Source organism: Aulonocara sp. 'chitande type north' Nkhata Bay, linkage group LG8 (genome assembly GCF_057382095.1).
Source record: "Aulonocara sp. 'chitande type north' Nkhata Bay isolate Kocher_YH1m ecotype deep benthic linkage group LG8, A_spYH_male_GT1.1, whole genome shotgun sequence".
NCBI lineage: Eukaryota > Metazoa > Chordata > Actinopteri > Cichliformes > Cichlidae > Aulonocara > Aulonocara sp. 'chitande type north' Nkhata Bay.
Window position 1 is genome coordinate 16807683 of NC_141351.1, and position 60948 is coordinate 16868630.

General features: G+C 40.1%; 2 protein-coding genes across 5 annotated transcripts; one reads left to right on the plus strand and one right to left on the minus strand.

The window, feature by feature from the left end:
• Window positions 1–24270: 24270 nt before the first annotated feature.
• Window positions 24271–40024, minus strand: oat (ornithine aminotransferase). Of its 3 annotated transcripts, none has more exons than XM_086303928.1 (10): window positions 39849–40024; window positions 30187–30421; window positions 28998–29222; window positions 28817–28912; window positions 28360–28487; window positions 27989–28111; window positions 27459–27587; window positions 27214–27327; window positions 26880–27024; window positions 24271–25284 (listed from the first exon to the last, which is right to left on the minus strand). In XM_086303928.1, exons 2-10 carry the CDS (start codon window positions 30395–30397, stop codon window positions 25124–25126), a joined length of 1332 nt encoding a protein of 443 aa, XP_086160054.1. In that variant the 5' UTR covers window positions 30398–30421; window positions 39849–40024; the 3' UTR covers window positions 24271–25123. The 3 variants fall into 3 exon arrangements, with proteins under 3 accessions (XP_086160054.1, XP_086160052.1, XP_086160053.1); XM_086303926.1 differs by lacking the exon at window positions 39849–40024 and adding an exon at window positions 36866–37020; XM_086303927.1 differs by lacking the exon at window positions 39849–40024 and adding an exon at window positions 33956–34037.
• Window positions 37164–60726, plus strand: lhpp (phospholysine phosphohistidine inorganic pyrophosphate phosphatase). 2 transcript variants are annotated; one of them, XM_086303930.1, is made up of 8 exons: window positions 37164–37225; window positions 37371–37490; window positions 37618–37805; window positions 38350–38503; window positions 38608–38671; window positions 38777–38869; window positions 40774–40865; window positions 58585–60726. In XM_086303930.1, the coding sequence occupies exons 1-8, from the start codon at window positions 37179–37181 to the stop codon at window positions 58679–58681; spliced, it is 855 nt and encodes a 284-aa protein (XP_086160056.1). In that variant the 5' UTR covers window positions 37164–37178; the 3' UTR covers window positions 58682–60726. The 2 variants fall into 2 exon arrangements, with proteins under 2 accessions (XP_086160056.1, XP_086160055.1); XM_086303929.1 differs by lacking the exon at window positions 37164–37225 and having other exon boundaries at window positions 37318–37490.
• The last annotated feature ends 222 nt before the right edge of the window (window positions 60727–60948 follow it).

Sequence of the window (60948 nt, forward strand, 5' to 3'; positions counted from 1 at the left end):
TAAACAACATGAAAGCATGAAATCCATCCTGCCTTGAATCACTAGTTCTGCCTACTTTTGGCGTAATGGTGTGGAGGATATTTTCTTGGCACACTTTGGCCCCCTACTGCACCTAATTTAAACACCATATTCTACCTGGGAGTATTGTTGCAGATCATGTCTATTCCCTTATTACCATAAGCAAGATAACTGGCCAAAGCTCAGATCATCTAAGACTTGCTTGAACAATGAGTTCATTGACTTCATTGTACTCAAACGACTTTGGCAGTCACCAGATCTCAATCCAACAGAGCACCTTTGGGATGTGGTAGGATGTAGGATCATCAATGTGCAGCCAACAAATCTGCAGCAACTGTGTGATGCTGTCATGTTACTATGAACCAAAATCTGTGATGAATGTTTCTAGCACCTTAATATTAAATGTCTATACTGCCATTTATTTGTCTGTATTGTGTGTGTAGACCTAGTTTTCTTCCTGATGCAATAAATAGTTTTAGACTTAATTTCCCTTTTGTTATTGCCTGAAACCAATAAAGAGCTTTTCACTGGCATATTCTCTTTGTATATTTATATTCATGATGTTTCCTGTGACAATTATGACTGCGCCCACCATCACGGCTGCTGGCATTGCCTCTTCAGACGTGTACTGTTGTGTGTGCCCCTGGGACACCAGCCGATGTGCTTCTCAACAATGTGCAAATATGAAAAGGCACATCAGAGTAATTGGTCCTCTCCCAGCACGCATTGCTCTGCATAATCAACGTCTCGGTGCTTCACTGGAATAGCTATTCAGGTCCAAAGAGCGGAGGGAGGGAGGCAATCAGGGCACTGGCTTTGCTGTCAACAGCACAGTGAACAAGCCAAAAACTCTCTGGGAACTTGTTCCAGCTTGCAAGATATTAGGTGCTGTCTGAAATGTCCTCTAACACCATCACACAGAAGGGTCACAAGACCAGACCACCAAGCCCACTCTGAGCCCCGGAAAAAAAAAAGACCATTCCACCTTTCTGCTCCCAATATCTTTGCACACTGAATTTCACATCCTCGTAGTTCCTGCAGGTCGAAAAACAATTCACAGACAGAATTGTTTACTCGCTGCGGTTTTATGCACATTTTAAAATTATAGCTAAGCATCTGAAGAATTTGTTTTCTAACCCTGGGTTTCCTGTAAGGTTACGGGTGCCATCCTCAGACTGGGAGCGACTTTCTATTTAGGCTTGGATCAGTGGACTGGAGTGAATTTGAACTAAATAGCACATGCATGGATTGGCTTCATTTTTCTGTCCACTAGTGGAAAATTCAGCTGGGATATGTATCTGTAATATCAACAGAGAAGGCATAATCCAAACAGGCTCCATGAAATTCAGGCTTAATATAGTGGTGATATCCTGCTGTGTTTACAATAGAGGGAATGTCAGTTATTGACTCATACTGCTGGTTTAACTGAGGATGCCACATAATCATATCAGCACTCTTCTGAGTCTGAGCTGCACTTTGTTGCTCCATCGCTTGCAAGTTCCAACATCTTTTGCATCAGGCCTACTTTGCACAGCATTGTACGTAACACTTCATTATCACTTAATCCCAGGCCATAAACATATTCATGGAATCACTCTGGAGCAGGGCGACAATACTATATTTCTGCCAACTTTCAAACAAAACTTTTCAGAGTTATGAGTCAGAGTTAAAAATACATCAGATACATATTTTGTCGAAGGTACAGCCCACATGTCTTTCATGATATTATAATTCCCTTTGAGCCTTCGATTGTGCAGGCTTTTCAAAGTCTCATGTAAAATGTAGAACGATAGCTGAAATCAATTGGAGCTGCGAGTCTCTGTATGTGTGCGATTGTGTGAGTGAGTGAGTGTGTGTGTGTGTTTAGTTGAACTCTATCAGAGCTGTGAATCTCTGTACTGCACATGTGAGATCATTCATGTATTTGTATCTGCACTTCAGGCTGGAGACTCTGGAGTTTTGATATTCCTCTGCTTGTGTCTCTGAAACTCTTGCATCAAACTGACAAGAGGTTAAACCTTTGATGTTGAAGACTGTCAGTCATTGTTTCCTGTAGGTATGGAGCTCTTGTGGTATCAGAATTTTTCTTGAAAACTGCAGGTTTCCCCCAGGATGGAGGTTGGAGGACTGAAACTGTCAGATAAGAAGACAGGGTCAAGGCTGCATTGGAAATCAACTGCATTTTAGCTTGAGTTTATCCCACAGCCACAGATTAACCGTGCAGGGAAAATTCTATTTGAAAGCCCTGACAGACTAAATGATTCATTGAGTTTTAAAGACTTTTCACTTAAGTTTTTGGATGCCTTCACTGTTGCCTCAGACAGAAAGGTAAACAATCACGTTCATGTTCAAGTGCCAAGAATCACAGCAAAATAAGAGCTGTGTTTGCAGAGTTTGATATTCCCGAGTGTGATAGACCCTTGTGGGGTAGCATTGTAGAAGTGTCTCCCTCCAAACTATTTTAGGCACTTTCCAACACCCCATAAAACCTGGCTAAATATAGGCTTGTCTGTTACTAAGGACTTGGCAGGAGCACCAAACAGTCAGAGCACTGTGCACCAACCCCTCAGGAATTTCTGATCTTGTAATATGAAAACGTTGGGGCCTCTCATAGATGTAAACTCTGGCTTGGCCTGTCACCAAGGTAGAGGCGAGCTGAGTGGAACAAGAACGTTCTCACAGTTTTTACAGTGCTTGAGGAAAAATACAGGTAGAATCGTGGCACCTTCAGAGAGCTGGACAATCAGGACAGTACCCAGAGGCCACAGCTACACGCAGATCTTTCACAATGTGATGGTGGTTCTTTTATTAAGATGTCACGAATCTCCATTTACCATAGTAAAACCACTGAATGACACCTAAATGTAAAGTTACTGCTGGACAAACTGTGTATCATAGCATTTATACTTGGTTTAAATCTGCGGATAACTTGTTTTACACTGCTGGAACTGTAACTGCTACAGCACAGATTATATATATATATATATATATATATATATATATATATATATATATATATATATATATATATATATATATATATATATATATATATATATATATATATATTAGTTTGATTTCACCACAAACTATTAGCAAACAATTTCCATATTATTTTATTAGACTATGATACAGTAACTTTTAATGTTTAAATACATCCAGTTTAAGGTTTCAAAGTCCAAATGTGCAGCTATAATATTAGAAATAAGCAGATTAAAATTTCCTTCAACTTTAGTCTCTCATCCCATTTGCAACAATGTTTCCTTTTACTGTCACATTTTTATGTTCTTTATAGATTCTTATAACTATTTTATTATCATCAACTGACAGCCTCTCTGATTGGAGGAAGATAATTTTGTGCAGAAAAAGTCTATGATGTGTGAAACTCGTGAGTACGCAATAAGTGTGAAGCAGAAAGCCTGGCTTAATGGCGCATTTATCCTCACTGCATTGGTTGCTTCATTCACCGATGGTGACATCATCACACAGCTACATCCATTTATACTCACTGTTGCAGCACGGTTGTCTGAGAGCTGCAGAATGTCTCTCCATGAGTTCTGTGCCATCTGGGAAACCCTCTGCTCCTCCATACATGTAAATATAAATGCTTTACAGGTGGTTTCATCTTAGCTCAAGCTCATCCACCGTATGTCTGACTTGGATCTTAGGTTTCGTCAAGGCAGAGAACCTGACTTTTTTTTTACTTCTTTCAGTTTATCCCTCTGGTCTGGCAAGACTAGCACAATGTCTATCAGACCAATTACTTACAGGATTTATTGATATTACACTGTCAGAACTATTTTCATTAAGAGCATTTATTGTTTGAGAGTCAGTCAGTGCAGTGTGGGAGACCCACTGTTTGGTAAAACTACAGAGTATGATAGGATACCAAATATTTGGAGAGGAAAGTTAGTGTAGTTTTATTACATAAAAGACATTTGACAGTCAGCCACATACTAATCTACATATGAATTGTACCTACAGGCAAAAAAAAAAATAATGGTGTTATGTTGCATTATAAAAATAACATATTATTAAACTGGTTTGCAGCATGTTTGTGGGTTTGTGTAACATAATTGTGCAACCATGTTGGGCCATGATCATTTACAGAAAAGCCTATGCAGATCTATAAAGCTTATATTCAGTAAAATATAATATTCTAAATCCAGTATAAGGTAACTATTCATGACTAAACAAGCAGGAAATGTTTAGGAGTTGAACACAGATCAGGTAAGTCACATCCAAATCAGGCCACTGGGAATATAATGAGGATGTCACATGAAATTGGATCGTATTAGTCATATTAAGATGCTGATTGAGAAAATAGCTTTCCAGAGCCTTAAAGAATGAATAGTGGAGGTCATAGAAAACCAAACTTCGACAGTGCAGTCATTTAATCCCCCATTAGAGTTTCCAAACTTGTGTCTAACTATAGCTCTGCGTGTGTTGCAGAATATGTGGAGAGCAAAAGTGAACTGTTCATAAAGTTTCCCACTGTGCATTATCACCTACTGCCTGGAAGAGTTTTTCAGTGTACAGTAAAAAAAAAAAATGTCCACAGAGAGACATAATGCAAAACCGTCCTGCTCTGCTGCTCATGTTTTATTCATGCTTTGGATGTGCAGCGCCTGATTGGGTGTCCTCCACTTTTTTTTCCCTTCTTCTTCTTCTTCTTCACATTGTTTGTTGTTTTTCATTTGAACAGAATAATGCATTACAGTGTTTTCCATCAAACATGTACCGTGGCGCTGACAGTGGTGCAGATGCTCATTAGGGAAGGAGTTCAGCCCTGCTGGGCCATTTAGAGTGAAATCTAATGTGACACCTTAATGACCTGAAGTCAGCACAGAGGTCTGAGCCAGACACTTTTATGCTGTCTCTGTGTCGTGCATCGTTTCGAAGGAAATTCACTGGGCACCTTCCTCAAATGTGTGAATGTACATACATGCATCTTCCTTGTCATTTGTGAGCTGCTGTGAGTTGATAATCCACAGTTTGCCTTGTGATGGCTCTGCTCTTCACAGAGTCCCTCCTTCATTATTGACACAGGAAAGCTGTTTGCCCACCACCTCACCACCCATGATGACTCATACTGAGCTGAACTCTCCTCTGTTTATCACTTCACACCAGCCACCCTCCCCAACTCTCCTATTCATTTTCTCTTGACCTACTTAGACATACAGTGTTAGAATTTGGACAGGAACAAATTTTCTGTATTTCTGGCTATAATCTACCATACAGGGCAGAAAATATAACTTTGATCTAGTTGATGGAACTGGTCAAGAAGCTGATACTTGTAGATTCAGCTGCATTACCTTTTCTACTCACTTTTTTAAAGCTGTTATTGATATTGCAATTTCATGTGGTATTGAAAATGAAATTCCCGACTTCAGATTCCACTGTGAGGTATCCAAGATTTGATGGTGATATCTAAGCAGATAATAACAGTTGTTGGAAATTCTCACACGCGTTTTTGTGTTTTTATTAGTACTGGTAATTGGTAATTCCAAAATGCAGTGATATGAAAATGTTTTAACGGAACATTAAACATAAAAAATGCTTGGGGTTAGAAATGGTGGCGTTACATTGTTTTTCCAGTAGACCGGCTCTAAATTTACAATGTTGCCGCATATTTTGTGTTGCCCAGTTTTTGTGTAATTTTGCATACCTCAGCATACCTTTCTCCCTGCTTTCCTTCCTTATGAATGACTTCTTGACAGCCACCGAAACCATTTCTTAAGACACTTCAGTGAACAGTAGATGAACCTCTCAGGTCCTGTAGGACTTTCAGATAATGTCCATCTGCTGTAGATAGTTTCACACCTGCCACTTCTCTTGTCTTCCACTTATCCAGTTTTCTCAATTCTTTTTAACGCCACACTGCACCTCATGCAGCATTATACCAAGTTTAAGTTAATAGCTCTTTGCAAATCACCTTATTGGTGGAAAAATACATTTTTTATGCCTGTTAAACTGTGTTATCCTTTGGAAATTTTCATAGATTTGCCTAAAGAGTGCTAGTAACAAATAGTAACTAGTAAAAAATTATGTAACATGTAGACACAACATGGGCTTCTCACACTTTTGCACAATATTGTATCAGTCAAACATGTAGCAGTAGCAGCAATACAGGGGAGCTGTCTTCAGAGTCAAGCAAGCCATTTGTTAATGAATTTGTGTAATAAACTACTGGAATCCCTTTTCTGTGCATATCATATTGTGTCTAATCTAATGTGATAGATCCCAGAGACAACACAACAGCAAAAAGTGTGTATGCCTGTATACTTACTGACTGCATTTCGACTACCAACTGAGTGCAAATTATTTGGCTGTGACTGAAGCCCAGTGAGGGTTTTCCACAGCCATTTTGAGGGTATAACTGAAAATGAGCACCAGGGGTTTTTATAATACAGACAAACACACATGTGAGACACACACACGCACACATCCTGACTTTGCCAGCAGCTGCAGGTGAGACCTAGTGAGGCAAGTCTTCACTCCTGTCATATCTCATCACTTGGCCAGACACTGTCTTTGACAGCCTCATCAACCACACAATGAAGATACCTGGGGTAAAAGACGACACAGGCTCTCTATCAAATTGCTGAGGAGAGAAGCAACCGCAAAGTGGGACATAATAATGGACATTATGGAAATGTTTAAGCACCAAGGAAGTTTGATATTATATATATATATATATATATATATATATATATATACATACATATATATATATATACATATACATATATATATATATATATATATATATATATATATATATTACAAAAATGAAGAACATGTATACTGGTGTGTGGTTTTGAATCCCTGCTTTATTATGCGACAAAGACAGTCCTTGAAGTCAGCTGTTTGGTGCAGGCAGACAGGGTTCACTTCACGGCTGATGATGATTGCCTTTATAAATAATGTCAGTGTTTAGGGTCGAACTAAATGCAATATTCATGTCCTGAGGCATCTGAAGAGAGCACAAATTCCACTAGCATAACAGAGAACGAAAATAAGTAGCACAAGTGCTCGTTGAGCAAAATTCAAAAGTCTTACATAAAGAAAAGACACAAAACTGAGGGAAGTTGGCTGCAGCTGACGCTCTCTGCAAACTTCAGACTTTGTTCTCGACCTTTCATTCACCCACGTTTTTCTTTTCACCCTGTCTCATCAAAATAAACTGTTTGCCTCAAGCTGCATTTACATGGTGAATAGAGCAGATTCACGAAAGAAACAACTTCATTCCCTGTTCAAATTTGTTTGAAACAACAGCCACTTGCTTTGAATACAGCAGCAAAAAAAAAGAAAGAAAAAAAATCAATATCCTGCAAACTGCAAATGGCATTCATTTCAGTAACTCAATTAAATGCGCCCTATTTTTTAGATTGCAGCCTAGCGATACAAATCATTAGTCTTGCTGCGTTAATTATCCTCTCTCTCCTCTGTTCTCATATATATATGTATACACAATACCACTGAAATGCACAATCATACGTATTCTGAGCCTTCCTCAAATCCATTTGCATCTTTTGGAAAGCTATTCACATTTTATAGTATGCTGAATATGAGTCAAGGGTTGTTCCCTAAAGTTTCTTGAAATAAAACATAAGCACCACACGGTCTCCTCTGCGGTTGTCCTGGCTTTGTTCAGTAAAAAAAAAAAAACCTCTCCACTTTACGGCTGCAATATTCCACAGCTGGCTGCCTCTACATTTACGTGAAGCGTTTTATGCAGCGTTTTTTCATGCGTACTTCAAGTGAGTCTGAAAGCACAAGCACCACTACCACCACATTTTATACCGTGTTCGTGTTATTTCAGTTTTTTCTCTTGTTAGCAGGTCTCTTCAGACAATCATTGCCGTGTTTGGGGTGGAGGCAGCCACCGGCTGGGCACTATTACAATGCACACAACTCTGTGGCCCTTTAAAATCTGTTAGAGAAAATCACAATGAGATGTCCAAATCAAGCCCTGAGCCTCGGCTGCAAGAGTTATTTGCAAACTTTACTGAGAAGTCCAGTTTAATGTCATCGAGCACTTACAACACCAGGTTAAGTTAGTCAAGACAAGTTTGGTTTTGGTTTTTGCTGGTGTTGAAACAGCTTCTCATGTTTTTTTCTGCCTTTCTCTCTGTCCCTATCGGTCTGTTTACTTGTCCCTCCAGCTATATTTTCTTTCTTTTTTTCTTTTCTATTCTCTGCTCAAAATAAAAAATCCTAATAAAGTTCTAAAAAATATGACTATCAAGTGGACCACTATCCGGTTGTTAAGTGATGACGTGACGAATCCTGCTTCCGGGCCTAAAGTAGTCTGCATTTAATATGGCTTTTGTGCTGTTAACATGTTTAATGTTTTGTATTTTCTTCTATTTAATCTCAAAAAGCTCCTAAAACAGTCAGTGATTACTGTTGACCTTCCTCGGCTTTTATTACCACTAATCATTTATTTAAGCTCAGTTTTTAAAACCTTAGGATGTAACTACAGCCCAGCCCATGCAGCAGTATATGAAATACTAACCTCGTATTGTGAATGGATTATCTCAGTTGTTCTCCTGACTGAAGTTTGGTCCTTTTACAGCCTCCTGCCATGCGATTACATTTGTTCCAGACCACCGAGAACACTCACGTTAACTTTTATCGAGTGGGAAAAAAGTTAGCTTGTTTATAGCTAACATAGCTGTGTCACTAGCGGTCACGTAGCACATCATTATATACCAGCTAGCCAAACTTCAGTAACCCTACAAACGTCACTGCTGTTTAGTTTTCTGTCTTCATTTATGTTAGAAGTGATAACAGAGCTGTACGTTTTAATTTGTTTCCAAAACCCTGCAGTCAGGACATGCTATATTGTATTTAGATGGAAGCTAGTGAGCTAACTTCCTGCTAACTTCTAACTCCGTTAAATGTCATAAATTCCGTTTTCATGGAGGCCTGGATGTTAAACTCAATTGTTACACCTGGTAGAGCAGAACGCTGATCATTTTATTAAAGATGAAAGACTTTAGACAGTTTTTCAACTCTCAGTAATGCCATAGTGATCGTTTGACATATGGACCTGCAGCAGAGTTTAGGCCCAGACACGGCTAGTGACGTCAGACTTAACGACCGGATAGCGAATGCTGTAATGGTCCACTTGTAAAAGTAAATCTGTTTGGTATTTTTTGGCCTTCAGACAACAGATCTGATTGCTACACTGTCGGACACAGCAGACTACTCCAATCAACTCCAATTCTAACTCCTTCAATAACACTAAGCAAAATGTCGACATAATGCAATTTTAGACTGAGATGAGTCCAAGTCAAGTTTTACCATTTTGATTTAAGGTCTGGTAAAAGGTCAGGCAAACGGACAGAAATATCCATTTAGCCAAGTCCATCACCACTTACACTCTGTAGACAAACAAAATGAGCCGTTCAGTTTCTTAATTTTTGAATCAATTAAATTTAAATAGTGCCAAATGACTACAACAACCTAAATGCACTTTATATTGTAAGGTAAAAACCCTACAATAACAGAAGAAAAACCTCAAAAAAATCACACAACCCCTCCTAGCAGTTCCACAATGACCTGTAAGGAATACTGTTGCAAAGCATTTAAGAATCACAGTATATGATTGCATAAAGCATAGAATTCACCAATGCTTTGCTAACTCAGTAACCACAGAGCTCCAAACCTCCTCTGGCATTAACATCAGCACAGAAACTGTGTACTGTGAGATTCATGGCATGGCTGAGGAACTCCTATCAGTGTAATGTGAATTTTTTTTTAAAAACATTTGGGTTAATTTAGTGATCTGACTCTCAGTGGCTCCAAAGTATATCGTTTGCTCATTTGCCTAACAAGCAAAAGCTCCATGATTTAAATCTGAGTGCTTTGGGGTTGGTTCAGGAAGGGCATCTGGTGAACAAATCTGCCAAATCAAACATGCAGAGCTACCTGCTGTGGTGACTCCTTGTGAGGAAGAGATCAGCTAAAAATAGTTAGAGATCTGCCTTCCCAGTAGTGCAACAAGGTAGTGCTTTCTTTTTAAGATGAAGTAGGGAGTTCACAGAGGCTGACAGAGATTCTCATCATGTTGGACTTGTGAATGCGGTGGACGGGTGGAAGTCCCATTCCTGTGTCCAAACTTTTATTAAGTGATATTTGGAATGCATCAGGAAAATTTAAACAAATGGCCATGTGTGACAGGTCCAGACCAACGCTTGAGATTGCAAGCCAAATTTTACTGTGAAAGGCAAATCCAAATCAAACATCTCATTTGAGATAAGTCCAAGTCAATTCTTACACAGTGATAGCAAACTGGTTGAGTCCTTTAAATTTCTCCATGTGTCACTTATCACAAATCTCACATCTGCAGTCCAGCTGGTGTAAAATTAGAGACATTACTTATTCACTTTAACATTTACAATCACGCCACCACCTTAAGCACAGTGGCATGATTGGATCATTTGCAGATGCCATTTGTGGCTTACTGCAGGAGGTCACAAGCAAGCGCTACATGAAATCATTACTATGAAAGGTGAGGTTTAAGCAAAAGGCTGAGAGAGTGGAGGGGAGAAAGGCAAAAAGGAAGTGAAGCAGGGGTGAATTAGAAAAAACGATAGAACATAATAAAAGAGTGGCATAATTGTGACAAGCTTTGACAGTATTATGGAACCAGCAGCAGCATGGCTCCTGCTCTCGGCACACAGTAGCAGCATTGTCCATCTTTCAGATCCCAACAAAGAGCTGGGGTCCTCTGTGGTCCGTTCCTCCCTCCCCTTCTTCCACCCCTCACCAGGGATGGATGTTGCTCTAATGCTGCCCACACAAGCTTGGCAGCTTTCTTTTCTCCCTCCCTCCAAGGACCTTGGCAAGTTCTTTGTACTTATATTTCTTCTATTCCTGTGCTATCTGAGGTTTATTTTAAAAACGACGAAATAAGAAACACTCCAGGAAGACTTCTACACAGATTGCACATTAAAAATGCCAACACTTCCTTTAGCTGGTGCAGCCCTCTGTATATATATATACATATAGGTGTAGGTGTGAAAGATGTTCTTCACTTTTCATGGGGAAAAAGTGAATGACAGGATTTTCATCATGTTATGTTTTTTTTCCATATCTGTAGTTTGCAGTGGCATACAGTGATGTTCATGCAGCCACATCCTTTATGAGATGAGAGCACTATAAATGCAGTCCATTTATGTTTTGTCACCACAAAGCCTGATCTAACATAGTGAAAACACATTTTAGAAGAGCTGTGCTTCTGCCACGGCGTTTCTCTCCCTTCTCTATCCCTGCCTTCACTGCTCTTTGATACAAAACAAATCGATACAAAGGAAGAGAAAAGCAATAGTGTGTCAGAGTGTGTCTCTCTGAAGAAATGTGGCTTAAATTCCAGAGATTACATTTAACTGGGGAAATGTCAAGGTGGATAACATTACCTGTTACCTATCCGGGGTTCACTCTCAACTTGGCAACCAATGAATTCACTGTTAATGGATGGACAAGAAGAGAGGCAAAAAAAAACACCATAGCATATCCACTGTATTGGGCCATTCTGGCTCTTTGGGTGTTTTTTTGCTCCCGGCTCTCAGCGGCCCAAGTTGAAAGTGCACCTTGTGTGACACAATAGTAAACTTGTTCTTAAGTCCATGCACATTTACTGCAATATTCAAGACAATAAAGGGCAATCAAATTCTTATGACCCTGTGTGAATTCAGAAAAATGCGTTATAAAAATCTAACCGGCTATTTTGTCATGTGAGTAAATGAGTAAGTTTACCAGGAGGGGTGTTTTTACGAGAGAGATTATGTGGGGAATTATTCCCCATATCGTAATTGTCTTTCTTTCAGCCTTACAGTGGAAAAGAAACACTGAACTTGTAAACATCGTAATGTGTAATTTATTCCCACCATGATGGATGCTGGAGCTTAACTGTTAAAGTGACAATTTCCCTCAAACCAAATTTGCATATTTATTCCCTGAACTGTTGCTCTGTTTATCCATCCACATTGATTTGGTATCAGATGGACAGTTTTGAAGGTAGAAATGGCTCCATTGTCTTGAATATAACAGATCCAGGCCCATTCATACTTGCCTTGTGGTGCTTAAAAGGATCAGAATAAATAAATACATTTTTTAAAAAGAGGGTATTTTGAACAAATCCACGACATCTGCACAGAAGGCCATTTGGCCGCTATGTTTTTATTTCCAGAAACAACCCCTGAGTCTAATATTGAGAGCTATAAAATGTTGCTAGCTTTCCAAAAGATGCAGAAGGATGTGAGGAACACAGCGTGCAATGACATCATGATTATCTTATTTCAAGGTGATCTCAACCCTACTTTCTGGTGTCTCCATCCTAAGGTGTTTCACCTGTACCTGACTGTTTCCCCTGTGTAAACTCTGTTTTTCCCCTCTCTTCTCTGCCAGATAATAGAATATGTACTTAGTTTTCCAGCATTGGAGGCACTTTTATGTCACCAAACTCATTTTTACTTAAATAAAGTGTTTAAATTATTACTCCTGCTGAGTCTGTATTTTGTGTATGATTACACAGTATATAAATACTCAACAGACAGTTTATTAGGCACACCTTTCTACTAAATAGACTGGCACTTATATAACACCTTTTTACTCAACTTGAGCACTCAAAGCACATCATACCACAAGTTGAATTCATTTAATCAGAAACATATTTATACAGCACTTCTTTTCTATGCCTGTGTATTTTTTAAAGCTCAAAGTTCAGCATCTTGCCCAAGGACATGTGGAATGAAGGTGCTGGGGATCGATCCACCAGCCCCCTGACTGGTAGATGGCCTGCCCTTCTGGCTCAGCTGGACGATGGATAGATGGAGTGGTGTGGTTTGGGGAATAGTGGCAGCTGAGGAAAGAGGCACACCTGACTTATATCACCTTATTAGGGACCAGAGGAGGACACAGATCGCTGTGTGGTTTTGTAATGCAGTTGGCACTCAAATGGTAAGAATAAAAAAAAACTGTGTGTAAATATCCCATTCTCTCTCATCCTTACTGAGGAGAACACATGGCGTTAAAGGCTACTGGCACAATCAGCAGTTTCTGAAACATTTAGACCAGCTCCTCCGGCACCAACAACCATGCCACGTTCAAAGTCACTTAAATCACCTTTCTTCCAGAGAGATAGCACGCTGTCAACCATCTGCAGTTAACAAGCAGCTGAACAAGGGTACCTAACAAAGTGGAAGAAGAGGAATGCTTTGTTCTGCAGAGTGACCCCAGTGGGTACGCTGAATGTAGATCATTTGCAGAGTGGATGCACTCAGAAATGAATTCTTGTTACTAGCTAAGGCTGCAGTCACATTCTGCACCTTGCTGCCCGTCACAGGAAAATAAGACGGTTTGCTTTTGTTTAGGGATCTGTAAAGCACGGTCCACATGTGTTACGCATCACTACAGGCCCTCGGTGATACCTTAGCAAGAGGTTAGGAATAACCTACATTACATGGTACTTCTGCAAGTAGGACAGGTCAGTTCAGCTAAACTTAAAATCACAAAATTTAAATAAATAAATAAATAAAATGCAATTTCATTTATGAACTGAGAAGAAAAATATAGTCAACTAAAAGTAAAGAATCTCTAAAAGTTGGTAAGCTGTTGAAAGTAAATTATAAATTATTATGACTTATAATATATGTTACATTATCCATATTTGTTTGTAGTCAAATTAACCCACATCTTCTTTCTCTATGAGTACTGACTTCTAAGTTAGATTGAAGCAAAGGTTGTTTCTTTGGTTAAAATTTGTTCTACCTTCTATAATTACCTGAGAGTTGTCTCGATCCTTGTTCGAGTGTGGTTACAATGGGTACCTGGCTGCCAGGCATTTCTCATGTTTTTAGTGGAGTCTATGTGGGAGAAGAGCAACCTTGAAAAAGAGTCCAATTCTGAAACAGCAAATTGCATCTAGCCAATCCCCACTGGGTAAAAAACACCTGCCGGAGCCCAAACTGGGCTCTGTTGGAGACATGATACTGAGATAAGCTAATGATTCCCACCTCAAAAAACGGTACAAACAGAGCCACGATGGGTGGGTGATACAAAGCCATGTCAGCAGTTGGCAGTCATCACTAACGCTAATTGCAGCCTTTGTCCTTTTAGAGGAGAGAAAAAGCTTTTCCAGGTACAACGATGCAATTGCTTGGCCTGATTTTATCACATCAGTCTGTCAGATTACAGCAAGGCTCCACACCAGCAGCTCACTTTGCTTTTCTGAACTCACTGTCAGGGGCTAGTTTAAAAATTCTAGCACACATTTTTATTTGACATCTATCTCCAACTTGTGGTCCAGTTTTTCTTTTGGGCCTCTGCTGAATCACAGCGCCTTTGCCTCTGCAAACAAGCTGTCAGGGTCAGTATTATCCAGCTTAGACTGATGTGTGCTTTGACCATCAGTTACTTCAAAACAGTAAAAGCTACAAAGCCAATCTAAGTTTGCTGCAGATCGCCAGCACATTTCATTCTACCCTCTCTCACATGAAATTCTTCATCTGATACCACGCAATGAGAGGGAGAGAGGAAGGGAGAGTGAGCTCCAGCTTCTGTCACTGAGCCACACCGGGAGCATACTAATATCAGCTCAGTCCAGCTGCTCTCCACGCTTGGATAGATAAGCTTGATTATGAAGCATTACAGAGCCGCCCTGTCTGACGACACAAACCGCTGAACTGTGTCACAAAGGTGAATGGCCACAATGCGGGGAAGTGACTGGCCAATATGAAACAGAGCAGGATTCAGCTTGTTAGGTGTCTGATTTCTCATTATTCTACCAAGGGCTTAAAAATTGGTTTAAGGGACCATTTTTGATTAAATGTAGCTGTTTATTTTTTTTCATGTGAATCTAACTGCTGGTCAGACAGCCTCTGGGTGGCAAGGGTCATTTTTACTAGTTGCATCCACATGTGGTTTCCTGTTAATAGTGGATTCAGAAAATGGTTAAGGGCCATTTAGAGCCCCAACCTTTTTTTCCGCCACAGACCGGTTCACGTCTGACAATATTTTCACGGGCTGGCCTTTAAGGTACATAACAAAATAAAACCAATACCGGTACCAAGATTTAATCATACCACACGGGAAAACACCCGGGGAAACCGAGTTAACGATAAAAATAATAAAAAAATAACCATAAAAACCCTGAAAACCATAAATTCACACCCGAGCCTCAACTCTCGCGGCCCGTACCAAACGACTCCGGGCCGCGGGGTTTGGGACCGCTGATTTGAACCATCCCTCAATTCTTCAGACTTTTCAAGCAATCATATTTTTTTGAGAATTTTAGAGATTTTAAAATTTAGAGAATTTTTGATTATAAATTTACGGAGTTTGTTACTGGTAGCGTGTCACAAATTTAAAAAAAAAAACATAATTTGTTCCTGAATTTGTGGCAAATGCCAAAGGTAGCGCAGTTTGACAGGAATAACATAGTATTTTTTTGCACCAACGACATGATTGGAAAACACAATTGGACCAGGTCAGTCATTGATTGGCCTCCCCAAGGTCCGGACCTCAAAGTTATTGAAGCAGCGTGGGATCATCTTGAAATAGAAATGACAAGAAAGCTTGTCTAAGAGAGTTCAGACTCTGTTGATGTCATTTGTCATATTAAATATTGACTTTGAAGTTCATTAAAATTGTACAAATTCCGTTTTTGACATTTATACTGTATTTCCATGCACATTTGGTCATGTGCCTCATTTACTTAGCAAAATATAAAGAATTAAGATGTGACTAAAGAGCACTACTGCACCAAAAGTTAGGTGTAGTCTTGGTTAGAAGTAACTAAAAACTGTGTTAGATTTTGGGGATTAGGTCCTTACCTTTTGCAGTGCAAAATGTTCATTGTTGATCCAGGTTTAAAGGTTCAAAACCTACTACTGGGACTGCAGAGATCTTTGATGAGGACTTTTGGCTGATTGTTAATATAGAAACTCCAGATTTGTGGAACTTCATTAGTTTGAAAGAGAAATCTTTGTTTTCCATCTTCTGGGGAGGGCTATCCAAGCTAAAAACCAAAAAAAAACAGCTCTATCGTTGTTAGGTCGTGGTGTGATATTTTCAGTCTTACGTAAGGCCAGCAGACATGGAAAACTCCTATCACTTGGGTGTGACATCACCCCTCAAATAACTACTGTGTATTCTCCTATGCTCAGCAGGTCAAAGTGTTACCAGGCAAAGTTTTCACGAGTCTCATTAAGAGCACCAGGCAGGCCCATCATAAATGCACTGAATTTATGGAATTCATAAAGTGGGGTGCCAAAATCTCAAGGGTGTGCTTGTTTGGTGTTTCAGTAGTAAGCAAGCACGCATTGAGAGGACTCTGCTCAAAAGCAGGGTTATTGGAATGTCAACACTTTTAAGAAGATGGATGTATACTTGGAAAATAGAGTGAAGTAGACCTAATCACCCCATTAAATTGCAGTTAACAAAAAGGTCAGTGATTTCAAGTTAGACATGTTCTAAGCAGTTCCAGCAGAAAAGCATTAAGGCAGTCTGAGAAGGCCATTGGTGGTGGATGCGTAGCACTGAACCACATGTAGGTGGCTAAAAAAGTGAGTCCGTTTTGAGCTGTATTGTTACATTACATTAATGTTAATGCATCATATTAGTTTAGCTCTTTTTTCAACTGGTTCTTGCTCATTGGGTAATGCAAAATCTACAACAGAGAGTAATCCCAGATAAATCAATATGTGACATTATTGGGAGGTCATCCCCACACTGCTATAAAGACAAGCAGATATGGCATATTCCCCTAGCATCACCAGGTCTATGGTATGCTGATAGCCCCAGGCATGGAGCTGTGGCGTGTATAAGGATGAAGCAGAGGGGGCTGTTTTGAATTCCCCCAGTGGAGGGCCAGTGTGCAACTAACATACCATGAGGTCTGAATGTGCAGCTTCAGCAGGATTCTGAAGGACACTTAAGGATCAAAGCCCTGCAGAATGCCTTTGAATTCTGGAGGTGCATGAGTCAGAATTTAAAGTTAAAAGTCCGAGGGAGCAGTAATGACAGAATTTTGTGTGTGACTGTGTGATTTTATTCATCAGTGCTTCCCTGTGAGGGATTTGATTTTAATACAGGAAAGGAGCAGAGGATAAAAGATTATGTGAATGTGCTTCAGTCTAACAATAACTGGCAACTTCCTGTGTGTGAGTGGTGTTCAAAGGGTGTTCCACACATTCACTCACATGTATGAGGAATGTCACACACTTTGTCACGTTTTGACAAACCGGGGAGGAGACTCTGCTGTCACATCAAAAGCTCTCATCATTTGTCCCTGTGTGTGTGTGTGTGTGTGTGTGTGTGTGTGTGTGTGTGTGTGTGTGTGTGTGTGTGTGTGTGTGTGTGTGTGTGTGTGTGCATATGTAATTTCCTTCCTACCTACCATGTGTCAAAAGGGAATGCTTTTGGGCAAAAGCATAAAACTTTTAATTAAAGTGTCACTCTTTGCTTTGCTTCTGTCTGCTAGAGATGTCAATGCTTGCTATACATCCTACGTGGCTAGAAAACCCTGGCAAATGTAGTCTGCTGGTAGTTTCACACCTAACATGATAGATATTATATCATCAGTCACGTTAAAAATGTGAAAACTCAAGGGCTCTGAACTATGATTGAAACTCGTCAGTTAGACAGAAAGCCATTTAATGTGTATGCAGTACTTATTTTAATACAGTTCTGTGCAAAGTTTTAGCCACCCCTGATTTCTTTATATTCCGCTTGCTTTTGACAGTTGACAGTTACCCAGGCTTTCTGAAGGTCTTTCAAAGGACACGTGCAGATGAGGAATAGTGAACATATTTTGAGAAAGGACATTAAAGATGGAACAGCCAGGCAGGAGAGAAAGAGGAAGACCACAGAGGGGGGATTAGTGAGAAAGAGGGTTGGTGTGAGAGAAGAAGGTGTGAGGGATAGGGTGAGATGGAGGCAGATAATCTTCTGCGGTGATCCCTACATTAACCAGGCAAAAGACTGTGGTAAACAAAATACAAGAACACAAAAAAAAACAATTTCTCGAGAAAAAACTGGTGTTTTGTAACATTCTGGGGAAAATAATAAAGGATTCCAGACAAACCACTACAGTAAAATGCGTGTCAGGCACATTAATTATAGTGCTAGCTTTAGAAGTCCTGAGCCGCACGTAATTTCTTTATATTTTGGTTCCTTTGTTGTAATTTTTATATTAGCCTTGAGCAGTAGTTTGCCAGGCTTTCTGAAGGTCTTTCACAGTTCTTTGGACATCGGTTGCTTTTTCATTAATTTTCAATCCAGTCCTTGTACCTGACCATTTTCAGAGGAATGTTTGCTCTTTGTTAAGTCATGTAACACAAGCGTAGGGGTCATTCAAACATAAGGAAGGCATCTAACTCAAGAGATTAGCCAATGTTGTGTCTCGACAGACCTTACTGTGAGATTATCCTGATGGCTGAAGACCTTTCCTCAGCACTGAAGGCATGCCAACATTCACTGACTTGGCTAATAAAAAGAAATGTGACATCCTTTTTAGTGATAAATTAGCTCAGACAAAGAGCAGGAGCAACATTGCTGATTCATATCATCTCTGGCCGATAATGAACGGAAAGGCTTTCTGTCCTCCAGCGACCAAGGGCCGCCTTTTTACACAGTGTTGCGCCATGCTACCATTATCACTGACGCTGTGAGTTCTCACAACACTTTAATGCACCTTTGATGGCTTCCATCGTGAGAGACATTGGCAGAAACCGCTGAAGTTAAAAAGTGACATTTCATGTTTGCAGAGCTCTGTTTACAGAGACGTGGTGCTGCATCAGCTGCAGAGTGCCACTGCGATGCTTAAACTTGTGATGTATCCTTTATGACACTGAGAGCTTCTGTGGCAGCTTGCCCATTCCAGACTTGCATCTCCTTGTCACTGCAAGTCGCTGTTTGATACTTTAGGCTTCCAGTCTCCTTTGAAAGGGCCCTACATGCAAACACATTTTTCTTTTGATTCATCACCTTGGGTTTGAGCAGCACTTAGCCCAGTACATCCATCCCTTTGTTGAAGAAACAAACACCATATGCACTGGGTTAATTTATCCTCCCCCTCCTGTTTCCTAAATGTGCCATGCACTTACTTCTCGTATAAATTCTGTCTAAATCCTCTTGTAGGACATGCAGAATGACCTTTCAGTGTTTTGAGGCCTGAGACTCAAATTCCTGTGGGCACCATTATGGTCCCGTTTCTCCTGGTCATTTGTTTTTCTTTTTTCTTCTCTCCATCCAACAGTGCAAGCTGAGCCCACATCCCTCTCCCCGCTCCTCCTCCTCCTCCTTCCTGCTGCCTCCTCCTCTTCGCTCACCTCAGTCCCAAACACTGTAAACAGTGAGGCTTTGTGTGGAGCTGTTGTGGCCAGTCTGCAGGCTAAGCCAAGTCCTTATGAAACATCAGTTTGTGCATGGTTTTGACCGAGTTAGCGCCCAGCTTCTTTGGTTGACCTGAAGAGACAAGAGGGCGGCGGTGACTGGTTCTGTCTGCGGCTTATGCAGCCTTCAAATACTCATAGGCATATTTCGGGGCCACGAGTGGCGGTGTGTTCTCATTTTACTGTGGTCTCGGTGTCACGGTAGACTCATGTGAACCTTGGGTACCTCCTACTGGAATAGTGGCCAAACATGTAAAAGTGGAATCAGTGGCAAGCAGTTTAGATTAGGATGAATCATAGTTTGGCTAAAATTAGAATCAGCTGTGTTAAGACTTTTTATGGGGAGTTCCAAATTAACTGCTCGACTGAAGGAGAAGATGGGCGTTTCAACACTTGGAAAAAACATGTCTGCTTTATATCTGAAGACTTAACAACCTCACAATAACAATTCTGTGATCATCAAAGTTATGCCATAATGTAAAGACAAAGGCCGTCACTGCCTTTTGTTTTGTCTGTATAGTAGGAACCACCCAGTACTCCTTTAAAGGTAATGTTGACCACTGCGAAATACCCAGATCGTGATCACATTCATCATTAAGTAATTCCTTTGATGTCTCAGCTGTGCATATTCTGAGCATTCTTTGTGTGTGTTTGTATTTTGTATTTGAAGTCAGTTGAATTAATCACACTCTGGCAACAGGCTCACCACCCGGGGTCTCGGATGTAGCCGCCTCTCACCTCTGCTGTGAACCTTTCTTCATTCATTATATCGAAGCGGAGCTCAATCAGTGGAATTCTATTGACTGTAATTACGTCTTTCGAATCAAATACCCAGACAGCAGTGTTCCCGGCTGTGGGTAATAAAATTAAATAAATTTGTTATCAAGTTTATTTTCTAATGCAAAGCGAAGAGACGGTGCCCAGAGAAGTGAACGGCAGTTAGATGAATCATCCTCGTCTTGAATTACTGCCAGACATTTTGAATGCGGTACCACAGCTGCGGTTGCACGAAGAGATGCGCCTAGAAACGTAATACATCAGATACTCTTAGGTACACTTTGATTTATGCTTTCTTCCATGATCAGGTTTCACAATCAGCTCCATCTTAATGAGTCAGAGAATGAAATGGAAAAAAGGACGACAGATAGATGGATATCTGGAGGGTCGGAGCTTGTATATGTATATGCCTTGTATGGTGGTGTAATGGTGTGGGGGATATTTTCCTGGCCACTTAGTGTAAACTGAGCATTTTTTAAACAGCACAGCCTACCCGAGTATTGTCGCTAATGATGTTTATTCCTTTACAACCACAGTGTACAATAAGCATAACGATTACCAAAGAAAGAGGCTGCAAAAAGCTTTGTTGTGCGAGAGAATTAGATTCAGGTAAAAATGAGTTAAAGTGTATTTGATGACCATTTCCAAGCAGACATTATGTTATTTCATTTTTTAACCTCCTCACTGTCAGCAGGATGAGGTAGAGCACTTGAATGGCATCAGTATTTTCCATCGTTATGTTTAATAACATCAGTCCCTACAAAATTGACCTCTGAAGATCATATTTTTACAGCCTGCACGCTTGTCTACAATCCAGAAATAAATCAGGTGAGGGGGTGACAACTAAAATGACTGGTCTGAGAATCCCACTTGCCCAATGTGCTTCAGGTCTGTGGGGAGGGACGTGTCCTTTAGAGGACCTTGCCATGCCTGATCAATATCCCTCTGGTGTGAACTACAAGACGGTCATGGTGAGAGAGAAAAATAGTCGGTGTGCATTACTCCTCAGTGGTTATGTGTCATTTGCCCTTTAAGATGCATATGTCTCTTATCGGTGCACTCAGTTGTCATAAACTTAATGCAAAAGGCCTATTATTATGAGCAATGGCGGGCGAGCCCAATGTTTTCCTCTGATTTATCTGTGGTGGTGCAGGAAAAATGAATAGCTTGTACTATTGCAGCAGTGCATCGGTCATAATTCTCAAGCTGGCACCTTATTCACCACGGAAAAATACATACAGAGCTTTATAATGTATGCTCTTCTTAACTGCAACTTCACCTGAATTAAATTCCTGGCACGGGACTTTGATTACATCCTTGCTAAGTACCACAATCTGATTTCTCCATTATGTAAGGAACGAATACAAATGGGCTTGCTGAGGGAGAGACAAAGGGGCAGAAAGAGAGCAGGGGCACGGGGAGAGATAACAAATTAAAAGAAAGGCAGATGGAGAGACAGAAAAGGGGGTTAGAGACAAAGAGGAGGTGAAGAACAAAGAGCTGAAAGAGCGGATTTGAGAGCAGCCATGTCGTCTGGATGAGCCTCTCTTGACCTTCTTGGTATGAGGAATTGTGATGGAACAAACACTAGGCTTTGAATCCACCCCATGCTCAAATGGACTTGGCTGGCAGTCGGCACTGAGTGCATGGCAGGGAAAACAACTCATGTGGCTTTACAGGAGCATCTTTAGGCTTGGCTGAGGTAATCAAAGCCTGACTGGTGCCTGGACCTACGTGTTCCCAGATCCTCTGACCTGTCACTCTCCTGCCAAAACTGGAGCTCATTTGTGGAATATGGTATGCCTTTCTGCCACGGCTGGATAGGATGCAGGTCTCAGTAGAGTGTGGGATCAAAGTCTGCACATTTCTCAGTGTCACCCAATGATAACCCTTATTTCTCCTGCCAAACTGGATTCCAGTCATATTTTACAAGCAAACTGCACTTTTTTTCCCCTGTCATTTCTCTGACCTCCTTCATGCTGTTTACATTTGTCTCCTGAGATATACCAGCTGTTTTAACAGTTGATACAAACAAAGACTTCATCATTAGATGATGACCTAAATTATAATTTGAAAAAAGTCTAAAAACTAATTAGCCTCCGTAGCGTAGTTGAGATCTTCCTGATCTGTCTTCCTGAAGTCGTTTCAAAAGGTAATTGTGATGGGGTTTTTTTTAATCTGCAGAAATTTTTGATGCTTATCAGAAATCTTGCTTGAAACACATTTAAATGTCTCAAAAAGTCCTATGTGTGAACCTCCAGACCTCCACCTAATGTTTCCCATCAATGATAAAACAAAACCTGCTCCGATGGCAGCGACTCAGAGACTGCTGGAGAGCAGATGAGGTTAAACCTCGGGAAAAAGTCAGAAAATAGTTGTGGGTTTGATTAGGAAACATGCTATCTGACACCGTGACTCTTTGCTCTGCAGATCAGACTGTGGCTAGTCTGCAGTTTCCACTTGAGAATTTGTCCAGCTCTTTTGCAAGCCATGCATTCCCACAAAACATAATCCAAGCTTTCTTTGGAAGAATGATTGTTGACAAAAAAAGCACTCAATACAAAGCCTCTGAAGAGAAGCTGGCCATTAGTATTCCATCACATGTGCAACGCATTGAACTAAACCTTGCGGACTTTATTGATTTCTAAGTGCATTCATTATGCTTTTATGTATCTGTCTCAAAGTGACACCTGATGTCTACTGCATATTTTTTTCTAAATAAAGGGTTTGAAATAACATCCATTTAAAAAAGGGTAATTACTGCAGACTAATGTGTTTATTCCACAGTAATTACACTAATAAATTTGCACTGCCTGAAGGTCATATGGCTGAAGTTTTAGGCTATGTTTGTGGTTCTCAAGCAGTGGATCAGGCCCCAGTGCAGAGAAACACCGGGGGGAAAGTGGAGTAGAACTAGTGATGGGATTATGTTTTATTGTTAGAGAGTTTGGGATGTAGGACCACTGGGATATGCTGACACTGTAAGCATAAAGTTATTTGATCACACAGTGACTTACAGTATATGTAGTCTTTTCGTTTCTCTTGGTTTTACTGTTTTCTGTTTGTGTGTGTGTGGCCAGGGACAGGAATTCATGTGACTTTTACTTCAGTCAGCTCACCAGAGATTCTTGCTGTGAGACTACTGTGTTGTCAGAGGTGATTAAAAGTAACAATTACATCCTGAAATTTTAAATATTTGTTTCAGTGTAGCGTTTATCTCGCACTCCTATCCCTCCTGACTTACAACTCCACATCTGCCCACCTCAGAGCATAAGATGCGCCACTGCTTCATATTTAAGTCATATTTAAAAAGCCAGTTCTCCTTCTCCTCGTCTGAATTGTCACATGATCAAAAATGTGCTGGCTTCTGCTCAAGAAAAATAAAGTTGATATACTGGACTCTGACACTGACCACTTCCAAAGAATAAGTCAGAGTAGATCTGTAAATATGTGGAAATCCCAGCGTAGCGCTAGCCTGAAGGATTGTTTGTGCTAAAAGAGGGATCATCCAATCTGTGGTTTGTCTGACAGTGTTAAGCAGAGGGTGCATACCTTACTCTGTCAGTAGGGCTCGAATTGTCTCTCTACAGCATGTTTGCCTTGGATAGTTTTTTGGATCCAGTTTCATTTTAAAAAGAGCACAGCACCCTCTAGTGTCACATCTGTGGTCATTGCAAATATTTTAATGCAATGCAACATTTTTGTGACATGCTAAATTATCCAAGCTTATATAAGTCATTAGATGCATGTTTGTGGATCTGATCCATAAAAAAAACAAAAAACAAAAAAAAGAGTAATCTGGATATTTTTCCTTCGTTAAACTTTGTCCTTTACAAGGAACAAACTTTGATATACCCCAATACCCCTGTTGTGTATTGTGACCGAGAACTTTGTCCCATTTCGAATTTCCTAAGTTACAAAGTGAGTACAACCCAGATAAGGTTCTTTTTACATGGGATATCTTCCAGATTGCAATCAGCAAAGTCATCTGAATAAGTCCGTGACCTCACTTCCTGACGTGCTGCATTACTGGTGCAAGCAGAGAGCAAGAGACAACGGAAAAGAGATAAATAATTTGAGAATAATTTATTTAGAGCGAAACAGATGCAACAACATAAAGTAACATTGTAAGATGACAATCTATACATACTGTAGAAATGTAAAACATGAATACAGTAAACTCTTAACTCCATGCCAAACAAAGCTAGCAGCATAAGCCTTCCAAAGATTCAACAGTCCTTAAACAATATGATGTTATATAAATCAAAATACCAAATCCTTCAGTATGAAGTGTAAATTATTACAATCATGTGGGGTCGTTTCTTCCAGCAATGCACAATCATTTGTATCCTTGTTAATAATTTAGCTTTTGTTTTTGATTTTTAAAAATGTGCTTTTAAGGACGTGGGATTTAAAACTTTTATAAATGTATTGACTTCTAAAGCTCCTTAAGATAGTTTTCATGGAATGAAACAGCAATTATGTCTTTAGTCTAATTAAAAAAAATGAGTAACAGCAGACTAATAAATTTGTTGTTCACTTACACAAGATAGTGTTCATTCAGCCTTGTGAAGGCTTATTAAAACGAAAATCTTTTGTAACTTTTGACCTTTTTCTTTTTAAAATTAAAATTTTAAAAAGAAAACTCATCCTTTACTCCATTTACCGAGAGTCTAAAAGCAAATATTACTACAAACACTGTTCTAACAATTGCAGTCTTTCCTGAGGCTGTCTAGTTTGTCTGTTCAGTGTCAGTGTCCTCAATGACGCAAACACTAAATACACAGTACTTTTATACTGTATTTCTACAGCAATGCCCAGCCCGGAAATACTGATTCTGGAAAAAAAGAAAAAAACTAGCTACTTGACCGATCACAACTTAAGCTAGTAGTCTGAAGGATGTCAGTGTGATGTTCAGTTATTTAGAAAGACATGATGGTTCTTTGGATGATATCAATGCATTCCTCTAGCTCGTCCTCTTTGATGATGAGGGGAGGAGCCAGGCGGATGATGTCACCGTGGGTGGGTTTTGCCAGCAGACCATTGTCACGAAGACGCAAGCACACTCTCCACGCATCGTAGTCTGGGGGAAATTGTTTTAATATAAGTTACACTAATATATCGTTTATACTCATTAAAACAGTGGTTCTCAAGCTTTTCACAATGAGTACCACCATAAAATATATGGCTCTTGAAGTACCACCCTTATGACCAACATTAAAGTACAATAGTATTATTTAACACCACATACAGTTTACACAGACAATTTTATTTCTTATATAAATGTTATTTTAACTGTCATTTCAATGTCAAAGTCAGCGATCACCGTCGGCCTCTCTCAGTTTTTATGATCACTGTTCATTTTAAAGCATTATGATGTAACTACAGCCCAGCCCATGCAGCAGTATATTAATGACTAACCTTATATTGCAGGTTTTCTCCCGATTGAAGTTTGGTCTGTTTACAGCATCCTGTCATGCGATTACATTTGTCCCTACCATCAGAAACTCTCACATTAACTTTTATCGAGTGGAAAAAACTTAGCGTTCATCCTCCAGCTTCACTGTGTTTATATTATGCTAACATAGCTGTGTAGCTAGCCACCACCCAGCACATCATTATATACCAGCTATCCCAACTTCAGTAACCCTACAAACGCTACTGCTGTTTAGTTTTCTGTCTTCATTTATGTCGGAAGTGATAGCAGAGCTGTACGTTTTAATTTTTGCTGTGGCAAATAAGCTACCAGATTTTTGGCTTCACAACCCTCCTTCATGGTTCCTGCATGTCGAATCTCAGTTTGCTCTTTGTGGCATTTCAGCCGATGACACGAAATACTATCATGTGTTGGCCTCACTGGATCGGCTGTGTGATGACCCTCCTCCGGGATCCAACCACCCAAGGGAAATACACTGCTCTCAAGGCGCTGCTGCTGCGGCACTACTCCCTCTCCGATGCAGAGAAACTCCTCTCTCTCTCGGGCTTGGGTGAAGGTACCGCTCTCGAGCTCATGGAGAGCACGCTGTCCTTGCTAGGAATGGTGCTCTCCAGACTCACGTCTTCCTCCGACAGTTACAGGTACGAGCTGGCCTCACCAACTCCCCGCTGCTGGCTGCGAATGATTACTGCTCACTTGCAGAAGAAACAGATCGCATTCTCCTGGCTACCAGGAGCTTCGGCATCCAGCACCGATTCTTCTGGGGGTCTCTGACTCATCGATGCTGGCTGGGATTGAGGCACCGCGGCATCACTGAGAAAGGGCGTGACAGCACCATGCCGCCTTTGCAGTTTTAAGACCCAGGGAAACGAGCCCGCCAGCGCTCTGTAGCAGCAGTCGCGGCTGCTACAGAGCGCTGGCGGGCTCATTTCCCTGGCTGCTCTACATAGAGGACTCATGCTCGGGGAGACATTTCCTGGCCTACTCTGGCTCCCAGAAGAGCCTCTGGAACCTCAACAATGCTATGTTATTTAATCTTTAAAAAAAGATCCCCACGTACCACCAGAGAGAGCCCAAGTACACGTACCACAGTTTGAGAACCACTGCATTAAAACATGATGGCAACACTCAAGCCTTGATAATCTGATAATAAAAGTAGACGACCGTCGATTAGCTTTGTAATCTGATTTCACTGACTAAAATATTTCATGTTAGCTATCAAGAAACGATCACTACTATACCTTTGGTCTCTTTGATGACGACTGCATTGAGGAGGCCTTTTCCTCTCACTGTTGTCACTATGTCTTTGGGCAGCTTGTTGAGCTGAGCCCGCAGCTTTTCCCCCATCCTCTGGGCATTATCTGCCAGCTTCTCCTCCTCCATCACCTACAAATAAGAGCAGCAAGAGTGGAAAACAAACAGGTTGATTATTCTTCTGCTACTGTCAACTTTATTATGCATTTTAAATTTTATGTTCATTTTATTTAATCTGTTTACTCAATAAGGAAAAAAAACTTTTGCTGACTTGTTTTACGTATGCCAATAAGTGAATGTAAAGTGCATTTTAACACTGACCTCTAGCGCAGCAATAGCTACCCGACAGCCCACCGGGTTACCTCCAAATGTGGAGCCGTGCTCACCAGGTTTGATGGTCAGCATTATCTCATCATCACACAGTACAGCAGATACCTAGTGCAGACAAAAACAGATCAGGTTAAGCAAAGGTGAAAAGTTCTGAGTCTACTTTGTCTCACAAATCTTGAACTCCGAGTATTCATAACGTGTAACGAAGCGTGATTGAACCAAAGTAAAATGCTTACTGGGTAAACTCCTCCAGAAAGAGCTTTGCCTAGAATGACCATATCCGGACGAACGTCTTCGTGGTCCACAGCCAGCCGTCGGCCAGTACGTGCCAAGCCTGTCTGCACCTCATCAGCAATCCACAACACCTGAAAAAAGCGTGGAATGTAAATGGACATCTTGTTGTCAAACTTAGAAAAAACAAAGATTGATTAAAGATTTTGTTGACATGCCTTTATTTATGCTATTGGTACATAAACAGACCACTAAGTCATTACACAGCTGTTTCCAGAAAAGTCAAAACACTTCTCTTTCAGCTTTTATCAACCACCTAAGAATTAACTACCTCTACTAAATGCCCGCTCTTTGATGTTGACATTCATATGCTTGAAACCATAAAACAGCATGAAGCAAGCTTCAGGAAATATGCGAAATATACTTGTTTTTATAACAAACACTAGACTCTAGTTCAGTTTGAAGGGAAACATTTGTTTCCATATCAACCTGTAGGTAATTACAACACTTATTTTCCTTTCTGCGCAGGACTTACATTGTATTTTGTGCAAAGTTCCCTGACTTTAGTCAGGTAGCCCTGGTCGGGCACCACCACACCAGCTTCCCCTTGGATGGGTTCCATCATGAAAGCTGCAACATTTTGGTCTTGAAGGGCTTTCTGGAGAGGCGGACAAAAAAAAAGAAAATAAAAAGACAAGTATATGATAATTCTGTCAATAAATAAACAGTACTTCAGTCAGTTATTCACCTGTTATGTTAAAAAAAGGTCTGCATTCACAAAAATAGCTAAATTCAATGTGTAATTTCTACCCTATATGTACACAGATGGTCAGAGTCTCATAGACTATATTATCCACTTAGCATGAAACTAACTGTACAGAAAATCTTGTGCATGAAAACCTGTACCTCTAGTGCAGGTATGTCGTTGAATGGGACCAGTTCAAATCCTGGCATATAGGGGCCGAAACCTTCGTAGCTACTGGGATCAGTGGAGCTGGAGATGGCTGCCATGGTGCGGCCCCAGAAGTTTCCCTCTAATCAAGAAGAGTAAAGAAGATGGTGTGTTTATCATATTATTGTTGTTTGGGGGGAGGGGGATCATATTTTTTTGAACAAAGAACATCTGAAAGATACAATTTCTAAGAAGTAACTTGCTTGGTTTAGCTCACTGGTCTCCTAATCCCGTAATAGTGGAGGTTATTGTGCCTGCCAAGTCAAGAAATGGGTCATCTTACCTTATTAAAGTAAACGTTAGTAACGTTTGGTCTATTTCTTACAGAATGATGCGTAAGGTGAAAAAAAATGGACACACTCACGAAAAGTGAAGTCAATTTCAATGAAAAAAAAACAAAAACCAACTTACCTGCAAAAATGATTTTTGCCTTGTTTTTGGGAATCCCCTTTACATTGTAGGCCCACTTGCGTGCGAGCTTGCAGGCAGTCTCACCACCCTCAACACCTGTTGCATTACAAAATATTAGAGTCAACAAATCTACTCACAATGACCTTCAAAGATAGCTAGCGCAGTCAGGATTAGATGTTACCTGTATTCATTGGCAAAACTTTATCATAGCCAAACATGTTGGTGATATACTCCGCATAGGCTCCCAGCACATCATTATAGAACGCTCTGGAAGTCAAGGTGAGCTTCGATGCTTGGGAGGTGAGTGCAGCTATGATCTTGGGATGGCAGTGGCCCTGGTTTACAGCACTGTATGCACTGAGGAAGTCAAAGTACCGGTTGCCCCCCACATCCCACACATAGATGCCTGGGAGGAAGGGGAAAAAAACAGATGGACATGTCAGGGTTAAGTGGTTTGGAGACAAAGTTAGAGAAGCAAGGTTGATATGGTTTGGACATGTGCAGAGGAGGAAGAGTGGGCAAATGACCTTAAAGATGGAGCTATCAGGCAAGAGGAAAAGTGGATGATTGCAGAGAAAGTTTATGGATGGCATAGAGTAAGATGGAGGCAGGTGATCTGCCATGTAGACACCTAAAGAGAGACGCTGAAAGAAGTAATAATGGTCAAGAAGAAAAGCAAGTTCTCCAGAAAAACTACAGTGAAACCACAAACCTGTTATATTAATTATAGTGTTAGCTTTAATAGTCATAGATCACTGTGGAGAAGTCCTGGACCACACCTAAACTCAAGGAATGAACCGGTTTTATGTCTACACATAACAGACAACTTTAAATTGTATGTTGAGGCACTTTGTTAGTAGAAGTCTGTTGCATAAATATATGTGTTCCCATTTCTTTAGTTGAAACAATGAACAATTTAAAAGATAGTCTGACAGGCATAAAATTGTACTTTTGCAACAACAATACAATTTCCAAAGAGCAATGTGTTGAAATCTGACTAGTTTCATTTTCAAAGACCTCAAATACACTGCCAATGTAGTAAAACCACACTTGGATAGAAAGAACAGACCTCAACACTGTTGAAGCACTGTGGGATCATCTTGACAGAGAACAGAACAAAAGACAGCCAACAGCCAAAGAACAGCTTTGACTGTCCTTCAAGAAGCCTGGAGAACTATTCTTGACGACTATGCCAAGAAATGATGAGAAAGCTTAACTAAGAGAGGCTGTGTTAAAGAGTAAAGGTGGTCATACCAAATATTGACTTCTAAGCTCATAATTGTATCAAGATATAAAGTAACGAGGGGTGGCTCAATACTGTTGCACAGTTCTGTATTGTATTAATTTTAATAGTCATATGCCAAACGTACCTTCTCCTCTCTCCAGGGCCACAGGAAGGGGATGGTAGTTGTGCGCTCCATGCTTGCCTTCACGAGCGTAGATTTCCTCAGAAGTCAACGAGCGCTCAACCCTCTTTTTGGAGGCGGCAGTTGAGACGGGGCGCGTCCCAGAATGGATGCCATAACGGAGAGCAGGTGCGGTATGGATCGCACGGCTCAGCTGGAGAAACATTCCCTTCATTTGTTTTTATGCTGTGTGACACGTCTGCAAGTTTAAGCACAAACAACAGTTGTACATATCTGAAACATTTTCAAATTGGAGATACAACGGACAAACAAAAATGTGTAACAGAAAAAAAAAAACCTTCCAAACAGCACCTAAACTGTATAATTGAACCTATAAATAAAATATACCTAAGAATTAAAGACGGTGGAAAAAATGATAATGTCAATGACTGAAATTCATTCCCATGAAGACGTTTGTCAGAGTTGGTATAAACAGAAGTTAAAATGACTCATAGGGAAGGGCATTCACAACAAAATAAGATGACGTCATTGACTTTCTGTGGAATTGTTATTGACAACAGGATTGGAGCCTCTTTAGTGCCCAACATTGAGAGAGCATATTGGGTGCTCGCCCTGAAACCCCTCAATGAAACTTTCCTAGGAGCATTCCCGGTCAAGTTCTTAAGCCACAGAGAGAAAGAATAGGTCCTTAACAAAACTTGGCAGATGAGCGCTGGTTTAGCTCACTGGGTTAAACAGACAGCCTGGGTTTGAATCTACCTGAAGGTCATTCCACAGGCCTCTTACATGGGACTTTCAAGATATAAAACATGTTGCAACAGTTTGATTTGGCAGCGTTTTTATACCAGACAGCCTTCCTGATGCAACCCCAAGAAATACATGTTTCAAAATAAGTATTACCTCATTCAGTAATGTAGTTATACAAATTTCAGATTGTGAGCGAAAAACGACTTAATGCATCTCAGGCCTTTGCAGAAGCCGTTGAAAGGTTGACCTTAACAGTTATCCATAAAATACCCACAACCACAATAACAATGACTGAGAGCATTTTATGGATTGTGGGTTGTTGCTGTTTATCGTCCATCTGGCACTTACTCAAAGCTTCTATCCAATTTCTTCGACTTTATAATGTTATTAATGATCGGTTCAAATAAATTAATTAGCTTTGGTGATTTTAACATGATTGTAGACACTGAAAACAACAGCCTGGATAATCCATTAGACCCAACTGGCTTCTCTCAAAATGACTCATCTTTTTAATTATACTCTTGATCTTGTCCTGACAACAAACTGATAATTTAACAGGTTTTCCTCAGAATCCTTCTGCATCGGACCACTTTTTGATGACATTTAAATTTACTATTATGTATTACACAGCACTGGGGAACAGATTTCATTACAGCTGATGTCCTTTTGAAAGCGCAGTAACTAAGTTTAAGGCAGTAATTCCTCCAATGGTATATTCTGCCAAGACAATCCAGAGGAGCTAACTAAATTTTACTCCCACAGAAGTCAATTACTTTGCTACTAGAGTTAAATCCTCACTGTGTACAACACTGGATACTGTGGCTTTTCTGACAAATAAAGCTACAAATCTTAACTCGTACTTAACTCACAAATGCGCTCCTTAAAGCAGATAACTTGGAAGCTGGAGAGGAAATAGTGTTGCACTTGTTTAGAAGATCTTTATATAGCAAGGAAAATTGTTGTATTTCTCTTTCTGAAAAAACAGCTTTGGATAAAGCTAGGACATCTTGTGACGTATCACTCAAAGAAATGGGACCAACTCCAGGTTTCTTTTCAAAAATGTAGAAAGGCGGACCAAGTAAAACTGCTGAAATTTAGACACGCTGTCTCTCCTCGCCTAGCAAATTAATTACTACTACTACTACTTATTCCTGCGTCTTTTAGGATCTTACAAAGCTTCAAACAACGTATCGACTATTAAATTAGTCGTCAACGATTTTGATAGTCGACGTAATCGTGACTAGTCGACTAACCGTGGCAGCCCTACCATCAACATGCAAAAATTCTCAAGATTCTACCATTGATTAATAGGAGAACCTTCAGCTATCAGGCCCCTCTAATCTGGAAACAACTTCCGGATTGGATTTGGGAGAGAGACACCCTCTCTACTTTTAAGACCAGACTTAAAACATAGATCTTAAAACTTATGGATCAGGTGAACCTGAACCATCTCTGCTTCAAGTGCTTGCTGACAGAGGGGATTGTCTAAGGGTTGGGGTTTTGAGGTGACCGTTTTTGTGATCTGATACTATATAAAAAAAAAACTGAATTGAATTTATAACTACTGCGAATATACTCCAAGTCAAGTAACTTTAAACAAGTTGTGAATGTTGTTTTTAATTCAGATGAATATTCCTTTTAAAACCCCATACAAACTTCAAGATTAATTACAGTTACATTGGTTAGTTGGCTAACTCACCTGAGTCTATTTGGCAGTGCCAAACAAAGTGTACTTTGATATTTGTTTTAGGGAGAATTGAGCAGACAGCTTCAGTTGAGTTGAGATAGGAAATAGATGACTTATTCACAGGGGCCAGTGCATATTGGTAATCCAACATCCCAATAACCAAAGTTTACAGATTTACAGATGCTTTAATTCTAAATAGAGACCTTAATTATAAAACAGGCAGTAGCTGGGAAGATTCTCAGTCTTTCTGTGGTATTTTTGGAGTGCTTTTGTACCATGTTTGTACTATTTTTTGTCTGTTTTAGTTTTCTCTCATTTTTTGGGTAAATATTACTGCTAAATTGTCGTGTCTGTTACACATTACTGCTATTCATCATTTTATATATTTTAGGGCAATTTAATATACAGCATTACAACATATTTTACAAGGATGTGTTTGAAACATACGTGTTTGTTAAATGGCCTTCATTTTTATCACAAACATGCAAAATGATCTTTCCATTTTTTCCCCACCACTTGATATGAAGAACTTTATGAGATAATTAAATTAAAGTAACTAAATTTTAAAACCAACTGCACTAGTTGTAATATGCTAAAAGAGCAACAATTGTCTCTGAGATATATCAGAACAGAAAAGACCCCACGTAATATGACATAAAAACACCAGGATTTTTTACCTTAAGTACAGTGTTGAATCAACTGAGTTTAAATATATAATAGTGGTAGATTTTAATGACACATTTGTATTATGTTGGCAAAGTGTAATGAGGCTAGTCACATGAACTAGCCAGCTAGCTAGCTAATTAACTAACTGCTGTTTGCTAGCTAAGGTTAAAATTACTTTTGGTTAAAGGGATACTGCTTAATAATAATGTTTTTACATGGCCTTGGTCTTCTCTCAGCCTCAGATAATCACAGATAGACGAAATGTCATAATTTTCTACAGTAAAAATATAACTAATAAGATAAAATAAAGATTTAATCACCATTTCTATCAAACAATGCTATCCAAATTAACTGTAGTTATCACTGCGAGGTAAAAGGGCCTCAACTAGAATTAACACAAATATCCAAATACATGAGATGGAATTTCACCCATTACTCACTACGCTGAGAAACAGTATCTTAAATGCTAATATAATATGATATAGTAAGCATAATATGCATTTTATGTTTGCAGTGAGCTTTGCACGATAACAAGGTCGAGGATAGAATCTAACTGCTCATTAACTTGTTTTCTTACATAAATTCAATACAACAAGTACATCTATTAATTAACTCAATGGCACATGTGTAAACATTTAAAATCAATAAAAGCAGAAGAAACTACTCACTTACAGGTCAAGAACAATTGACAGCACAACAGCCAAAGTTGTGACCCTCCCCACACCTTTCCCTTGCCTGGAATTTCAGATTCACCCAAAACAACTTTAGTTTCAGCCCATTTTGTCCTTTCATAATAAAAGTCCTTAATATTTCACTGTGCTATGGATACAATGGCGCACAGAAGTACATTCAAGCAGTTTACTGCAGATTTTAAGAACTTTTTATTGTTATTCATTAAGAAATAGATTTGGTTTTTCTAAATAAAATGATTATGGTATCTTTCAACAAAATATGGGGATTTAAATAAAACACTACATAAAAACTCCATAAGGTAGCTAAAAATAGCTAATTCCACAAATTTGTGGGAAAAAAGATCTTTATTCATTTAGTGTTAGTGTAATTTTCTTTTCAGTGGAAGGACTTCGGGGTCTTGTTCATGAGTAAGGGGAGATCAGCAGAGGATTGGTGCAGCGTCAGCAGTCATGCAGATGCTGTTGTCTAATTGAAAGAGCCTGTTAATGCATAAAAGGAACAGTTTGATGGCAGCAAAACAAAACCTTAAGCAAGTTGTTCTAAGAAGGCATTGGTAAAGAATAAAGTTAAAGTAAATGTTTTGGGGTAGTGAAGTGAAACCACGACCTAATAAAAAACTGTGGGAAAAATTAGCTAACTTACAAGCAGTCAGACTTTCTTGTAATTTTTCAGGCTTTCTTTGGAAAGCTAGCCCTTCTCAAAGGAATGTTTTCTTGCTCATTAAGCAACTTAACACTGATCTGTGAATCGCTCAAACATAAGGCACCTAACTAAAAGGATGAACCTTTGTGTCTGTTGAATCTACACGTAACAAAGAACCAATTTTTGAAAATATCTTTCCACACTTTGTTACCAGCAGCATGTCAGGAAAAGAAAAAAAAAATCATAATTTGTTCCCATTTTTAGTTAAATCTACAAACATTTACAAAAAATAACAATGTAGCAGCTTGACATGCACAAAATGGTATTGATAAGACACCCAAAGAACTATTGCTATGGTTTGCAGGTTATTCTTGAAACTGTGGAGGATCTGTCATGGTTTTAGGCATCATATCAGCCAGTGGTTTTGGGGATGTCGGCACAGCAGCTTCATTTTTTAGAAAAAAAACACAATGGAACACTATTAGTCATGAATTGGCCTCCCCATAGCCCGGTTCTCAATTTTACTGAAGCAGGTAGGGATCGTCATCTTGACAGAGAACAGACCAAAGGCAGCCAAAATCCAAAGTAGAACTTTTAAGAAGTCTCATAAAGTTCTCTTGAAAAACAACTCTTCTTCTTCTTTTGGCTGCTCCCTTTAAGAGTCTATCTCATCCTTATCTTTGAGTCTTCTTCTGTCACATCAACCATCTGCATGTCATTCTTTACTACTTCCAAGAATCTTCTCTGTAGTTTTATTTCTTCCATCCTCGTCTTTCCCTCTCTACTTTTAGGACTGCGTAAACGTGAAAATTTCTAACATATAATAATGAAGTTACATTTAAACATTTCAAAGGTTTTAAGTAAACAAGAAAAAATTTGAATAGTTACAAAAAGGTTACTGTAAATTCATGCCTGAGACTGTTTCAAAATAAAATGCAGCATCAGAGTTGGAACTTTAATAAGCTGATATACTCCAATGTGAAATTCCACAGACTGCATAGGTTTTACAGGCCTGCTGAACAATGCTTCCCTTTCAAAACCAGCACAATGTGTTGAATGTAAAACACTCCCATACTAAAGGCGGGTTAACAAAAAAGTAATCCCACAGCAGTATGGCAGCTGTTCTAGACTTTTCCACTGTTCATGAAAATAGGCTTTCTTGAATATAGGTGAGAAATACATGGTAAAACAAATCGCTCTGATGTGTCTCACATCATTGTGTTTATTAGGGCTTTTGTCTTTTCGCTGGAAAGTTGTTGTTGTTGTTTTTTAAGTTTTATTACAGTTAACTAAAACTACACATGTAATTTTAGTTTGACAACATAACTACGAAAATAAAATTCAGCAGAAAACAGTGTTATAAATACACCAACTTAACTATAAAAATAATATACAGGAAGTAACCTAAACAATACTCTTTGTTGGAACAACCATCATTTAATTTGCTTATTGAGAGTTGCAGTTCTTCGTGAGTTAGCCTGTAGTTTAATATCTATTGTAAACCTCTTTAATATCTTATCACGGAAAAATATCTCCTTATTTATTATATCCCTAGCTCTATTACTAAGAAGACAAACTAGATAATGTTATTGCAATAATGTTATTGGAATGCTATAAGCCACCTTCTGAGGGAAATCTATTATTACCTAAGTCAATATGATTAAACTAACAAGAGTGTAGACAGCAGCTTTAGCATGTACAGCACAGAATAAACACTCTGTAAATTGGAAGGTTTAATGTAATGACACTGCACGTGTCCCTGCTGATGTGCCGCAGACAGCATTAAAGCTCCTTTTAGGTGAGCCATGATAGGCTGTCGTGGGAGCTGCCTCCGGGATACACCCACCAGCCCCAGCAGGCTAAATAAAGATGGGCAGTTAAGAGTTCTTTCAGATTATGTATATTTATATTTATATCTCAGTTCTCCAAAACAATCCCGGATTATACAAACCTGTATCGTGGCCCTGAGACATGAGCTGCAGCGATCTGTAGTTTAAAATGATCGAGTGGTTAAATGTGATGCTTATCAGCGATTCAGTATGAATTAACACAGGTTCCTTATCTTATCTCGTCCCCCTTTAAAACGCATCTAAATTGCTGCAGAGACACAGGTGCTTTGTTTCCTTTATGTAATACCGGATAGCAGAGGAACATGAGCAACTTCCGGATGCCAAATTTCCATCCCTAAATTATTTAAGAAAAAAATTCAAAAAGAGGAAGGAAAAATAAAAGGAAGTCAGACAGTACCAGAAGAAAGCCGAGCGTGGTCAAATCTCTCTTTCCAAGTCGATGATGCTTGTCCTTTATAGACACACCAGCTGGTAGCTCTTCTGTTTTGTGCAGTGGGAAGGCAGTGTCGTGGCTCTTTCAATGCGACTGCGTCACGGTGAGATGGGGTACGCCTACATGTTGCAATTCACGCAGTAATTGCATAATTTAAAAGACAGCAAGTATTATATCACTGAAATAAAAATGTATTTTTTCATTCTGTTTAGGTATTTTTATTAATTCATGATTAAATAAATTACTTCTTTGAAATTAATTTCTAAGTTTATTTTTAATGTTCCGTCCAGAATTTATTGAAAGCACTTCGTCTGGGATCCAATGGTGAGTCTAATTATACTTAAAGATGTACATTTAAAAAATACTGTTTTGTATGTTTTCGATAAACACATTAAACTTCACACGTGCTTTGCCACATGCCGCTTTATATTACACGCATGCGTACTAATCACTTCGGCATGGCGGACAGTGGCTGGCCGGGCTGTGCTAAGAGTTTAAAAGGTGTCATTTTGGACCTGTGTGGAGTTTTATATGACAGCGGGGAGGGCGACGGAGTTGCAATTCCTGGCTCGATCGAAGCTGTGAAAAAGTGAGTGAAAATTTTACGTAGAAATTTGATTAGCTTTACGTCTTCAGTTTGAATAGCTGTCAAAGTCCGTCACTCAGACTTAATGATGTATGTGACCACCTGCTTTGCCCTCCTGACCTATTGAAAGGCTCAAGGAATCCGACCTGCAGCTGCGATTCTGCACCAATGAGACCCAGGCCACCAGAGAGAAGTTTGTAGCCAAGCTTCGAAGATTGGACTTTGACATCTCTGTATCTGAAGTCTTCCCTCCTGCGCCTGCAGCCATAGCTGTTCTCAAAGAAAGAGGTTTACGTCCTCACTTGCTGGTGCATGATGGTAAGATTCATATTTGAGCATCTAAAGTTTTCAGACCACTTTTTAGTTGATTGTGTTCTAAGAGTGCACTTGGAATAAATGCACATTAAAAGCCCTGGTATAATATATGTGAGGAGTACATAAAGGGTTTTTTTCTGTTACATTCTGGTGTTAAATTATAAACTGACTCATTTAATCTCAAGTCATCTTGAGTGTTCTGCTGGACCACGTCTAACTTGGCTATTGAATGGAACTTAAATTGTCTCATAAGTAAAACAAGACTTATGTGTCTTATAATATGATTTACTTGGTAAAGTCTCCCCTTTTGCAGCATAAGACATTACTTATTCTTACAAATACCTAGCATGAATCCATATACAGTATATAAATTATATTTGATGTATGAAACTAAAATTTCACAATAATCATTATGTCCATCGTGCCCAAATTTTAAATCATAAAATATTCAGACTAATCAAAGCGGGTTGAGCTGAAAATTATCTAATAATTTAATGATTTTAGATGCAATAACCCATTTATGACTGACTTTGCTCCTTCTCTGCAGGACTTCTCCCGGAGTTTGACGGTGTTGACAAAACCAACCCAAACTGTGTGATTGTAGGAGATGCAGCTGAAAAGTTTTCCTATCAGAACTTGAACGAGGCTTTCAGGGTCCTCATAGGCCTGGAAAAGCCGGTGCTTTTCTCCCTGGGCCAGGGGTAATTAAATATTACTAGCCAACCGACATTACTCTATTGCTTATTCCAAGTAACGCATCATTATATAATGAAATGTATTTATTGATGTTAATCTTTCTTCATAGGCGATACTACAAGGAGACGGACGGTTTAAAATTAGATGTTGGTGTTTACATGAAAGCTCTGGAGGTAAAATAGGTGCACCGATATTTTGATATATTTTTTTTTTAGAGTTCAGTGGAAATAAATAAGTTATTTTTAATGTTGGCTTTTTTGTGTTTTTGTTCTTTTTAGTATGCCTGTGATTTAAAGGCAGAAGTAATTGGAAAACCTTCCCCGACATTCTTCCGGAGTGTTCTCAATGATATGGGCCTTAAACCACATGAGGTATGCAGCAATACATGGCCCTGCATGTGCACAGAGCACAAGTTAGGATGGAAAAGTTTACTGTCAGTTGTGCAATAAAGACCAGCTGCCTTTAGTTCTTGTTTTGCAGGTTTGCTTTGTTGAGCTTGTTCCTCTGTGCTCTGACGCTCCTGTTCCAGTTTTTCCAACAAATTCTGAACCAATGACACAGTGTTTTCTTTCTAGTTTTGCATCTGTAGTCTACCACAATAGATTGCACTTTAGTCACATATAGCTAACTTTACAAACTTTCAGCTTTAATTTTTTTATTTTCTTTTTTAAAAATAATAATCCTGTCATCCTGTAATTTAGTTGTTTTCTACAGTCTTTCAGGCCTCTTGGTGTTGCTGAACTATCCAGTGTTTTCATTCATTTTAAGAATGTACCAGAGTGTTGATTTAGCCACTCTTAAAGATTTCCTATCTCTCTGATGGGTCTTTTTTTGTCTTTTCAGCCAAAATATGGGCGTCAATGCTTTCAGCAACATGTTATCAATATTTAAAATGACAACTAAAAGCTGCACAATATGATTTCAACACATCGAATCAACTATATCACTATATCTGCTTTTGTTTTTTATAAGTCTGATATCATATGTTTCATTATTGAAAGTATTTGTAAGAGTAAGCATTGTGTTATGTTGTATGAGAAGAATGCAAAAGAAGACACTTTAACAAGTAATTCATATTATGACACAAGTTTTGTAATACTTGTGGAATTATAATATATAACAGATAAACATGGTCTTTTGATTTGATTGTAAAATTCCTACAGGCTTTTTTTTTTTTTGGTTACTTTTTCATGTAGAGGAACAAATCCACCAACACAGACACAAGAATGTTAACGAAAGTTTCAATAATCTCAGTACAAGTTTCACTCTAGTAATTTTCCTTCTTTCTCAGATACATGGATGTATTCACAGCTAACTTTGCCATCCTCTCCAGAGCACTCATTTACTCACCCAGGCTCTTTTCCTTGTTTGTCGAGTCACTCACTTAAAAAGCTCCCTTACAGACCCACTGTTATTCTCTTCTTTGTTTCTTTAAGAAATGCCTTCTTAGAATCATTGAACAACGGCCTGTTTGGCCCAGTCAATTGATACTGAACTCCTCCTGTGTTCAAGGAACTCTCTGTACCAGCTCTGTCTCCGCTTTCATCAGCTTCCCCTCCTTTCTTTGTGCCTCTGCTTCATTAATAAAGTAAAGTAGTTCCATGGTTTGACCTCACTGAGCATGCAAAGCAGGTCTAGGGTGTGGATGTTTTTTAAAACACATCTGCACTAGGTTCTCTTAGGAGTCTGTAGCCACCTCTTTTTGCCCTTGACACACTTGCATTGAAGGGGGAAAAAAGCTGCTCCTGTTTAATCTCGCGAGTAGTTTAAGTAGTCGTATTTTATCTAAAATTAGTGACGCTGGTTGAATTCTTAATCCCCGTTTTTGTTTTAATTCTCCCAGTGCACTATATTTGTTCTAATATGTCTCCTTTTTGTTTTTCTTGTGTTGTAGAGAGCCCATCATGGGTTGCTCCTTTGTTTTTGTCCTCATCCCCCTTTGTGGCTTCTTTAGTGGGCAGTGGTGCAAAAGGTTGGTCAGTTGAGATGACGACTAAGCAGGTTTTGAAAGGAAACATGAGTAGAATGGAGGCCTGGATGAAACTGATCTCCCCAAGCGCTAATGAAGCTTAGTAAGGAAGCAAGGACATCAGAGAATAACTTCTGGCAGCTCGGTGCAGTAATGATCTGTAGTGTATCCAAATGTTCAAAAACATACTGTAGTGGTATTAACAAGTGATATAGTTGGTTAACCACAAAGGGTCAAGTATTGTGTCATCAGTTGCACGGATTATGGAACTGCTGTTTTCTCTTTCTTCTCCCTTCTCACGTTCAGGTGCTGATGATTGGAGACGATCTTTTAAATGATGTAGGTGGGGCCCAACATTGTGGAATGAAAGGTGTACAGGTGCGGACTGGCAAGTACAGGTCAGTGTTATCCTAAATCTACAAATATGCTATGTGAACTGTGATTTGTCTATGTTGGGTAACCGTTTTATCTAACGGTTACAGTCAGTATGTTCTGTCCTGAATAATCCATATTCTTACTGTCTGTTTTACTTATCTGTTTAATTATATGGTTATTAAAGATAAAAATAATAGAAGTAAATATTGTCATCGGCCATGTTGCTGCTACTCTTCTTTTCATTTCATTTTATTTCATTTAATTTTTTGTTTCACAGATGGTACGTAAGCTGGTTATTAACAAATATCTACTCATTTAATCACATGGCAGCAAATCAGTGTATTTTAGGCATGAAGATATGATCAAGACGGCCTACTAAGGTTGAATTTGAGCATCAGAATGGGGAAGACAGGCAATTTAAGTCACTTTGATCGTGCTGTGGATGTTGTTGTGAGACAGGCTGGTCAGAAACTGCTGATCCAATGGGATTTTCCCACGCAACCAAGTGTGCAGTTTACAGGCCCTAAAAAGAGTAAATATCCAGTGAGCGGCAGGGTAAAAAGTACCTTGTTGAAACCAGAGGTCAGTGGAGAGACTGCTGGAGCCGATAGGAAGACCGTAACCATTAATCCAATAACCACCAATTACAACGAAGGTATACAGAGGAGCATCTCTGAACGCACAACACGTCAAACCTTGATTGACCACACTGGCTGCCTCTCTTGTAAGCTAAGAAAATGAACCTAAGGCCACAATTCACACACAAAAATCTCTGAGCAATGTTTCCAGCACCTTGTTGTATCTATGCCACAACGAATCAAGGCAGTTCTCAAAGCAACATGGGGTTCAACTAGTACTAGCAAAGTGTACCTATTAGGGTTTCTGTGAGTGCATTTGAAAAAAATGTCCTTGCAAGAAGCTGCTTAGTTTGTCCACAAGGGGGCAGCATTACACCAGATTTGGGGCGCAATGTTTCCTTTGTAATGAACAGGCTTCCTGTGAGTCAGCCACCATATTCTTAAATCCTCAGATTTGTTTATTTGATTGAGAATCTGCCAGAAAAAGCTTTATTCTCTCCACATGTAGATGCTCGTTGCCCGCAAGGTCGTAGTCACCAAAGGGTTTATAGTCCCAAATCTGGGGAGTACTGGGACGCCTTCCTTATGGTGTAATTACGGAAATTTATGGTTGATTATTTTAGAACCATGTGGTACTTACAGTTTAAAGAAAAGAGAAGAGTTTCTGGGTGTAAGAGAGGATGCTGGTATAGAACTACATTATGCCATATGTACTGTTTACTATAATTTTAGTATGTCTGCAGTTCTGGTAAGTAATATAAATGCTTTACCCTTTATATGCATGTTTAAGGATATGTGAGAAAAGTGATGACGTTTTTTTTGGTTTTTTTTTATTTCTACCTTACTCTTGCAGCTTATGCAGGTTTTCCCCAAAGTAAAATAATTGCTACAAACAAAATTGTGGGCTTTTAATATTTACCTTTGTCTTAACGTGAGTAACCCTTATGTAAAGATGGATAGCTAGCAACTGTAGCTGTCAGATGCATGCAACAGAATATGAATATGGAAATATTTAAATTGCCTGCAAACCACGCATCAATCTGACGAGTGCTCTTCTTTATTACCTGCCCTGCCAACGTAGACTGGCATGCAGGTTGCAGTCATGTGACCAGAGAACGCTGAGTAATCTGCTTGAGCATCACTCAGCATTAATCCTTAGCTAAGAGCATGGTCACTCATTATAAAAGCTGCCCTCTGTCTGGGCAGTCATTCGTTCAGAGAGAGAAAGACAGACCTGCACATCTCTGCATGTTTAGCTTAGAAGCCAAGTGGGCTGAACTTTTTCTACTGTAGAGTCTCAGTGGAGTAAGCACATGAATTCATCTGGTTTGTGTGACTTCATAGTCTACTCCAGGCAGCTCGGTTGAGCTCCAGTGTGCTGACACTCTGAACAGTGTCAATTCTACTAAACAGGGTAAAAGGGATTAAATTATATCACTGCCTAACTATGTTTTGTGGAGAAAGCATCTGGTTATAGATTAGCAGAGGAACATGTGTGAAACTAGTGTTGGGTTCCATGACATGCTGTTTATCAGCTGTGGATTTATTGCTATTAGTATTATCAAAGGGGTTTATCTGCGGAGAGCTGAGCAGAGCAATATAATGACTCAAAGGAAACCAAAACTGTTATTATGAATGATTAAGAAATCATCTGTGTTTCGAATGTATTGCTGCAATAGCAGCTCTGAACAGCACATCATGTGGGTGTGAAACAGTAATAACAGAAGAGCCTCACAGTATTTGTGTATTCTTTTGCCCACAACTAGGAACAGAGTATAAAGGCTGTTCATTTATGACACCTAAAGCGAACTGTCTTTGTTTATTAAACATGGGAAACTTAATAATAACCCAGAACTCGGAGTGCCCAGACTTGCTGACTTTACACGTTCTCTGAGAGGAAGAGGAGTAACTTTGACATTAACAGTGTTTCAGTGGGAATTTGAGTAGTGGGGGGAGACTTGAGATTTAACATTGTTTAGCTAAACGGGCCCGGTGAACCCAGGCTCGCTTTGAGCGGCTATAAACCCTCAGTCATAACTGTGAAAACACAGCTGTTTCCAAGTCAACCAGATGCTGCGCAGGCCTCCAGTTCCCATCACACTCGGAGAAATTACGGATTCAAATACCCCAGACTCGGTGACAAGACAGGAAGGGAAAAAGATACAAATCAAATCGTATCAGCTTGTGTGAAAATGCTTTTCACTTGACATACTCATAGCTCTGGACAACTTTAAGCTTTTTTTTCTTTTCTTTTTTTTTTTTGAGTGTCTACTTTTAAAAAATCCTCTCTAAAGTTTTACATCCTTTGAAGTTGGTTCACAAGCCGGTTTTGTTTTGTTTTTGTTGGCTGCTTCAGGGATGAAGAGCCAAAATTGTGCCTCGCTCATTCTGAAGCTATATGTGTGTCTTTGACCTTTAATGTGTTAAAAGCTAAAGTCTGTAGTTTTTTAAAGTATCAAATAGAACTTAATGGATACATGTTATAGTAAACCTATACGATAAGAGGGTTTTATGTGCACTTAAGTGCTCACTTTAGTGTTAAATAAGATGTATTTTCTTATATATGTGGCTCATTTTGATTAAATTCAAAAGTGGAGCTAGCAACGTGACTTTGCTGGACTAGTTGGTGAGCTATAGGCACAACATAAGGGCATTTGTAATTGGCAGTTCTGCTAGCAGTCAAATTTCCCTTGTTCTTGTATATAACGAGTGAAAGTTAATGCACCTCAAGGGAGCCAGAGAACCCTTTGCTCTTTAATGTAGACCAGGTTTGCAAAGAGGGGCCTACCACTGAAAAGTGGGTGGAAATTACACTGAGAGTATAGAGATCGGACTGCTGATGTTAATCAGCTGCATGGGAACAATCCACAGACACTGAGCTCTGCTCCAAACCCCACTCAGGCTTTCACTTCTCAAGTTACATGCTTAATGGCAGTCAGAACATTATAGCTGTATATGAAATTTCAGTGGTTACTGAATACCATCCATATTACACTTTATCCATAACTGCTGTTTATGCTATTGAAAATCAGAAATCAGTAGTTGGTTAGGTTTCAGGTGTAATTTTAAAAACACAAATTAAATTATTGTTCTGATGAAGCTCTGCTGTGTGTAGGAAAAAGCTCTTGGACTGATGTTGGCCTGAAATGCAGATTGTAACAATAATTGATTGGACAATTATGCATAATTGTACTTAAAAAAAACACATTTTCCCAGCGAAATGGGCCAATTATATGCAACATTTGGTATTAAAGCTAATGGATTTCATAGTCACATGGATTCAAGCTGTAAACCTGATATTGACTAATTATCACCTTTTTAACTTGTTAGGAAACACTTGCCAGCTAACATGAAGCAGCTTTAGCATTCATTTGGAGTAATGTTTATGGCCAGCTGATAATCGCAAGTCTATGCAAAAGCAACACTTCTTCAGAGAGCTGGTGTCTGGGTCCTTGGCTGCTAAGTGTTACGCTCATCACCAACTAGGCACTCAATTTGTTTGTCTGCCATTTGGTATTGGGAGGAAACATTTATCTGCCGCGGGAGTAAACAGGATTGACACAAGCAGCGAAGCTGAACTGAAACGGGGAATTTTCTTTACGCCTAGAAACCAAAACAGCGACCTGAAGTAAAGTGTCACAACTGCAGTGTTCCCTGCAGGTTTGTCCCAACCATTTTGCTTCTTTAATAATGGTTTGAATGACTATAAAGTGGCCATATCAAGCCTTTATTATCTGTATGCACTGTTACAATAGTGTTAAATTAAAGGTCTGCGTATGTAACTGAGAACAGCATAGGCTAATATCCTTGTTTATGAGGGACAGCCAATCAAAAGAAAAATAGCTTTAAGGAAGGTGAAAGGGTTTTATGACGACAGGTGACGACCTAAGAGCTGCATAAAAAATAATAAGGATTACCTTTAATTATGAAACATGATGGAAGTGAGCATAAAGGGCCACTTTATTATAAAAGCAATATTAGCGAATGAGTGGTGGGTCAATGTGGGGTTTTTTTTGGGGGTTTTTTTTGGTAATTATTTTGTGGAAGTACAAAAAAAAACAAATAAGCTGTGAGCTTGGCGTTTATAATTAAAAAATGTTACTGAGCAGTAAGGTTATGAGTATGATGCCCTTGTTTTCCTCTTTCAAGCGTATGTTACCTTTTTCAATAGTGATCTACAGCAGCCTGTTCCTGTGACCGATCGTGTGTTCTTTGTTTCTGTTCTCTTATCTTCAAGGAACTGCATCAGCGCAGAACTGGGAAGCTTTGAAGCTTCATAAAAGCAGGTTCACATCATGCTGTTTCTGCATGCAGCAGTGGTAAACCAGTTTAATTGCTACTGCCGTTTCCCCATGTGCTGCGTGTGCATACACCCTCAGCGCTGGCGTGTGTGCTTGTGCCGGGGAGAAAGCTATGCAGCAAAGAGTGGGATACCGGCACAGCTTTGATAGGTGTTTTGAATGGGCGCCAGAGGAAGCCCATAGTGGATTCCAGTTGGAATCTGGCAAAGAGCACACAGCAAACATTTTCACACAGCAGCAACCATCGTCAGAGTGGTTTACACTGTGAAACTCTCTCTGCGGCTAACGCTTGGCTGCTAATGGGAATGTGTGGAAACAAGCAGGCTGAGCCAGATTGAAGCTCTCAAGATGGAACTAGTCCCTGATGATACAAACTATGAAATAGTTTGCTGAAACCGCACCCTGGTTCATGCCCTTTCTGTCTGTGGCCGTCAACGAGGGACACAACAGGAAAGAAGCATAGCGGGGTTGGGGGGTGGGTTGGGTTAGTGGCCATGTGCTTACCATACATGGATTACTGTCCCTACAGTAATTTTATGGCTTGCACCAAGCCAATGCTCTACTGTATTTACTAAAACAAACATGCTGACATATCTCCAAAAGTTGATTCTGTTCATCTGGACGTAGCGTTTTGTGGGAGAAATGTTTTGTCACTCATCCAAGTGACTTCTTCAGTCTCAGCTGACTGCAGGTTTCCCCAGCTTATAAACAGTACATTTGCATAACGACTGAAACCAGCCCACTGAAGGGACAATGGGCTGGGAGGTCAGTTCCTTAATCATAATTATGCAAATTCTCATGACCATTGATCAACAACCACTGACCAAAACCCACTGATCAATGGCCACTAATCAATGGCCATGAGTACCATTCACAGAGAGTTGGGGAATGGCTGCAATCACAGCATTGTAAGATGGCAAAAGATGACCCCTCGGCCCCCTCCTCGATTCACAGATGGTCTTTCCCTTTTCACGTAAATGGCCTCCTTGACTCCGCCCCCAAACCAGCGTTCCTCCCTGTCCAGGATGTGTACATCCTCATCATTGAAAGAGTGTCCACTGGCCTGTAGGTGTAAATAGACTGCAGAGTTCTGGCCTGATGAGGTAGCTCTTCTGTGTTGTGCCATCCGCTTCGCCAGAGGTTGTTTGGTTTCCCCGATGTATAAATCCTGGCAATCCTCCTGCACTTAACAGCGTACACTATGTTACTCTGTTTGTGTCGGAGGACCCGATCCTTGGAGTGGACCAATTTTTGGTGCAGCGTGTTTTGGGGTTTAAAAGCCACAGAGACCTGGTGTTTTGAAAAAATGCATCTCAACTGCTCCGATACTCCTGACACATATGGGATCACTATAGGTTTTCGCTTGGGCAGCGGTTGTCCTTCTCTCCTGGATCGGCTGGAGCTTTCTTTAGGTGCCTTTCCCACTTTGACAAAAGTCCAGCTGGGATAACCACATTTACTCAGGGCCTTCTTGATGTGCTGTTCTTCTGTCTCCCTGGCCGCTGTGTCAGTGGGGATGGTGTTCGCGCTGTGTTGTAGCGTCCTGATGACACCCAGTTTGTGTACACGTCAGCTTTTAGATATCCCCCATTACTGATGGCAATCTCACAGTCTAAGAAGGCTAACCTGCCACTTTTCATATCCTCCCTGGTGAATTTGATGTGTCGGTCCACCGAGTTAATGTGATCCGTGAAATGTAGTACATCCCGAGATTTGATTTTCACCCAGGTGTCATCCACATATCCGGCTTGGTGGTGTTCCAGGGTAGGAAAGCAAAGCCCTCTTTTCCACTTCTTCCGTGTACAAATTGGCCACAATGGGTGAAACTGGGGAGCCCATGGCACACCCATGTTTCTGCCTGTAGAACTGATCCTTGTATGTGAAGTAGGTGGAATGAAGACACAGTTCCAAAAGCAAACACACTTGGTCGATGCTGAGAGTGGTCCTGTTGCTGAGGTTGGTGTCATCCTGTAATCTCTTACGGACTACCTCCAACGCTTCCGTGACTGGGATGCAAGTGAAGAGAGATGTAACGTCGTACGAGACCATGGTTTCATCTGCCTCCATAATGACAGCTCTCACCTTCTCAACAAAATCTAGGGTGTTCTGGATGTGGTGTTCAGAGCTGCCCACCAGCGGGTTGAGGATCGAAGCCAGAAACTTGGAGGTGTTATAGGTGACAGAGTTGATCATGCAGACAATCGGTCTTAAAGGTGCACCGTTTATGTATTTTCGGTAAACCATACAGACTTGGTGTAGACTCCCCTGGGTACAGCCTGTGGTATGAGGTCCGGTCAATAGCCTTGTCTTGTTCTAACTGCTTCAGACAGTCTATCACCCTCTTCCTGTAGCCACTTCCTGGGTCTCGTTTCAGGGGCTCATAAGTATTTTCAGTGACAAAATCTTCTCATGATAGAAAGTACTATCATGAGAAGACTGACCTCCCAGCCCATTGTCCCTTCAGTGGGCTGGTTTCAGTCATTATGCAAATGTACTTTTTATAAGATTTGTGGAAACCTGCAGTCAGCTGAGACTGAAGAAGTCACTTGGATGAGTGACGAAACGTTTCTCTCACAAAACGCTACGTCCAGATGAACAGAATCAACTTTTGGAGATTTACTTTCCTGGATGATTGAGAATGTATCAAGATGCTGACTTATGCATGTTTGCAAAAGAACATGCTAAAGAAAGAACGGTTCATTAGTTCAATGCTGCATTCATGGCCCTTGTTGGCACAGTGTAAAGAACAGGAAAACCCCATGTTGTTCCAGCGTTTGAGATTCCACCGATCATTCCAGAAATATCTCCACTCCTGCCTTTGTGGGCACACCAAGTACAATCATGTCCATAAATATTTAGACAGAAGCACAGCTTTTCTACAGTTTTTGCAAGCGTAGTAGAAAGAGTCAAAGACAATGAATTAAAATGGTTCACAAAACATTTAGAATTACATTTTTTTTCTCGTTTTTTGTGGCTTTTTAATAAAAAAAATAATAGAGACAACAGAGTAGCCTCTTTTAGTTAGCTGTTGCTTTGCATCTATATAGAAGAAGGGTGTGGCGGGTGTTGCCTTTTGAACATATAGATTATACGAGGGTGTAAAAGCGTACTCCTGTCTATCAGCAAGCGCGACGAAAGCTGTATGTTCCCCCGCCCACAACACATTCGCCACCAACATGTTTGAAAGGCATCTAAAGGTGAAAAAGGGTGCCATGAACTTTACTCTTGATGAGAACACTCTTGACTCTCTGTGCAGTCTTGGTCTCCCAGGTCATGTGTCATTTACTAGGTTTACCTTTGATATCGCTCTGCTGATTTTTAAAATGTATTTATTTTTGGCTTTATGAGCCTCAATAATAGCCTTTTCATGTGTTCAGTCACCTAAGAACACTCTGTGGGAACTCTGAGCTGTGTGCTAGCTCCTTTCCGCATGAACTAGTGTTCACATACCTCACCTAGGAAACAATTTGAAAGAAAACCTGCTTGTGTTGTACCCACAGGCACTATGTATGGTATTATATGTCTTACAAGCAGTTCTTTCAATATTGTTGTAAAATGTACTCAAATTAAAGCAATAATTTTGCACTTGTATTTAGTCTTTATTTTAGTTTAGTCCAAAGGTGTTTTCGGTTATTCTTATGTAGCAACTTTCTCCAACTGGGATGTTCTGTAACTGTCAGATTCTTTGACTTTAAGGCTACTAGACGGATATTACAGTTGACGCATAGGTAAACTGAGATTCATGAGAACTGAGTGAAACATGATAGTGTAGTAATGAGATAACTAGAAGAAAAGCTAACAGTTTTTGAAAATGCTCTTTGACAGACAAGAATATGTCAAAAAAAACGATAAATGCTTGGCATATGGCATATTTCACGAACATGGATGTTGTCAATGAAGCTTCTATGAGCTTGCAACATTGCAACATTGTGCAATGAGTAATATCCCTGAGGACACGCAGTTCTCATCCAATGCGTTAGTATGCAAATATTCCAAGCTATGATTTTAACTGCTAGTATGATCAGAACCAACAAGTCTGAGAGTAGAAAAAGAATTTGGCTTAATCCAAAAGTGATGGTACAATTAATCTGTGAGTAAGCACCAAAGGATTTTAACAGCTTAACAGACTACAATACACTGTACAGTTGTCCACCAGCAGACCAGTCCAGAGAAACCTTCCCAGCCCAGACTGAACTGGCTCTCTCTGAGTGGCACATAACCTGTGATTAGTGTGGATATCCTGAGCAGATTTCCACTGAAACCTGTAATGAAGTCTTGAAAATAAAGCCATTGTGAGTGCAGTGAATGAAAGGAAAGACAGCTCATTAAGAAAGCAAATGGCCAATCAGCCTCAGCAAACACAAGAGAAGGCTTTTCAAGTAGAAAAATGTTTGCTGTCAGCTTAATATAATAAAGTGGACAGAATTAGTATAATAACCCCAATATTACTAGCATATTTAGGGCAGGTTAATTGTATTCCCGCTTCCTAAGAGACCACATGCTGTAACTTGGCACTATTCCTCATAAATCATTTGCCTGTATTTGAATGGCTGTCTAATAAAAATGAAGTGATCCAAATTTAAGTTGGACCTCCTCCATATGGTGATCAGATCTGGCAGTTTGACTGAAAATATTTGCTTTTAAATCTATATTGGCATGATGTTGAAATTGATTATTGCTGGACTGTTGGTGCCAGTTAGCTTTTATTTTGTGGTCATTTCTGGGATGGCTCCCAGATACATTATGTATTTCAGCTTAGCTTAGCTTTCAGTCCTCCTCACGACATATAGATCAGCACATATGATAATGGTCATGGTTTCATGTATGACTGCAAGGCCTTCCTTTAACCTAGACAGTTATGAAATGTAGATTACCTAAGATAATGCCTTTAATTCTCTCCTTCAAGCACACTAAACTGAATTGAATGTGTAGTCTTGCCTGAGCAGGTTACGCTTGAGTCACATTTTCGCTTTGCATTGTCTTGATCTGTGCAGCATTTTGCTTTGTAGAAAAGAGTGCAGGCACTTCATAGTGTCTCGTGTAACAGCGCAGTCCCACACCCTGTCCTCTTAACCACTCTTAACACATTAGTTTTGTCTGTGTGGGAAGGAAGTGAAGTTATCGAAGTGCACTCCTCTCCGCTGAGGCTGTGGGCTGTGAATTTGTCAGCTACAGTGTTTCTAAATGTGTCATTTAGGTCTGTTTATCTGTGCACCACAAGAACACGGACTCTTTACACCAGCAAAGGGATGCGTGACATGTGCACAACGTGGCCTTTGAGCTAAAGCTAAATCCACAGGGGCCCTCTTTTGTGTCCAAGTCCACCCAGATGTTCAGAGGAACTAAAGCTAGCACGTTCTAACCTGTTAGCTTTATATAGAAATGTATAAACCTGACTGTACAGAATGGGTTGTATATAAATCTGTGTTCATTTCTTATTAGACTGACCGAATAAGGCATAATTCTAAAGTAATTTTGACATTATGCATCATCAGAAGCATACAGATAAGCACAGTGATGTCTGACAAGCCATTAACAACTCTCAGCATCTCCTTTGTCAGTCAGCAGCAGGGCCTTGGCAGGATGCATGGTAAACTGGGATAAATGTGTGTTGCATAAGGTTCCTATTTCCACTGTTGGATTTCCCTTCTATTTAACAGATAACACATGAAAGCTGTGTTTTTTAGTTGGATTTCTTTTGCTGCATGTTTCTAGAAATGGGTGTTCATTTCCACTGGAAAAAAAGAGACTCGCTTGTTAGTTCTTGCTCGTGCTAACAGCTACTTGAGCCCCATCATGCAATGGGCCACTTCCTAATTTTCCATCTTTATGCCCAGTGTATTCCAAATGCGGAGCGGATGGGCCTAAATTGTAACTGCTTTATTTATCATTCTAGTTTTTCACTACTGTGGTCAGTCCTTTTAAATTTTCCAATTGTAGCGTGCAACCAAAATCAGCCAATCATGATGCCAACTGAAACTGTTATTGTAAATTATTTGTACAAAATTGTGGATCTGAATTGATGCAAGCATACTTGCTCCAAAAAATAAATGCTAATTTAGCATGGTGTTTCCAGACAATCCATACTTGGTAAGATACAGATTTGTGTAGCTATACTTTGGCTATCGCAAAATCTTTTTTTGTATTTGTTTCTTTGTCTACCAACTACACGTACACAATCTGGAGTTGAGCAACCAAACTTGGCACAGAACTACATCTTAAGTCTGTCAAGGTTCTTATCTATATCACATATTTTGATTCCATCTTATTGCTTAGCAACCACCTAGCACGTACTTTTAGCAATTATGCATCTAAATGCATAAAACAAGTCTTAAAACCACCATAAAAGTTTTATTTCATGGCAGCAGCATCAAATTAAAAGACATTGTAGAACCTTCAGCACCACCTGAGCGTATGCATATGTTTGAACCTGTGTAGATTAGAGAAAATCCAAAATGAATTCAAACTTTCTTTCAAAGTCAAAGATGTCCCATTGTAGACTGGGTGACAATTTCACTATGGAAGAAGAAGAGTTCACATTAATAATCTAAAAACCCCAAATTACTATGATGTTTATGACCATGATGGGTATATAAAAACTATACATACCCTTTTCCAGTCTGATTTGTCATTCAAAATGTTTTTACTACAAGCATCATTATCCCAATTACACACCCATTCATAAAGCACTTAAAATTTTATTCTGACATTCACACAATCTCACTCCAATGAAAGCGTTGGGAGGCTCAAGGTTCAGTGTCTTGTCCAAGGACATTTCTACATACAAGCTGGAGGAGCCCTACATTCACCTACAATCTGTCAGAAAAGCATCATGCCAATTTTTTTTTTTTAAAAACATCAAAAACTTTAAATGTATGTGTAAAAAGCTGTTAGGTGGTTTCCAGGTTGCTGAAACCCCCCCTTTTTAAACCCAACAGTCTTACTGTTTGTTATACAGTTAAATATAGAGTTTAAATCATTTACATGGGGTCCTGAGTTTGCTGTCCTGTCTTATGTGACAGATAAGAGAGCCCTATGATCAATTACCTAGTCATAAATCCAAGAAGTAACAAAGCTGAACTGAACAGTTGAAAGGCAAAGTGAGACTCGTCTTCAACAAAATCTCAAAAGCTTGTTTCATTTTTGTTTTTAGTATCGTAGTAATGTGTAATCCGAACACCTGATAGTGTGCCATATATTGAATTGAGGTCATAGATTGAAGTGGCAGTAGCCACAAAGAGGTTATAGAAGCCTCCCCACCCATGGGTGTTAGCTTCCCCCTGCCTGCAGGCTCTTTTAAAGCCTGCTGTGCGTTATAAGTCAATGAGATATTAATAATTAACCTGAGCTTTTTTTTTGCAGTGAGACCAGACTCCCACGGTAAGACAAAGGAACCAAGCAGGCCTCAGTCACTGAGCTCCTTCAACAGTACTTTTCCACCCGTGAGAAAGAGAAGAGGAAATGAGTGAGAGTGGGAGAGTAGAGCGAGTTGTAGCCCACAGATGGCAGGCTGAAACATGGCACTGCCTCTTAAATACATGAACACAGACCCGTAGCCGTTTCAATGGGGAACCAATCCCTCTTGCAATTACCAATTGACAAGCTGCTTGGCTAGAGGGATTTGGGCCTTTGCCTGGATTCTGCTGTAACCATTTTTTTTGTTAGGATTTGTTTTAGCAAGTGGGTATGCATGGTTGTACTTGCATTTTCTTTATCTGATGCAGGTGACTCAGCAGCACCTCAGAGCTAGCATAACACCCATGCGCCCTGAGATATACGCACAAAAAGACAATTCAGCAAGTCATCAGCAGTGCTGCTAATAATAACAGCACACAGATGAAAACAGTGTGGTTAGATCTGGGTCACGTAAGGCTTTGCATATTTAGCACAACACTGACAAGGACAGCTGTTAAATGTTGAAGAAGGTAATGGCTTCTTAAAAGCTAAAATTTAGATATATATATTTTTTCCCTTTGCTCCCACCGGATCACCTAAGATGACTCCACAAATTAGCACCTAAACCATAGCAGCAAAACCTTTTGTAATTCATTAAATAGATTTCAAAGCGATGAGGGTCACACCAAATATAAAGAGTCAGTCTAATCTATAATGTCTAAAAGTTTATGTCCTAAGTAGTCGTTGAGGACATAAAAAAATTTATGGTTTGCATCCTGTTCACGTAGCATTGGATGTTTTTGTTATTGTGAAAGGCAGAAAGTTTCCAGTAGGTGGTTTTCAGCAGGTCAGGATTCTCTCTCACACACGCTCACAGTCATCGCTCGTACTCACAGGAGGTTTTCGTACAGCCACAGGATGGAAAAAAATAATCAAGTAGCTCTTTGCGCCGCAACCAGGGAATCCCCTTTTGTGTCCAGCTCGATTGGAAAGAACCGTTAATCTGCGTAAAGTGTGAAAACCATGCCGCAGCTGTTTGCTGATCATGATTCAACATTATGTAGCCTTTTGTAAAGTGAAGTGATAACGGTCGCTGCACTGCCACAAACTCGGCAGAGGATGTGAAGGCTTCAAGTTAGCATCTGTCACTTCTGTTGCCATAACATGCACGTAACATGGTGGTTTCCTCTGTTCAGTTGGGCTGTTTTTCCTAAGAAGGTGCAGCTGTATTATTTCAAGGATGTTATCTGTGCTTTTGTACCTATCAGGTAAAAGAGAACAGAAAGATAGGAAAAGTGAAGCTCGGAGCGGATTGTAATAAAACCAGGCTGTAGCATCGCTGGTGTCGACGATCCCCGCTACATCTTCACTCGGTCTTGTGGCATTTTATTTACAACAGAGTCAGTCAAACGGATCACATTTTCACCCTCCAGGCCGACGCTGCTAAAGCGGCACCGTGCAGCAGGAAACGCGAGCAGCTGCACACCTTTTCTCCCTGTCCCCAGGGTGAAGGTAGAGAGCTTTGTCATGTGCCTGCATCTTATGTCACCCACACGGCTTGGCTCAACATAAAGGCTATGAATGTCATCAAGACGTGATCTCCCTCAGGTTATATTTAATATCATCGTCTTTATAGTGGAAAAAAGGCTGCGTTTCAGCTCCTGCTGCCTTCACTAGTCTGGCATGAAAACAACACACTGGCCTGGGTTGACTGTTTTTCCACCTTTCACTTGCAGAGTGACTCTTTACTTTCAGTGTTATCTTCCCTGTGTTGCTAGGTGGCAACTCACTTTACACAAAGCCTACAATGATACCCTGTAGCTCCTATTTATTAGAGGAGCAGTGTGATAACTATGTCATTTCATTGAGTTAGATGCTATGTGATGTCTCTATTGGTAAGCTTTTATTGGTTATTCCTGTTTCTTGTTGTGGGTTTGTTTTTAAATGCTTTTATGACTTTCAGTACACTTTCTTGGTAACTTCAGCCCTCTTTAGAGTTGTGACTTTTTGTGACAGATTTCCAACTGGGAAAATTCTCATGATGACTCGGAAAGCCAAGTCAGAAAGTATGCAACGTGGCTGAAATATTGAAATATTTGGCTGAATTTGTCACACCCATGTTCCTACTTAAGAGTGCGCAAACACACTGATCAGAAGAACCTCCCAAAGTTAAACGGTACTACTTTTAAAGCCTACACTGAGTAGCCAGCCTCTTTCATTGCTAACAAATGCTAATTTCTGTCTAATAGGAGCCATATTTCATGTAGGCAGTTTGGATTTTATACTAGCTTATGCTTCTTTGACTACACCATTAATAGCAGCCATTAAAAGTTAGATCAAAGCTTCAACGTTGCCTTTTGTCCTACAGTCAAATCACAGGAAACCCAGATATTTCTAGCTTGAGTTGCTCAGTATGTAACCGCCTTCACACCAAAATATCACCGAGAGTTGCGCGCTGCTAACCTGATTTTTTTTTTTGTTTTTTTGTTTTTTTCGTCAGTATTGTGTCAAGCAAAATGCCTGCTCTGCAGAGGTTAAGAGACAAGTATAAATCGAAATCGGGTATATGTGACGGTTTTGCTTCCCTCTGTGCACGAGGCGAGTTAAGCATTAACCAGCGAGAGCGTTTTCATGCTCTCTCACCCTGCGGTCAGTTACCTCAGGAGTCAGCTGAATGCATCTAAACGAAACGAAACAAAGGTGAAGCCGCCCTCTTCTCTTCAGGTTAAACAAGAGTCCTTTTCTTTATTTCTATATCTTACCTCGTCCCTGTGTGTCTCTGACTCACAGCAGACTTTCACAAACAAATGCACTCACTACATGAGTCATTCTTATCTACTTTCTTTTCACGGAGGAACAACCAGTGGCTGCAAATAAAGTGTTTTTAATAGTGTCAAGTTTTATACTGTATATGTCATATCACACTCGAATCACTCACAACTGATTTGTTATTTTGGAAGCAAGTCCTGTGACAACCTGCAAGAATCACATGGGGCATTCATAGCTTTAAAGGATCGACAGCATTAGAGAACCCAACTTTAAAGCTCCACTTTTCCTTTTTGATCAGCATTTAATCTTCCTAGAGCCCAATGTGAGGTCTTTAGCTGTCTAAAACCAAAGATATTCAAATTTTCAGCTGTCAAAAAAAAATTTGGAGCCTACAAGTGTTTGACATCTTGATTGATGATTTGCTTGAATGTTAATCAGCTGTCAAAATCGTTTTTGTCAAATCGGCTGCTGTGCTTGTTCACCACTAGCCAAGCTCACTGCTCCTTTTGGATTTTTTTTTCTTGCACTACTTGCAGCACAAATCGTGTGATCATTTACTAACCATCTGATGAGGCAGTTTGCTCTTTCAGCGTAGGGGCAGCTGTGTTGTACTAAAGCCTTGGCTGCTCCCCACCTCCTGCCTCATAGCTGACCTCATCCCTATGTGATGGCTCTGCAATGTCAGTCAGGCTCAGGGACCAAACCTATCTATTCACGTGTATTGATATTGCATTGACCTGAAGGACAGCAAGCCGCAGATTACCTCACCGGTAACACTAGCTGTATTGTGCTGAATTTTGCATGGTCACATTGACCTGGTTACTTCTTCATTATTCATGGGAATGGGAGGAAGGCAGCAAAATGAATACACGCGCATGCATCTATGTATGCCTATCTAAAAGATGGAGTCGGGGAGAGATTTAAAGAAGCATCGGGTTGAAAAGACAGTGAGGTTGATACTTTTGGCTTCACTTCTTGAAACATAAGAGCCATGTGACCTATGTTGCTTGTGCGTTCATGCCTGTGCGTGCATGCGTGTGTGAACTCAATCAGTCCTCGGGCAGAAAAGGGTGCGGGAGTAATCCAGCACAGGAGACATAAAACCCCAACCATTAGTGGACCAGCTCACATAACCCAAGCACTGGCAGCTGACAGACATGCGTAAACACATGGCACTGCTTTGCCATATTCAGCGTGGCTTCGGCATTCAGCACCTCTTCCCCCATTTCCACCACCACAGGCCTCTTCTTTCTGTCACTACACTTGGGCGGCTCACAAATATTTGCCATGGGGCTCTGTAAGCTCTCAGAAGTCAGGATTAATGGTGGTGTGTGCCTCACACCCAGGGCCTGACAAAGAGTCCCCATCTGGAGTTCCAAGCCGTGACTGAGGAACACAGGCAGCACACAGAGCCCGGTCAAGGCGGCCGGTGGGGGGGGGTCTATAGGCACCACTCCATAAATGAGCAGGACTCCAGGGCAGTTCTGATGAATGAAGGGGCGTCTCTGTCTTTTGATGGAATTGGGTGGAAAGGAGGTCCTCCGTGTGAGCTTGGGCCTAGTGCCACACCAAATGGATTACATTTCCACTACCAGCTGATTAAACAACCAAATCTGCATCCATCACTGGGCCTTGATCCAAACAATGGCAGCAGCCAGTGTTGAAGCGACAGCCTTGCCCGTCTTGACCAAGTCCACAGCTTTCCCACAATTTAGGAAATCGTGTGGAAACAGGATTATGGGTAGGGTAATTTTGGACATTGGCCCGTGACCTTTTGATGTAGGGTACTTTATATGGGAAAAAATGTAAACATCATTTCTGTGTGCGTGCTGTAAATACAATAACCCTTTCTGTGCAGTCCATCCAATTACAAATGTAGAACAAGACTGTGCACAAGTCTGAGGTAAACCATTTTCAGCACCTTAGCATTAGTTCATTTGCTAATTTGTCTTAAATGCAGAGTTAAGCTGATGAGAATGTCAGGGGAATACTGCAAGTGTCTCTTGCACTGGTGTCTCTAAATGTCTTAACAAAAATTTGAGGTCAATGTAGTCAAGGGGCCACAGAGCCACGAGATTAGCACAGCTGAACAGCAAGTTTGGAGAAATCGGTCTGTTACCATGTGTGGAAGTAATGTGTTTTGTTACAGCCTCACAGATTAACAGTATATTACGATTTGATCCTAACCTTGATACAAAACAGCACTATAATTGTGGTGTAGTAGCCTGCACATATGATAGAAAGGTGTGGTTATGGAGCCACTGTTACCCTGAAATACCTTCAAATCAACTAATATGTTGGGCAAAGGATGACGACTGTGGATGTACTCTGGATGTAGTCAAAGACATTCAGAGTGTAGGTATGCTTTGGAAAGGGTGCGATTGAGGCAGATGATACACTGTAAGGGGAGCAGCCAAAATAACTAAAAATACAATGCTGTTAAACAAGCTCTTAACAGAACCAGAGTTACCACACAGGATGACAGTTTTGATAACAAACTTTCTTTTTCGTTTCAGTTGTGTTTTGTTGTGTTTTTTTTTTGTTTTGTTTTTATCCCCCCACATAATGCATTCAGCATTGTTAATCCACTCGACTGCGTCAAACTGCTAGTCCTTGTTTACCATCCCTTTTGTGCCCAAGATTTCCTTTGTCCTGTGATACAGGTCCTCAAACCTGTGCATTTGCTTCTCCTCCCTCAGGCCCATTGATGAGAGGCACCCGGCGGTGACGGCTGACGGCACTGTAGACAACCTGGCCCAGGCGGTGGACATGATCCTCAGTCAGAGGGGGCACTGAACACCAGGCAGTGGACACTGAACTCTAGCTGATCAGCAGTACCATTAAAAAGTAGCTTCTGAAAGTTTTCTTTGTTATGAAAGTTAAATTAATTAGCCCATGGCCTCTATAAACTCTTAACAGCCAACTGTATTGTCACACATGGGAAAGACTCCCATCTGTTGCTCTGCGAAGTGTGACACAAACTGGAATGAAGTTTGCAGAACAATTATCCCATCTGCAAGAGATAGTGTTGAGCATGCTTGAGCTGTACTGTGTATTTGTCAGTACATGATTGGCATAGATAAGATACCTCAAGATGACACGAGTGTGCCGTAACCAGCTGCTGACTGACAGTTAAAAGGCGAGAGAAATGCAGTGTTCAAGTTCCCACAGTCAAATTCTCCGAAGAGCTGCTGTACTCACAGTTTGCACTAAACATTTGCTGCACTTTAACGCAGAGTAATTGTTGTGCGTCATGTGATGAAAACAGAGAACGTGCACAACCCATACAGGGCTGCAGGAAATATTTGATTTTTTTCTTTGATTGTTATAAAGAAAGATCATTTTCGAGTCTGTGTGAAAATGTGTGGAATCTCCATCAGTTTGGAAATTTGTCTGAGTCATTGTCAGAGAAAAGCTCAAGGTCTTAAAGCACTTGGGGAAAATTCAGCCTTGGCTCAGGTTTAAACTGGAATTCATATCGGAGAGGCTTTTGTTTTACAATAATAAATCGCTGGAAATGGGAAGTGAGCTGGTCTAAGAGATGATAAATGCAACCACTGCTGAATGCGATAAATTATGCTGATGCTTGGGCTCATGTTTCTCTCTGTGTAAACAAAAATGAAACTGACACTCCATCAGATTGAAGAACCACAGATCTTCAACTGCTTATCTTTATTTACTTGACTTTAAGCGGGCTTTTACTGGAGACGGTCCTGTCATAGCTTCTCTGTCAAAAGCCACTCATTACACACGGTATCCACACCGAGGGTTAATAAAACGACCGTGGCCAAAAAAACAAAAGAAAAAAAGATTGGTTATTGGGCTTCAGTGTCACAGCTGGATCGTTGAGATCTTTGGAAATGGAGCGTAAAACAAATGATTCTCAATCGTTGCCCCCAAGGTTCCACTGTACCAAATAAATTCGACAAGGAAAAAAAAGCTCGTTTTCAAGTGATACATTGAGGTCTCTTAGGTTTATTTCACCATTAGCAGACACAAGCTTGAGTATGTCTGGGCATTCAGAGGTAATGAAATGTTATGCAGTAGTATGAAACTGCAGCTTGACTGGTTGTACCACTCCTATTTGCAATTCAGGAATAAATGTTAATGTACGCAGAAAAGCACTAGCAGCTGGTACCCAGTTTTCTAACAGCCTGCACATTGTTTGACCCTGTGTTTTGTCCATTATGTTACTGCCTGCTGGACTCGTATTGAACTATTAAACATGCATTTGAATACTCTCGAATGAATTCACTTGGCTTTAACTAGGTTATTTTTCCAGTTAAGGGAAGTGAAGTATCTGAGGGATCTAGGCCACAATTTACAACACACACATACACCCCTTTTGGCAGGTTCACCATCACTAGGTCTTAAACTCAAACACACACATGACCCAGAGCTGGATGATTGTTAACCTCACCTCTCAGGCCAGCCTGAGTTTAGCCACCCGTTTGACATAAGTTACAAATTAGCAACAGTTTACCTATCCTGGCTGTCTGCACTGTTAAACAGCGATATACTGTATTCCTAATGGGGTGCAGTACATTGATTCTTTTCCTGTCGCTGCACAGCAAGATTGCTTTCAGATAATAGAGGTGACCTCATTTTGGGAGACATGTCTGGGCATGTAGAGTAGGATTTCACTGTCATGGGACAAATTGATAGACTGGCAAATCCTTGTCTCACCAAAGCTGTTATGGAGATTAACATGTAAAGGTGATTGCTACATCAGTTTGTCACCTTTGGGCCTTTTTGGTATTGCATTGTGTTCAGTACGTTAAAATAACTGTATTGTCTTGTACTTCAATTTATGCTAGAAATGAAATAAAATACGCAAGATACACTGCTGTGCAAAAATTTTGAGCCACCCCTTATTTCGGTATATTTTGCGATGAAATTTTGAAATGGCTGCTGGGATTTATTTGCAGTGTTTTTTGGATCATTTTGATGCTGAATAATGAAACTGTTTCTAATCAAATTCTACCCAGATGGTATTATGTGGTGGATCAAAATCTGCATTCATAATTCCATCAATTTTGACAAGATCTCCAACATCCCTGACT

Coding starts and splice junctions, on each gene's coding strand:
- lhpp (XM_086303929.1), top strand. CDS start 37,318: ATGCCGCTTTATATTACACGCATGCGTACTAATCACTTCGGCATGGCG. Junction 38,672..38,776: donor TTTACATGAAAGCTCTGGAG/GTAAAATAGGTG, acceptor TGTTCTTTTTAG/TATGCCTGTGATTTAAAGGC. Junction 38,870..40,773: donor TGGGCCTTAAACCACATGAG/GTATGCAGCAAT, acceptor TCTCACGTTCAG/GTGCTGATGATTGGAGACGA.
- oat (XM_086303928.1), bottom strand. CDS start 30,397: ATGAAGGGAATGTTTCTCCAGCTGAGCCGTGCGATCCATACCGCACCT. Junction 28,488..28,816: donor GGCAAAAATCATTTTTGCAG/GTAAGTTGGTTT, acceptor CTTCTTGATTAG/AGGGAAACTTCTGGGGCCGC. Junction 27,588..27,988: donor AACTTTGCACAAAATACAAT/GTAAGTCCTGCG, acceptor CGCTTTTTTCAG/GTGTTGTGGATTGCTGATGA.